Source organism: Amblyraja radiata, chromosome 4 (assembly GCF_010909765.2).
Source record: "Amblyraja radiata isolate CabotCenter1 chromosome 4, sAmbRad1.1.pri, whole genome shotgun sequence".
Taxonomy (NCBI): Eukaryota; Metazoa; Chordata; class Chondrichthyes; order Rajiformes; family Rajidae; genus Amblyraja; species Amblyraja radiata.
The window spans coordinates 22,374,658-22,446,746 of record NC_045959.1 but is presented as its reverse complement, the minus strand read 5'-3'; the positions used below and the strand labels follow the sequence as shown (position 1 = coordinate 22,446,746).

At 45.3% G+C, this 72,089-nt stretch overlaps 1 protein-coding gene across 1 annotated transcript; it reads left to right on the top strand.

Moving 5' to 3' along the window:
• Window positions 1-21,364: 21,364 nt before the first annotated feature.
• Window positions 21,365-44,427, top strand: galr1 (galanin receptor 1). Its single transcript, XM_033018883.1, has 3 exons — window positions 21,365-22,009; window positions 27,242-27,307; window positions 44,104-44,427. The coding sequence occupies exons 1-3, from the start codon at window positions 21,365-21,367 to the stop codon at window positions 44,425-44,427; spliced, it is 1,035 nt and encodes a 344-aa protein (XP_032874774.1).
• The last annotated feature ends 27,662 nt before the right edge of the window (window positions 44,428-72,089 follow it).

Genomic DNA, 72,089 nt, shown 5'->3' with positions numbered 1-72,089 from the left:
GGATAGATGATGATGTAGAGAGATAAAGAATTTTGCTTGCTTTCCTTTTCAACAATTAGTGAAAAGCACGGAGGCTTTTGTTTCTTGATAAAATAACAACATTTAGATAATGCAAACCATGTGTTTCACTGCAATTAAAAGGATCTCAATTGTTCCGCAGTCATGGGATATCATAAGGATCAGCATAGAACACATAGATATTCTCAATATATACCAGCAATGTAGATGAGAAGACAGAATGCATTGTATCCAAATTTGTCGGCTATGCAAAGCTTTGTAGGAAAGTAAGAAGGACACAGACAGATGGAGCATTTTAATAAGAGAAAATGGAAGCCAACCTTTAATATGTGAAAATACGACATTATGCACTTCGGTGAGAAGAGTCACAAAATGGAATTCATTTTCAAGGGTGACATATTAGCAAGTATCGATGTACCAAAGGTCTGAAGAAGGGTTTCGGCCCGAAACGTTGCCTATTTCCTTCGCTCCATAGATGCTGCTGCACCCGCTGAGTTTCCCCAGCAATTTTGTGGACCTAAGTAAGATAAGCTGGTTCATGAGATGCAACAAGTAAATCTATAACAACAGTAAGTGGAGATATATGGAACTGCAGATGTTGGAATCTTGTGCAAAACACAAAGTCCTGGAGCAACTCAATGGGTAAGGCAGCATCTGTAGAGGAAAGGATAACATTTCCAGATTCTAACTCTTTGGTTTGAAGAACGGTTCCATCCCGAAATGTCGCCGATCTATTCCTTCCGCAGATGTTGCCTGACGTGCTAAGGTGTTCCAGCACTTTGTGTTTAACTACAGTAAGTGATTAGAAAAACAGACATATTATTGTCTTTATAGCAACAAGGACTTTTACAGTGCTGCAACAGGGGGTTGTAACTGCCCCTTCCATATCCTGTGCAGTCTCAGTCTCTGTACCTGAGGAAGGATACCCTTGCCTCAGAGTCGGTTCTCAGAAAAGATGAATGCTTGACTTGCAATAACGAGAAGGGCACTAAGGTTTGTCATTTCGAACATGTTTGCCACCTCGCATGGCAGTCTGCAAATGAGATTCCACGCATTGAAGGGGTTGTCCTATGAGTACAGATTGAGGAATATTGTCACCTATTCTCTGGTGCACAGAACAACAAGAGCTGAGACAGGATTCCATGAGGAATTTTTCACATGAGATTCCAAGAGAGAAGCTGCTGAGAAGTTGTTTCTTCAGGCTGAGAAGCCGAGAGTGAGAGGGCAGTCGCAGAATAAAGAGCCAGTCATTTAGGATTAAAATGAGGAGACATTTATTTTCACCAAGGTTGTAAGCCAGCGTAAAGCTTGCAAAACTCTACCCCAATTGGCTGTGTTGAATATACCTAGGGCTGAGATTGCTGAGCAAGAGGAAATCAAGGTGCATGGAGATAGGACAGTGCAGAGGAATCAGCCATAACTTTATTGAATGGCAGAATTGGCTTGGTGGGTTACATGCTGTTTAACATGTTCCACTTCACCCAAATCATTCTGATGGAACTCCTTTCATGCACCTTGCCACTGCATCTGTGCAGACACCAGATATTTTCTGCTCTAAGTCAATAGCTGTTGTCTTAAGAAAATCTTAGGAGGGCACATCATCTGAGGACGTACACACCTTTGAGGATAAATGGGGATACTGTGGATAGGGTGAGCTGTTTTAAATATCTGGGAGTCCACATCTCCGAGGATATGACATGGACATCACACTCTGCAGCACTCGTGAGTAAGGCAAGGCAGTGCCTTTACCACCTCAGGCAATTGAGGAAATTCAGAGTGTCTCCGAGGATCCTCCAGTGCTTCTATTCAGCGGCTGTGGAAAGCATCTTGTCCGGAAATATTACTATCTGGTTTGGGAATTGCTCTGCCCAGGACAAGAAGGCTCTGCAGAGAACTACACTCACCCCCTTGCAGGAACTATACATCAGGAGGTGCAACTACAGAGCCAATAAAATCATGGGAGACCCCTTCCACCCCTGCAACGGACTGTTCCAGCTGCTACGGTCAGGGAACCACCTCCGTTGCCATGCTGTGAGAACGGAGAGGTTGAGAAGGAGTTTCTTCCCAGAGGCCATTAGGACTGTAAACTCCTATCTCACCAGGGACTAACATTTACTGCACCACTCTACTGCTTTTTTTTTTTTAAATGCTGTTTTTTTCCCTTTTTCCTTCCGCCCACAATATTTAATATGTAAAAGAATATGTGATTCTGTTCCATTCTGTTTGTAGTTTGTTTGGTTGTTTGTTTGTTTGTCTTTTTGCACAGAGTCCGCGAGCATTGCCACTTTTCATTTCACTGCACATCTCGTATGTGTATGTGACGAATAAACTTGACTTGACATTATCGAAAAATCATGTTATAAAAACAATTGCGTCCATGTGGAAAAGATGGCTAGAGATCTTCCGATACACAATACCAAATTTAGTTCTCCTACAGGATTTTCAAAATCAAGAATTTCTATTAGATTGAAGTTTATTTTTTTGTGACTGCAAATTAAAATTATACTGAAGACCGTATATTACTTTATTTCACTATGCGTAGATCAAGTTATATAAACAATTGCGTCAATGAGAAAAAAGATGGCTAGAGAGCTTTGGTTTTATATTGCTAAAACTGGCATAGAATCTTTCTCATGGTTTGTGTACCTGCTCATGACTTTATTATCCATTAATATTGGAAAATCTGATATAAATAAGCTGAACAGCCAGAAATCTTTCCCAGGCTGGAAATGTCAAAGTTTGGAGTGCATAGCTTTGAGGTGAGGAGGGCAACGTTGAAAGGTGATTTAGACTTTAGATGTGACATTAGATCACAGTGTGGAAACTGTCCCCTTGGCCCACCAAGTCCGTGCCAACCAAGCGATCACCCTGTACACTAGCTCTATGCTACCCCTAGGGACAATTTACAATTTGTCATGTGGTGAGAGGGAGAACATACAAACTCTGTACAGTCAGCACCCGTGGTCAGGATCAAACCCGGGTCTCTGCTGCCCTAATGCCCGTCCCGCTTAGGAAACCTGAACGGAAAACTCTGTTCTATGTTCCGGCGATTATTTCAAAAAATTCAAAACTGGCCACGGCTAAAAATAGGTTGCCTTTTTAAAAATCGGTAATTTTTTAGTCGAAGTCGGTTGCGATGCTAGTTCAAGGTGGTTGCCGGAGGTTGCAGGTAGTGGAAGGTAAGACCTTTCACTACCTGCAACCTCCGGCAACTAGCATCGCAACTGGCTTCAACTAAAAAATTACCGATTTTTAAAACGGCAACCTATTTTTAGTCGTGGCTTATTTTTTTAAATAATGGCCGTAACATAGAAGAAGCGGAAACCACTTTCGAACATTAGGGAGACTGACAAAATCCTCTGGGAACCGCACGGAAACCTTGGGTGGGGCGCAAAGTCTCCAGAGGTTTCCGTTCAGGTTTCCTAAGTGGGACAGGGGCATAAGGCAGCAACTCTACTGCTTTACCACATTGTGCCGCCCCGAGATATGCAGGGAAGGGGTTTTTTTAACGCAGAGAGCGGTGACTACATGGAACTCGGTGCGCAGGTGGTAGTGGAGGCAGATACAACAGTGATGTTTAAAGAGACTCTTGGATAGGCAGGGGTGAATGTGCAGGGAATGGAGGAATATGGATCATGTGCAGGCAGAAGAGTTTAGTTTAATTTGACATCATGTTCGGTGCTGAAATTGTGGGCAGAAGGATCTGTTCCTTTGCTAAACTGTTCTATCCCCAAATCACCCTGCTGACAAAATGCTTACATTGATTTAAAGAATGTGTCACCTTAGATTGCCTATTCATACTCAAGCAGACAGTAGTGCAGCTGGTAGATCTGCTGCCTCCCAGCTCCATCGAACTGTGTCCAATCCTGATCTCTGGCACTGATGTTGCACATTCTCTCTGTGGACATACGGACATTTTCCGGATGCTCCCATTTCCTCCGATATCCCAAAGATGTGCAGACTGGGTGACTAATTAGCTGTTACAAATTGCTTATTGTAACCGAGTGGTTGGTGGGAAGTGAGGGGAGTTGATGAAAATTTGAGGAGACTAGGTTACAGGGAAAACTAGTGGAGAATGCTGTTGTTCTGTGAGCCAACATAGACTTTAGTTTTAGAGATACAGCATGGACACAGTCCCTTCAGCCCATTCCTTCTCTCCAGATATGTTGCCTGTCCCGCTGAGTTACTCCAGCATTTTCTGTCTACTATACATCAATTATCTGTTCATACTAGTTGTATATTATTCCACTTTCATATTCACTTTTCACACACTGTTGGAAATATACAGAGGCCAATTAACCTAAAAATGTGCACGTCTTTGGGATGTGGGAGGAAATCAGCGGTAGGGGGCGCTGCACTGGCAGCAGCCTGTCGGCAGCGCGTCCGTCTTTTTTCAACTTTTTAAATTTTTTTTAGTATGTTTAAAAGTGTGTTTTTAATGTTTCTTTGTGTGTTATGTGTGGGGGGTGGTGTGGGGGGGTAAGGGGGAAACCGTTTCGGCCGCCTCTTCCATGGAGAGGTGACTTTTTCAGGTCGCCTCCCTCGTGGCCTAACAGCATGGATCGGCGCCGACTTTCCCGGAGACGCGCCCGGAGCTTCAGTGGCGGGCACAGCGTGGACTCTCGGCGCGGAGCGGGTGATACCTCGCTGGAGGGGAGCGCTCCGTTACGCTGGCCCGCGGCAGCCGGCAGCCTGAAGCAGCGGTCTGCAGAACTCCAGCTGGTGCGGCGTCTACAGCCCGGGATCTCACGTGGAGGACCCGGGGGTAGAAGCTTCCACCGCCGACCCGCGGCCGTCTTCTACTGCGGGTGCGGTATGGACTTATCATCTCCCCTGGAGGGGAGCTTCGACCGCCGGCCCTGCAGACTGCGGTGCTTCCGGCTGCGGCACGGCAGGTACTTTAAAACTTTGACCGCCGGCCTGCGGCCTACACCAGCCTGAAGCCGCGGTCTCTGGTTGGGAAGAGCCGATCCTGGACTCACCTTGAATTTGACTTTGTCCCTTACCATCTGGACGCCCGCAGCAACGGCTGTGGATGGTGGTGGTCCTGACCACGGGGGAAAATGGAGGAGGACTGGCCAAGCTCTGTGCCTTCCACCACAGTGATGAATGCTGTGGTGGATGTTTGTGTAAAATTTTTATTGTGGTTGTGTTCTTTATTATTGTACCGCTGCTGGCAACCCAAATGCCACCGACCTTGGTTGTGTGGCAATTAAATTATTTCTATTCTATTCTATTCTATCAGGGCCCCTAGAGGAAACCCAAGTGGTCACAGGATGAAACAGCAAACTCCATACAGACAGCATCCGAGGTCAGGACTGAACCCAGGTCAACGGAGCTGGGAGGCATCAGCTTTACTAACTGTATTACTGTCTGTTTGCGTATGAATAGGCAATCTGAGATGGCCCACTAGAATAATAGTCATACAGCATGGAAACAAGCCCTTCAGCCCAACTTGCCCACACCGACCAACATGTCCCATCTACACTAGTCCTAACTGCCTGCGTTTGGCCCATATTCCTCGAAACCTGTCCTATTCATGTACCCATCAAATGTTTCTTAGATGTTGCGATAGTCCCTGCCTCAACTACCTCTTCTGGCAGCTCATTCCATACACCCACCACCCTTTCCATGAAAAAGATACCCCTCAGATTCCCACTAAATCTTTCCCCCCCTCACCTTAAACCTATGTCCTCTGGTTCTCAATTTCCCAACTGTGGGCAAGTGACTATGTGCGTCTACCCAATCTATTCCTTTCATGATTTTGTACACCTCTACATGATCACCACTCATCCTCCTGCACTCCAAGGAATAAATTCCTAGCTTGTTCAACATCTCCCTATAGCTCAGGCTCTCAGGTCTTGGCAACATCCTTGCGAATCCTCTCTACACCCTTTCTATCTTGACAATATATTTCCTATAATATAGTGCCCAGAACTGAACACAATACTCTAAATACTGTCTCACCAACATCTTATGTAACTGCAACAAGACATCCAAAACTTCTATACTCATTCTTTAATCATTTTGTCAGCAGGTTGATTTGGGGATAGAATAGTACTGCACAAGAACAGGTCTTTCTGCACACAATATCATCACTGAACATGATGAAAAATTAAACAAATCTCTGCTACCAGCATGTGATCCATATCTCTCCATTCTTCATCGATAGAAATGTCCTTCATCATGTTGCAAGGAAATTGTTTTAATTAGAATTGAGATCATTAGCTAGAATCCACCAGAAATGCAGTGAAAGAGCCAATAGTTTTTTGCTGCACTTCCAATAAAGTAATAAAGTGGGAAATGCCAAGGAAATATTATGAGTCGCCTGAATTGTAAAGTTCAGGCCTATCAATCCTTCTATGATTCACTTGGCTCATGCTTTCAAAGGGTTTGTATGTTTTGATTCCCATTTTCTTTGTGAATGTGTATTAACACTTATTAATCTTTATTAAATAGCATTACCTATCCACCTGTTCCTTCAAGTTGTAGTTATTCCCAAGCGACTTTTCATGGATGGTCAGATTATAATATATTTCCATATTAATCTTTGCTGATCTATTCCAGACTTCATTATGGTTTGGATTTGGCTTTAGCAAAAGAGCTGATTTTCTTGACAATGGGGCACTATTAACCAAGCCTGATATCATGGAGTTAATGGATATTAGTTCTGAATATTCTCCTCTGGCTAAGACCGTAGCACTGACAATGGAAATGGCTGTTGAATATCACAGATCTCAATTATTCATTGCTGACTGGCACAAAGTAAGTTAGGCACGAGGGGGTCAACCATGGTTAAGGATATAAATTAGTCATGGAATTAGACTAAAAGAGGATGCAAACAGAATTGCCAGAAGTAGCAGCCCTGTGGATTGGAAGCAGTTTAGAATTGAGCAAAACAGGGACAAAAAGTTTGAATCAGAAGTGGAAAATGGATTATGAGAGGAGACTTGCAGGGAATGTAAAAGATTATTGGTAAAATTTGCCCATAAATATGTGAGGCGAAATATTTAGTGAAAACAATTGTAGGTCCCTACAGTCAGAAACAAGGGATTTTATTTGGGAACAAAGAAATGTCAGAACACACACATTGGTTCTGTATTCACAAAGGAGGCAAATGTAATGCTCTGGATATGTTAGAGAACCAAGATTTCAAAAAAGTAAAAGAGATGGAGTCAGTATTAATATATAAAGAGTGCCGTGGAAATAAATGGGGCTGAACACTAACCACTACACAGGGCGTATTAATTTATATCCCAGAGTGCTAAAGAAGGTGACCCTGGACATAGTAATGCATTGGTGGCTATCTTCAAAAATCATTTCTCCTGGGGGGACATTGCTGCAGATTTTAGGGTGGAAATATAACTCCACTAATTAGAAAAAGGGAGAGAAAAGCAGGGAATTGAGGAGCAGTAAGACTAACACAAGAAAGGGAAACATAAAGTGCTGGAGTAACTCAACGAGTCAGGCAGCAGCTTGGAGGGAATGGATAGACAAGGATTTGGATCGGGACCCTTCTTCAGACTGACATAATCATTGGTGGAATTGGATAAAATCAGCATTGGTTTACAAAGGAGAAATTGTGCTCAACAAAACTACTGGAGTCTTTCTGAGGATGGATAGGGAGTGGAGAACCAGTGAATGTGTTGCATTTGAACTTTCAGTAGGCTTTTTTTATAAGATGCTGGTGTGTAAAACTGTAGCACAAGGAGTTGGGGATAAGTTACTGGCATGGATTGAGAACTGGTTGGAAGGCAGAAGGAATAAACATAACTTTTGTCAGATGGCAGGCAATGACAAGTGAAGTGCTGCAAGTGAGATACTTGAGCCCCCGCTATTCACAATATCAATGACTGTAATGAGGACCGAACTGTAATATCTCCAGTCTCCTATTTGCAAGCAGGAAAGCAGAGGTGGAGGTGGTAAGTACAGGGGTGTGAACTGGAAGGATTATAAAAATAGGCATCAATGTTAGGGTTTACATTTAGAATCAAACCGTTTTCTCCATCTTGAGTCTGAAGAAGGGTCCTGACCTGAAAGGTCACCTGCCCATTCCCACACCAGATCCTACCTGACCTGCTGAGTTCCTTCAGCACTTTGTGTTTTGCTCAAGATTCCAGCATCTGAAGTTTCTAATGTCTCTGTTTTCTCTTCCTTGTTGCCCTAAGGATGGATTAACCTGTAATGGTCTGAGTGCGGTAAATTCAATTTGGTTCATATTGGATTTAACATCTGTGGGGGAAATTGTGAAAGAGCGCGTTTAATAACACTTCTAATTCAATGAAAAGCACCTCAATGGAGCAACATAAAGAGATAACTAAAAGCTTAGGCAAGTGTGTAGATATTAAGGAAGATTCTTGAGAAGAAGAGAGTTTGAGGAGCTTTATGGAGGAACATCCAGAACTGAGTCTTGCCAGAGGTAGGCAAGTCTGTTAGTTATGGAGGATGGTGTTTGGAGGTCTAAATTGGAGGAATACGACATTGACAGTTAGTAGACAAATGTGAGGGGGGGGGGGGGGGGGGCGCGATGAGCAGTTAAAATATGAGACCACATGCTTCTTAAAAGCATCATTAATAGAATTGCACCTCAGAAGATTTACACTACAAATGTCAACCTTTCAGCCCATTGTATCTGCACTGATCATAATAGAGTTTTCCAATACAATTCTGTCTACCAACACTAAAGTCATAGTGTCATAAAGTTATACATTGCAGAAAAAGGTCAATTAATCCACCTTGTCCAAGTTGTCTATCCAAGTTTGTCCCATTTGCTTGCATTTGGCCCATACCCCACAAAACCTGTTCTATCCATAGACCTGTCCAAATGTCTTTTTAAACGTCTATCTATCTATATTACTAAAAGTCTCATCTTGACCACTTCCTGTTGCACTGCATATTGATTTTAGAAAAAACGCTGCCACTTACGGCTGTGATTTTTGGCCATCTTACTCAGTGCCCCTCCGCTGGTCAGGACAAGAGGATTTTTCCCATCGATGAAAAATAAAAGACTTATTAATGATTAAAAAATGTTGAGACTCTCTCTCCTGTCAATCACGCCATGAATGCCATGGGGGGAAGGACTATAAAACCCGGAAGTGTTGAGTGCCTCAGTCAGTCTCTGCAAGATGGGGGAGTGAGAGGGTCATGTCTCTCAGTCTGAGCTGTGAATAACACTGAACACATGTCTACTAAACTGTGAGTGCCCTTAATGTGGTTTGAAATTGGTGGAGAGATGAAATATTGCATTGGGGGAACAGCGCTCCAGTGAGAACATGCGACCCAATGGGTCCTACTTAGTCTAGTACTATTACTAAAAGTCTCATCTTGACCACTTCTGGTCTACGTTGTAAATAAATTTTAGAAAAATGCTACCCTATATTGCTATGATTTTTTTTGCCATCTTACTCATCATTATCCTCTCCTCCAACTGCCCCAAGTTTTTTTCCGATCAATAAAATAATAAAAAAGTTATGAATGTTTACAAAATCGTGAGATCGGCAGATTGGTCTTCTTGCCTGTCAGTCACCATGATGAAGGTGGGGGGGGGGGGGGGAGGAGAATGGAGGCCGGACGTGAGTCAGTCATCCCGGAAGACCGTGAGTGAGTTGAGTCCAGAACTGTGAGTCTACGACGTGAGTGAACTGGAGTCAGCACTGTGCTGCTTGAACTGAATTGAAGGGTTGGGCTGCACTGTGCTGCTTGAACTGAATTGAAGGGTTGGGCTGCAATGTGCTGCTTGAACTGAATTGAAGGGTTGGTCTGCACTGTGCTGCTTGAACTGAATTGAAAGGTTGGTCTGCACTATGCTGATTGAACTGAATTGAACTGAATGTCCCGCTCACTGTGGAATTCCCGCTCACTGCGGAAGTCCCGCTCAGGGGAGAGGCCATGCTCAACCGCGTGAGTAGATTCAAGTTTTACTGTCATATATATGTTGTGTGTGAGGGATGGTGTGTGTGTGTCAGATGGAGGGTGTGTGTGTGTGTGAGATGGAGTGTGTGTGAGATGGATGGAGGGTGTGTGTCTGTGTGTGAGATGGAGTGTGTGTTTGTGTGTGATGGAGGGTGTGTGTGTGTGTAAGCCTACCAGCCATGAGTGAGTCAACTGCCAGCCCACCAGCCATGAGTGAGTCAATTGCCAGCCCACCAGCAGTGAGTGAGTCAACTGCCAGCCCACCAGCCTTGAGTGAGTCAAACGCCAGCCCACCATCCGTGAGTGAGTCAAACGCCAGCCCACCAGCCGTAAGTGAGTCAAACGCCAGCCCACCAGCCGTAAGTGAGTCAACTGCCAGCCCACCAGCCGTGAGTTAGTCAACCACCAGCCCACCAGCCGTGAGTCAACTGCCAGCCCACCAGCCGTGAGTCAACTGCCAGCCCACCAGCCATGAGTGAGTGTGCTGCCAGCCCACCAGGCCAGAGTGACTGCGCTGCCGGCCCACTAGGCCCGAGTGACTGAGCTGCCAGCCCAAGAATCCATTTGGCCCACAATGTCCATATTAGCCCTCTGGAAACCTGCCCACACCATCCATACTAGCGCTCTAGAAAAACTCCATGTGTGTGTGGTCTCATCAATGACCTGTACAGTTACAACAAGAGTCCCAACTCCTAAACTCGATGTCCTGACCAATGAAGGCAAGACGCCGAATGCCTCCCTTGCCACCCTGTCGACCTGAGTCGCCACTTTCAGGGAGCTACTTACCTGAATTTCTAGGTCTCTCTGTTCTAACACACTCTCCGGTGCCCTGCAATTTATTTTAAAAGTCCTGACCTGGTTTAAATTACCAAAATGCATCCATAGCCTTGCACTTATCTGAATTAAGTTCTGAACAAGGTCCATAGTTCTACAGGTTCTGGTTTTTCATGTACACTTTCAAGTTAAGTTTGACATTGGAACAAAAAAAAATCACAGATGCTAGAAATTCAAAACAAGAACAGTAAAGGCTGGAAGCACTCGACAGATCAACAGCATTTGTGGGGAGAGGAGCAGTCGATGTTCCATGTCAGTGACCCTTCATCAGAACTAGAAATGTGAGAAAACAAGCCTGAGTAGGAAGTGTAGAGAGGGAATGTCTGCAACTGGATACAAACCAAAGTTGTGAAGGAAACAATTACTTTTTAAATCTGACAGTTTAGATAGAAGAGAGAAATTAATATGAAGCAGAAAGAAGCAGTCACTTTGGAGACAGAAAGGAAAAAAAGAAAGTGATTACATGAAATTGTTAAATTCAACATGAAGTCTAGAAGTCTAGTTATATCAAAATGAAAGATTAGGTACTGTTCCTCGAGCTAACCGAGGCATTGTTAGAGCAATATAGAACAACACAGGGAGTCTCAGTGGGAAAGGGATAGATAATTAATTTGAAGCATTTGGAAGCTTGGTGATGCCCTTGTGTGCTGGACAGAAGTGCTCTTCAAAGTACTCATCGATCTACATCAAGGTTCCCCAATGTAAAATAAATCACACTTGCAGCAATACAAGAGAATGGATGAGGTTCAAGCAGAGGCGGAAATCCTGGGGGAGGGGGACGGGGTCACACGTTCCCCCCACCCCTGCTTTGAGAGGTGTGGGACAATCTCCCCCTCCCCCCATGTTTTGTAATCTGGACTTTATCAGACGCTTTCTAAGGGCTGAATCGGCCCGTTCGCGGGGCCTAAAATCAAACTGCTGCATCGAGGCAATCGAGGCTCCCGATGTTTAAGCCCCCGCCGGCCGACGAAAGCCCCCGCGAATGGGCCGATTCAAGCCCCACGATTCGGGGCGGACGAAGCTGCTGTTGCTGGAGTTCGGAGTCGGTCACCAACCAGGTCAGCTCCCGATGTTACCGTCCACAGGGCCCACGGCCAAATCCTCGCGTGTGTGCGCATGCGCGCTTGCGGCCGCCAATAAATTGTGTCCCCCCGATGTTTTGATAGCGATTTCCGTGCCTCGGTTCAAGTATAATGCTCCTTCAACTGGAAGGACTGTTTGAGTCCCTGGCTGATTGGAAGGGAAGTGGTCAAAGGGCAGGTGGTGCATCCTACAGCTGTCTGATAAAGTACTGTGAGGAGGGGAGTGAATGGAAGAAATGGACGAGTGGGCCAGGCTGTCGTCAATGTAATTGAAAAATAATTGAGATAGGGGTCCGAGCACGAATGAAACAAAAACTATTCCCTATATTCGACAAAGAGGGAGGCAAAGCTTGGGCCCATGCAATTTCAGAAAGCTTTAATACGAAGGAAGTGAACAGAATTAAAGAAGTAGGAGGTATTGTAGACAGTGAAGATGGTTATCAAAAGTTACAGCGGGATCTTGGGCAAGAAGGCAGAGACATTGGTTGGTAGAGTTTAATGTAGCTAGATTAAGGGGTTGCATTTTGGGAAATCAAACCTAGGCAGGACCTTCACAGCAGGCACGTGCCGTGAGTGATTACTCACGGTTGGCAGTCAGTTGGCCTTTAAAAATAAAATTAAACCGCGCATGCGCATATTGTCCTCTCCGTAAAAATAAAAAATAAAAATAAAGACAATAACAATTCAATTTGCCCAAGGCTTCCAAGTCTCCTTTATTCTGAATTACTGAATGGGTGGGTGGGGGGGGGGGGGGGGGGGGGGGGGGAGGGTCATCGCAGGTGGAGAGATGGTGGGGGAAAAACGGGAGCACACCGGGACAAGTTGAATCAGTTGTCATCTTATTGAATGACAACACTTGTTCAAGGGACCAATTGGGGGGAGAGTTCCTTTCACAGCGTGTGGAGAGTCTGGCCAGGGGTAAAGTTGCGGGGAGAGCAGGAGTGTTGAGAAGGAGGGGGTCGGGAATAATGCCAGTAACTCACTCACTCCCGCATTGTAGCCGGGAGCCGACAACAGAACTGGCCGCCACTTCGGCGCCTTCTGCCAGCCCACTCACCTTTGGCAGAGTTCTCCGCCTGAACATCTCTCACCTGCCTCTCGCCGACTTCGCTCATGTCAGCCGCTTCCTGCAAATCCTTAAATTCCCACAGCCGAGTAACCTCAATCGCGCTGTCGGAATTTAAGAATTTGCGGGAAGCGGCTGACATGAGTGAGGCCAGCGAGCGGCAGGAGAGAGTTTTTTTTAGATGGAGAGCTGCCAGAGGTGAGCGGGGGCCGGCAGAAGGAGCTGAGGTGGCGGCCGGTTCCGCTGTCCGGCTCGGCAGCCACTCGTAGCCACCCGAGCTACTTCTCTCCCCCGGCCTCAATGCAGTGGCTCCGTGCAAGGAGCGTCGCAAGTGGCATGATCCCGACCCCCTCCTTCACAACATTCGTGCCCTCCCCGCAACTTTACCCCGGGCCAGACTCCCCAAACGCTGTGAAAGGAACTCTATCCCACCCCCACACCACGGGAAATACGGTATTTAAAAACATAAAGCACCAACAAATGTACTTACCACATTATCGGTACACAAACTCCCATCCTTCTCTCTTTTTTTCCTCTCACTACTGAGGTCTGAGGTTCCCACCTGCTTCAAAAGGGCATCAATTATAACAGTGCTCAAGAAGAGTAAGGTGACGTGCCTCAATGACTACCGATCTGTGGCACTAACGTCTGTGGTGATGAAGTGCTTCGAGAGGTTGATCATGGCGCAAATCAATTCCTACCTCGCCAAAAACCTGGACCCACTGCAGTTTGCTTACCGCCACAACAGATCAATGGTGGATGCGATTTCGCTGGCCCTCCACTCCACTCTGGACCACTTGGACAACAAAAACTCATATGTCAGGCTGTTATTCATTGATTACAGCTTGGCATTTAATACTATCATCCCCTCCAAGCTGGTTACCAAACTCACAGAACTGGGTCTCTGCGCATCTCTCTGCAATTGGATCCTCGACTTCCTCATCCACAGACCAGTCTGTTCGTATTGGTGGAAATGTGTCAGACTCGATAACAATCAGCACGGGAGCACCTCAAGGCCGCGTGCTCAGCCCCCTGCTGTACTCACTCTATACTCATGACTGCGTCGCCAGTCATAGTGCGAACCATCATCAAGTTCGCTGACGACACGACTGTTGTGGGACGTATCACTGATGAGGATGAGTCCGAGTATAGAAGAGAGATTGAGCAACTGTCCATATGGTGCCAGCACACTAACCTGGCCCTCAACACCAGCAAAACCAAGGAACTGATTGTGGACGTTGGAAGGAGTAGGATGGGGACCCACAGTCCCGTTTATATCAATGCGTCAATGGTTGAAAGGGTCAAGAGCTTCAAATTCCTGGACGTGCACATCTCTGAAGATCTTTCCTGTTTCGAGAACACTGATGCAATTATCAAGAAAGCACATCAGCGCCTCTACTTCCTGAGAAGATTACGGAGAGTCGGTTTGTCAAGGAGGACTCTCTCTAACTTCTACAGGTGCACAGTAGAAAGCATGCTGACCGGTTGCATCGTGGCTTGGTTCGGCAACTTGAGCGCCCTGGAGAGGAAAAGACTACAAAAAGTAGTAAACACTGCCCAGTCATCATCGGCTCTGACCTTCCTTCCACCGAGGGGATTTATCGAAGTCGCTGCCTCAAAAAGGCTGGCAGTATCATCAAAGACCCACACCATCCTGGCCACACACTGATCTCCCTGCTACCTTCAGGTAGAAGGTACAGGAGCCTGAAGACTGCAACAACCAGGTTCAGGAATAGCTACTTCCCCACAGCCATCAGGCTATTAAACCTGGCTCGGCCAAAACTCTGAACATTAATAACCCATTATTTGTTATTTGTACTTTATCAGTTTATTTATTCATGTGTTTTGCAGTCAATGCCTATTATGTTCTGTGTGCTGAAGCAAAGCAAGAATTTCATTGTCCTATCAGGAACACATGACAATTAACTTGAACTTGAACTTGATACACTTAAAATAATGACAATCCATATTTGAAAACCCCGCCAAGAAACTAGCGCTGCGCATGTGCAGTAGGCTGCTGCGCATGCGCAGTACTGCAAAGGCAGAATTTCTGCTCCGCTTGAAATTGACGGCTTGAAGCAGCGCCGACGGCACATGGGCCGCACAGACCTTCGCGTGTTGCAAGTGCTGCGGATCAAAGGCACGGAGAATTATGTCTACCTAAGAGATCGATCTCTTGGATAGGCATAATGCTTCCATGCCTTTACTATTTATATTTAGTAATTACCATTTTATAATTTTAGTTGGGGTAGGCAGTGCCTACCTTGCCTAACCTGACGGCACGTGCCTGGTTCACAGTGAGTGGTAGAGCCCTGGTGTGTTGTAGATCAAAGGGATGTCGGAGTGCTGGTACATAGTTCTTTGAAAATGGTGTCACAGGTAGAAAGGGTGGTCAAGAAGGTTTTCCGTACATTTGGCCTTCATTAGTCAGGGTGTTGAGTAGCAAAATTGGAATGTTATGCTTCAGTTGTTCAATACATTGTTGAGGGTGCACTTAGAATATTGCATTAATATTTGGTCAACCTGATCTGAGGAAAGACATTCTTGCCATAGAGGGGGTACAGAGAAGGTTCACCAGACTGATTCCTGGGATGTCAGGACTTTCATATGAAGAAATCTGGGTAGACTCGGCTTGTACTCGCTAGAATTTAGAAGATTGAGGGGGGATCTTATAGAAACTTACAAAATTCTTAAGGGGTTGGACAGGCTAGATGCAGGAAGATTGTTCTCGATATTGGGGAAGTCCAGAACAAGGGGTCACAGTTTAAGGATAAGGGGGAAATCTTTTAGGACCAAGATGAGAAAAACATTTTTCACACAGAGAGTGGTGAATCTCTGGAATTCTCTGGCACAGAAGGTAGTTGAGGCCAGTTCATTGGCTATATTTAAGAGGGAGTTAGATGTGGCCCTTGTGGCTAAAGGTATCAGGGGGTATGGAGAGAAGGCAGGTACAGGATACTGAGTTGGATGATCAGCCATGATCATATTGAATGGCGGTGCAGGCTCGAAGGGCCAAATGGCCTACTCCTGCACCTATTTTCTATGTTTCTATGATAGGAAGGATGTTGCGAAACTGGTAAGAATGCAGAAAAGATTTACGAGGATGCTACGAGGTCTTGAAGGCCTGAGCTGTACAAAGAGGTTGGGCAGGCTACAACTTTATTTATTGGAGTGCCGGAAGCTTACGGTTGATCTTATAGAGTTGTATAACGTAATGAGGGGGATAGATAGGGCGAATGCACAGCTTTTACCCAGATTAGGGAAATTAAGAATTTAGCTGTTCACTTTGTAGATTTATTGACCTTTGTAAATTGCCCCTGCAAGGAATGAGGAGGGTGGAGTGGAAGAGAAAGTGAGGTATGAGGGTATTACTTAAAATTGGAGCATTAAGTGTTATTTGGGTGGACCCACAGAATTCAAGTCATAAAGAAAAAACACTCCCAGGGCAGCTTAACACATGAATGTAAAGAGTTGTGTTTTTCAGATATTGAAGAATATTTTCGTTTCACGGGCACAGTAATGAAAATCATAGCAACAAAATCTCACTCTTGGAATGGTTAGCAACCTGGTAATTTCCCTTTTAAGGCATTATTTATTCAAACATATTACATCATAGATTTTAATAGCATCCTGGCTTTGATTTTTGGACTAATGATCCAGGAAATTTGAATTTAGTTAATTAAATAAATCTTATGTAGTGATTTGATCTATGAGGGGTGAATGTGTCATTAATGGCAGTTATGCAGCCAACAGCTTGCTGTTAAACTAAATCTGACTCACTGACTCTCCTTCGGGTGGGATGTCTAGGTGTTTGTGATCCAGAACTGCAGCAACATGGTTTAGTCTCAGCTTTGCTCTGAAATAGCTGTTACCGCCATCTCTCAGGTCATTATGGACAGGCAAAGAGAAAAATAAATGACCTGTGGCAGTTAGATCCTTGGAATGCACAGCCTACTGTTCTGCCATTAATACAGCAAAATAAAACACTGTAGATGCAGGAAATCTGAAATTTAAAAAAGGAAAAGCTGAAAATATTTATTAGCTCATAATAATAATAATAATATCTTTTATTGTCATTGCACATAAAACATTTGTGGTGATGGATACAGAGTTAATGTTTCAGGTCGATTATCTTTCATTGGAAATGAATGAAGAATCAGTGCATTTTAATCTAGCATGGTAGTATAATCTGTATTATGTTGAATTATTTGAATTCATTTTTAAAGGGAATTTTTTCTTTATTCTTATTTATCTCCCTCTATTTGAACTTCTTCAAACAGATTCACTTGGATTAATCAGCAAGATGGCACAAAAATCAATAACATCACCTGGACAACATTGCTCTCGCTCTATGTCTGATATTCTCTTTATTCTCTCCACCCCTCCCATACTCTTACTTTAAAATATGCTTGTATTCTCACTTTTCGAGTTCAGATGAAAGATAAGTAATTTGAAATATTATTTTTTTCTCTCTCTCACAGACACTGCTTGACCTGTTAAGAATTTCCATCTTTTTTTTAAATTTCAAATTTGCAACAAATCTTATCGTACTTCAATTAAAACAGCAGTATAAAACAGCGGTTATACGTCAGTGAAAACAAGTAGCTCTCAGAATGTGATTTGGACGGTTATTTTGGACCTTGGCACTTGATCGTAGCTTTTACTGTAGTCCTCAAGAGACTGCAATAGCCACAAGCACAATTGAAGTGTGCCTTGAAGAACTCTCTTGGAATGAGAGTTTGGAGAGCAGATACATGTTCTGTTTTGGCAAATAAAATTCAAAAGGTATCACATGTGCAGGTCAGGAGTCAATTCACTTCAGCTTTTGTCATTCTGTGCTGAGAATTTCTAGCAGCTTTGCAGCAAGACTGTGAGCTCCGTACAAGGCACACTGCAACTGTGCTTGTGCTTACTGCAGACTATTTAATGTCTGTAAACTACCATCAAGGGCCAACAATTGAATTAATGAAAGGCAAAGTACAGAGCAGTCATTAGTGCGTTTTCTAATACCATGATTTTCCACAGAAAAATACCAAAAACTTTTGATTAACGAGGGATGCGGTGAAAGAGGGTATAACATTGGTGTAGGTTGCTTGAGCTAAACAGGTTTAGTTTAATTTTAATTTTAGTTTTGGAGATACAGCAAGGAAACGGGCCCTTTGGTTCACCGGGTCCGCACGGACCATTAATCACCCGCTCACCCGAGGTCTATTTTATCCATCTTTCTCGTCCACTCCCTACACATTAAGGGCAATTTATAGAGGCCAATTAACCCTACTAGATGATGTACAGTTAAACTCTGATAATCTGCCATCCAACATCATAAATTCATAAGTGATTAGGCCATTCGGCCCATCAAGTCTACTCTGCCATTCAATCATGGCTGATCTATCTCTCAACCCCATTCTCCTGCCTTCTACCCATAACATACATAGATACATAGAAAATAGGTGCAGGAGTAGGCCATTCGGCCCTTTGAGCCTGCACCGCCATTCAATATGATCGTGGCTGATCATCCAACTCAGTATCCCGTACCTGCCTTCTCTCCATACCCCCTGATCCCTTTAGCCGCAAGGGCTACATCTAACTCCCTCTTAAATATAGCCAATGAACTGACCTCAACTACCCTCTGTGGCAGAGAGTTCCAGAGATTCACCACTCTCTGTGTGAAAAATGTTTTTCTCATCTCGGTATTAAAGGATTTCCCCCTTATCCTTAAACTGTGACCCCTTGTCCTGGACTTCCCCAACATCGGGAACAATCTTCCTGCATCTAGCCTGTCCAACCCCTTCTGTATAACCCCTGACACCCATACTCATCAAGAATCCATCTCACTCCGCCTTAAAAATATCCATTGACATGAGCTCCACAGCCTTCTATGGTAATGAATTCCACAGATTAACCACCCTCTGATTAAAGAAATTCCTCCTTATCTCCTTCCTAAAGGAACGTCCTTTTATTCTGAGGCTAAGGCCTAGACTCTCCGTCTCCTGATGGTTCAGCATCAGGCTCATCAGGTAATGTTTTGTAGGCTCCAATAAAACTCACTATGGGCCGTGTTCCATCATTATTCACGGGTCCCAGCGACCCCGGGGTTCCCACAATACTCCATCATGCACTGGCCTATTGTACTTCTACTCTCCTAAAAATTACCAAGTTTAGTGGAGAACTTATTATACATGGATCACATTATATGTGACATCATTGAAAATGAGACCTATTTAAAAATATGTCGGGGAATTATATGAATAGCACCCAATAATCTGGAAAACCTGTTAGTCCAGCTCCACTAAAGTTGTGAGTGTGCCGAATTATCAGAGAACATTGCGCAGCAGTTGAGCAGCTGCCTCTCAGTGCCGGAGACCCAGGTTCAATTCTGGCTATAGGTGCTGTCTGTGCAAAGTTTGTATGTTTTCCCTGTGATCGTGTGGGTTTTCTATGGATGCTCCGGTTTCCCCTTACATTTCAAAGACCTGTAGTTGGTAGGTTGATTGGCTTCTGTATAGTTGCCCCTAGTGTGTAGGATGCTAAAGAGGGATAACATAGAATTAGTCTATGGATGATCAATGAATGGCGTGGACTCAGTGGGGCGATGGGCCTCTTTCCACGCTGTATCTCAAAAAAAAATCATTGATTTCTAAAATTTTGGGTAACCAACCTGTTGATTTTCCTATACAGATACAGATCTCATCAACTACAATCCTTCTGCCAGCTAAAGTAACATCCTTCTACTGTAATAGGGGTCGGTGGGGGCGCTGCAATGGTGGCAGCCCTGTCAGCAGCGCGTTAGTTTTTTTCAACTTTTTAATTTTTTTTAGTATGTTTTAAAGTATGTTTTTAATGTTTCTTTGTGTGTTTTGTGTGGGGGGTGGTGTGGGGGGGGTAAGGGGGAAACCGTTTCGGCCGCCTTCTCCATGGAGAGGTGACTTTTTCCAGGTCGCCCCCCCCGTGGCCTAACAGCAAGGATCGGCGCGGCCTTTCCCGGGGCTTCAGCGGTGGGCGCAGCGTGGAGTCTCGGCGTGGAGCAGTTTAGCTGGCCCGGGGCAGCCGGCAGCCTGAAGCCGCGGTCTGCAAAGTTTCAGATGGCGCGGCGTCCGCAGCCCGGGATCCCTCGTGGGGGACCCGGGGGAAGAAGAAGCCATCACTGCCGGCCCTCGGACAACTTCTACCGCGGGCGCGGTGGCGACTTACCATCACCCCTGGAGGGGAGCTTCGACCACCGGCCCTGCGGTGTGCGGTGCTTCTGGCTGCGGGGCGGGAACTTTAAACTTTAAATCTTCGGCCTGCGGCCTGCGGCCTACACCAACTTAAAGCCGCGGTCTCCGGTGGGGAAGAGCCGACTCTGGACTTACCTGGACTTGTACCTTGTCCTTTTACCATCTGGACGCCCGCAGCAACGGCTGCGGAGGGTTGAGGTCCCGACCACGGGGGAAAATGGAGGAGGACTGGCCAAATTGTGTGCCTTCCACCACAGTGATGAATGCTGTGGTGGATGTTTATGTTAAATTTTTATTGTGTTTTTGTGTGTGTTCTTTATAATTGTACTGCTGCTGACATATTCATTTCACTTGCACTTATGTGCAATGTGACAAATAAACCGTGTTGTATTGTATTGTATTGTAACATGTAACATGTTGCCACATGCGGCCCACAGGCAGAAGATAGGAAAGATCAGTGAACTTTTATAACTGGTCTGCTGTACAATTTACCTGATAGTATGCACTGCAAAGCATTTCACTGTACCTAGGGATAAGTGACAATAAGGTATCATCGAATCATTGCATTGAATCGTTCAATGAATTGGATTTGATGTTGAAAAATATTGGGCAACACTTAAGGGATTTCCAATTTTAAATGTTGTTCCAGTTGAGGGAATTAGCTCTCTTCCTCTTATGATTCCACTTTAAAGCCCGAGATAGACTTGCCCCGCAGTCGGTGGCAGTGAAGAGCGTTTGAATGACGAGGAGTATGAGGTTGGATGGAAATGTCAGGGGCACTGAAGGGTGTGGGGAGGGATGTACGCGAGGAGATCTGCGCTCGATTTGCAGCGCCGACGCCGCCTTTATAAGGAACTGTGCAAATGAAGATCGCACCGCTCCCTTGACTGCAACCTCAAATACACAAACGTCGAGGAAGGCGAAGTAATATCTTCGGGAAGGACGGGGCAAAGCAGAAAACTCCCTGGAATAAGAACAGGAGAGACGTCTCGGCAGAATCCACAAGGAGATAAGACAGACAGACAGAGAGAGAGAGAGAAAGAGTGAGTGAATTTTAAAGGGGGAAATAGCAAATGAAAATGGACTGGAAGATAATTAAACTTGCATTCGACCAGAATAACTTTGTGAAGCTTTAATGATGCAAATGTACCGATAGTCTCGGAAAGGCACTGTAAACGTTGCAAGGATAGAAGTTAACGGCGCTGGTGATTTTTTCCCCTTCCACAGGTGCAGGGATGGAGCCGAACCAGAACGTGTGGGGGTTGAACGAGAGTAGCAATGTGACGGGAGAACACTATGAGACCGGCATGGACGGTTTCATCGTCAGCTTCATCTTCAGCCTCATCTTTTGCCTCGGAGTCCTGGGCAACTCCCTGGTCATCACGGTGTTGGCCCGCAGTTCCCCGCACAAACCTCGAAGTACCTCCAATATCTTAATCCTCAACCTCAGCATCGCCGACCTGTCCTACCTTCTCCTATGCATCCCCTTTCAGGCCACTTACTACATCTTGCCCCATTGGGTCTTTGGGAGCTTTCTCTGCAAGTTTGTCCACTACTTCTTCACGGTGTCGGTGCTGGTCAGCTTCTTCACCCTCTCGGCCATGGCTGTGGATCGCTACATTGCCATTGTCCACTACAGGAAGTCCCCGTGTATTCGAGTGGCCAGACGCACAATGATCGGCGTGTTGTTCATCTGGTTGATCTCGTTAGCCGCTGCATCGCCCGAGGCGTACAACCACGTGCTGATATACAAGGGTGACCTCGGTCCCTTCTGCTGGGAGATGTGGACGGTCCTCCTGCACAAGCAAGTCTACAAAGTGGCCACCTTCGTGGTTGGCTACATGCTGCCTCTGCTTCTCATCTGCTACTGCTACGCCAAGGTAAGCCGTGCGGTTGGTGCCAGTTGCTTGCAACTCTCATCTCCTCCCAGTGTGGTACAGCTGGCGTCGGGAATGTACTACCAGAGTTGGTACTTGGGTGGGTGGGTGCATGAAGAGTTGTGGCTTACTGCGGTGGGGTTTGGAGTAGCCTAAGATGCAATAAATTGAATGGCCCTTTTCTCTGTTGCACATTCTATGAGCAAGCCACTCCACTAATCTAGCAAAACACAAAGAGCCCTGGGAACTCAGTAAGTCGGACAGCATCTGAGGAGGGAAATGGACTGATGATGTTTCGCGTTGGAACCATCCTTCAGACTAAGGTTCCCCGTCGCCTGTCCATTTTCCACCACATAATCTGTCTGACTCACTGAGTTCCTTCAGCTCTTTGTGTTTTGCTAGTGTTTCCAGCATCTCCGGTTCCTTGAATCTCCACTAATCTGACATGACCATGTTTGGATCATTTTGCTGGAATGAAAGCAGGAAGTATGAAAGGGGTTAGACACTGCAAAGACCAGAGCTCAGCATGGTTGACTGTGATGAAGTGATTACCTTCTGCAATGACCAAGAGGGCAGAATTGAAGGAAGGCTGATATCTTTGAGGGCTATAAGGTAGTACCGATAGGGAGGCTCTAGGTTGAAGTCACCTAGTTTGAAAATTTGAGCAGTTGCTTAAGAAGGACCTATTCTTTGTTGGTGAGCATGGACATTGTTCGCAATGTTTTAGCTAATTTCAGGTTTACAAAGCATAGATTGGCAATGGTAGCCAGGAGAGGTCTGAAGAAGGGTCTCGACCTGAAAAGCCACCTATAGGGAGGATGCACGAAAGGTCACTGGGTCATAGGGCTCGACACACGGAGCCGCTAAATCCAACTGGAAGACATCCGTTGCGTACTTTCCTACCTGTTTAAAACCGCCAAAATGTTGAATTTTTGCGCTGAAAAAAATTGTGGGAGTCGGGGTAAGTGTGAGAGACATGTACCCAACTTTATAATTCCAAACGTGAAGCGAAATGAAGGTATAGAGAAGCGAGAACTGAAGGGACTACAGCAGTTAAAGTGCTTGGTAAACATTGAAAATATTGGGAATTATCGCGTTTGCTCACTGCATTTCATCAAGTAAGGCATTATTTGTGTTTTTTCTTGATTCCTTTGGTATCTAAAAATTCTCAGAAGTGATAAATCTGGCTGTAACTTTTTCTTCAGATGCGTTTTCATTTTGTATGTAAATACCCACGAGAACCATGCGCGATTAAAAAAAATTACAGCCAGATTTATCACTTCTGAAACTTTTTAGATGCCAAAGGAATCAAGAAAAAACACAAATAATACCTTAGTTGATGAGAAATGCAGTGAGCAAACGGCCAATGTTCACCAAGCACTCTGGCTGTTGTTGTCCCTTCAGTTCTCGTTTCTATCTACCGTCATTTCTCCTCACTTTTGGAATTCTGAAGTAGGCTAAATGTCTCTCACGCTTATCCCGATTCCCATAATTATTTACAGCGCAAAAATGGACAATTTCAGCGGGTTTTAACGGGCCTGCTGCACTGGAAACAATGGTAAGTGCCTACCTGCAGTACATCGCGTGTAATCCATTTGGAGTAGCGTAGCAACAGTACGGGTCATGGGTCGTGACCCGACTGCCGTGAAACCTCCCTATTCCTTTCTCCAGAGATGCTGTCTGACCCACTAAGTTGCTGCTGCTTTTTGTGTCTATGTTCGAGTGTTGGAATGGTTGAGTTGAGAGGCAAACAAAGGTCATCTTCAATAAGTAATAAAGAGGAGTGAAGTGAACCTTGCTGTCTCCTCATTATCAATGGGATTACTGTAAATCCACCCAGGGATAGGGAGAGAATGATCTATTGGGCCTATTGCGAGTTTATGTACAGGGACATATCTATCCATGCACTGTATACTTGTATTTATACATATTCATTTTAAACATGTATGTCATGTTTTATACTTTGGCAATATAACAATGTATTTTTTATCATGTCAATAAAGTTTTTAAATTGAATTGAAAATTGAAATTGAAATAATTGATCATCTTTTAAGAATGCTGCTTTTCACTGTTTTTAAATCCTGTCAGGCACTGCCTGTGTTAAATCCATCAGGACTGACCATATTACTGCTTTGAACCACTTACTCCATTGTTATGCAGCTGTGCTGAATTTCACTATTTGGATTAACTGAGAAGCAACACCACTCAGACAAGCACCACTGAGGATTTTGAGCTGATGTTGCCAAGAAAATTTTGGGGGTAGAAATCAGTCTTCGCCTTGGTAATAGCTTTGAAAAAGAGGGAAAATGGTTCTAAAGTAACTGAGAGAAGGACTGGAGAGAAAGTTAGGAGAAGGGAGGAGCCCACTTAAAACCTTAAGTATTTAGAGGACTTGGATGGGCACTCCACCTCCAAGAACCCTTGTTTGCAAATACTGTGAATTATTTGCTCTTTATTCATAGTTTCAGGTGCTTGACTCTCTCTCCGCATGCAACATTGCAAATTATGTTTGTTACACCTTGCAATAAATTCAGTAAATTTGCCGAATGAGCAAATGGGCAACTGAAGTTCAAGGCAAATAAAAGCGAGGAAGTGCATTTTAGTTAGGTTGATTATTACGTGGAAACTGAGATATGTTTGTTAGAGGGACAAAGGGACTTTGGAGTTCAAATATACACATTACCAAACATTGTGCTATGGGCTAGCAAGGTTATAAAGAAAGGTACACAAAAATGCTGGAGAAACTCAGCGGGTGCAGCAGCATCTATGGAGCGAAGGAAATAGGCAACGTTTCGGGCCGAAACCCTTCTTCAGACAATAAAGAAACCCTTCTTCAGACAATAAAGAAATATAAAGAAATCTGTCCATTCTGTATCAATGGTACACTAAAGTGGAGATGGTGGAGAACTTTAAATTGTTGGGTGTAAATATTATCAAAAATCCTTGCATATTTCTTATCTGCACTTTCCCTGTAGATATAGCACTATATTGTGAACTCTGTTCATTTTCTTTTTTGCACTACTGGATGCACCCAAGTATTGTACGATTTGTTCAAATTACATGAAAAAAATGCTTTTTCACTATATCTCGGTACACGTCTCAATAATAAACCAATACCAATAATTAGATTTTATATCCAGAGGAATACAATCAGAAAGTACAAAAGATATGTTAAAATATTTGAACTTAGTAAGAAAATAGTCACAACCCTATGTACTCTTCTGGTCACCAAATTATTAATAAGGATAGAGAGGGATCAGAGAGAGAATGTGCAGGGAAGGTTTACATGGCTGATACCAGAAATGCTAAGTTGAACATCTCAAGAAACAGGGTCTTGGTGAGACCACACCTGGAGTATTGTGTACAGTTTTGGTCTCCTAATCTGAGGAAAGACATTCTTGCCATAGAGGGAGTACAGAGAAGGTTCACCTGATTCCTGGGATGTCAGGACTTTCATATGAAGAAAGACTGGATAGACACGGCTTGTACTCGCTAGAATTTAGAAGATAGATTGAGGGGGGATCTTATAGAAACGTACAAAATTCTCAAGGGGTTGGACAGGCTAGATGCAGGAAGATTATTCCCGATGTTGGGGAAGTCCAGAACAAGGGGTCACTTTTAAGGATAAGGGGGAAGTCTTTTAGGACTGAGATGAGAAAATCATTTTTTACACAGAGAGTGGTGAATCTGTGGAATTCTCTGCCACAGAAGGTAGTTGAGGCTAGTTCATTGGCTATATTTAAGAGGGAGTTAGATGTGGCCCTTGTGGCTAAAGGGATCAGGGGGTATGGAGAGAAGGCAGGTACAGGATACTGAGTTGGATGATCAGCCATGATCATATTGAATGGCAGTGCAGGCTCGAGAGGCCGAATGGCCTACTCCTGCACCTATTTTCTACATTTCTATGTGAATGGGCTGGGTTTATTTTCTCTTGAAAACAGAAGTTTGATGGGCAAGCCAATCAGTTATTAATTGATGAAAGGCTTCAACGCATTGGATACAGAGAGAACATTTCCATTGGTGGAGAAGAGCAGACCCAGAGATTTTCAATGTAAGGTGGGTGCTGAGAATTCCACAATGGAATTTGTGAGAGACACCTTTATCCAAAGACCAGTGGGACTGTAAAACGTGCTTGTTCAGAGTGTGGTTAAGGTAAATATTATTTAAGGATATGAAAACCCAAAAAACTGTGGATGCTGGAAAATTGAAAACAGAAAATGATGGAAACCTCTGAGTGTTTGACCTGAAACTCTATTTCTCTTTCCACAGATGCTGTCTTAACTTGCTGAGTGTTTCCAGTATTTTCTGTTCTTATGTTACACTCAAAGGATAATAATTTGAAGGAGAATAATAATAATAATAATGGATGGGATTTATATAGCGCCTTTCTAATACTCAAGGCGCTTTACATCGCATTATTCATTCACTCCTCAGTCACACTCAGTGGTGGTAAGCTACTTCTGTAGCCACAGCTGCCCTGGGGCAGACTGACGGAAGCGTGGCAGCCAATCTGCGCCTACGGCCCCTCCGACCACCACCAATCACTCACACACATTCACACACAGGCAAAGGTGGGTGAAGTGCCTTGCCCAAGGACACAACGACAGTATGCACTCCAAGCGGGTTTCGAACCGGCTACCTTCCGGTTGCCAGCCGAACACTTAGCCCATTGTGCCATCTGTCGTCCCATGAGGCTACAGTGATATATTTAGTGACAGAAGCTCAAGTGTGAGTGCCAAAATAGGTTGGGCTGAATGGCCTGCTCTATATCTTGTATAATCTTTTTATCGTCATCTTATCCTAATTTTTGTCCCACGTACCTTAGGTTTTGAACATTGATAGTTTTGGTGCAAAAGTAACTGAACAAAAGCAAAGTGCCACAGATCCTGGAAATGCTAAAAAAAATTTAAGCTAGCAAGATATTGGTAAAGGGAAAGTGGAGGTAAGCACAAAGGGGTATGATTGATTGATTGATTGAAGAAAAGGCTTAAGCTGCTGAGACAAAAGGAGGGTGAAGGGCTTCATTAATTCCGTGATTGTGCTGCCTTGTCATCTCATATCACCCTTTAGTTTTGATGAAAGGTCATTTTTTGCTCCACGCCCCTCTCTACAAACATTGTCTGACCTGAATATTCCACACTATTATTACAAATTCATTTAATTTTGTTTTGATTGATCATGGTGACATTTCCAGATGTCTTTGTTGGTTTACGATGTTACGTGTATTGCTTTCAGGTCCTGAATCATTTGCGCAGAAAACTACACAATATTTCAAAGAAGTCCGAATCTGCAAAAAGGAAGGTAAGCATTGTCTTGACAACATCTCCCCAAGACCTCGGGACTCTTCCAGTTCTGGCCTTAAGCTTTTTGCGTCATAGACTGGAATTCCATCTCTAACATAATTCATTTTAAAGCATTTGAAATCTACCAAGATCTTTTTCGTCTGTCCTTAAATAGTTCAATTTCAGATTTTGTTTTATCAACTTCCTTCCTTGGGTTGTTTAACATTTGTTGTGCTATATTAGGTCATGAGATCATAAGTGATAGGAGTAGAATTAGGCCATTTGGCCCATCAAGTCTACTCTGCCATTCAATCATGGCTGAGCTATCTCTCCCTCCTAACCCCATTCTCCTGCCTTCTCCCATAACCTCTGACACCCATACTAATCAAGAATCTATCCATCTATATCGGTGAGACCAAGCGGAGGTTGGGCGATCGTTTCGCCAAACACCTCCGCTCGGTCCGCAATAACCAAGCTGACCTCCCGGTGGCTCAGCACTTCAACTCCCCCTCCCACTCCGTCTCCGACCTCTCTGTCCTGGGTCTCCTCCATGGCCAGAGCGAGCAACACCAGAAATTGGAGGAACAGCACCTCATATTCCGCTTGGGGAGTCTGCATCCTGGGGGCATGAACATCGAATTCTCCCAATTTTGTTAGTCCTTGCTGTCTCCTCCCCTTCCTCAGTCCCCCTGCTGTCTCCTCCCATCCCCCAGCCTTCGGGCTCCTCCTCCTTTTTCCTTTCTTGTCCCCGTCCCCCCCACCCCCGATCAGTCTGAAGAAGGGTTTCGGCCCGAAACGTTGCCTATTTCCTTCGCTCCATAGATGCTGCTGCACCCGCTGAGTTTCTCCAGCTTTTTTGTGTACCAAGAATCTATCCATCTCTGCCTTGAAAATATCCACTGACTGGGCCTCCACAGTCTTCAGTGGCAAAGAATTACACGGATTCACCACCCTCTGACTAAAGAATGCAAATTTATTGAATTTCAATCTATTTCATCGACGTACATTAATTTGTGATGTAGTGTAAAATTCCAGGAGCAATGTCTTAGCAATGGAGAAACAGCATCTGCAGTTACTGTTTTGGTTATATTTTTTAAATTTTTACAAGAGGATGAGGCAGGATTGTAATTCTACTCATTCTGAGAAAACATATTAAGATAAGTGGAATTTGAAACCCAAGGGGGAGTTATAGAAACATAGAAAATAGGTGCAGGAGTAGGCCATTCGGCCCTTCGAGCCTGCACTGCCATTCAATATGATCATGGCTGATCATCCAACTCAGTATCCTGTACCTAATGATGCCAAAGTAATGATGCCAAAGTAATTGTAATTATTCCAGAACTTTCTTGTGAGTAAGAATTATTTCAAATAACCAGGGTGTGGTGAAAACTAAACTCATGTTCAGCAGAATTGATGCTGTTAACATTTTTGACTATAGCTCGGTTTGTCTTTATTTGTTTGTAAGTGACCAGAGGCAATGAAAGGGAATAACAGTGTTGAGCAATGATAGAAATACGTATTAGCCGAGAATAGTGTTGTAACATGGGAAGGAGTATTTGTAACAACGATAGGTTATTCAGCCCCTTGAGTTTTAGTCATTCATTTAAATCTGTTTCAACATTAATCTACATCAACCGACCTCTGTAATCTGTAATATCCTGCCTGACACAAATCTACATATAATCAGTTGTAGCAATTTTCAGTTGAACCAGCTTCAACTGCTCATTGTGGAAAAGGGTTCCTAATGTTCTCTTTGCCCAGTAATGATGCATTTCCTGAATGCTCTGGATTATATTTTAAGATTACGCCCCCTTCCTCAAAACTTCCCCACCTTCCCGCTACTCCAGTCTCACTTCCCTTTCACCTGCCACACCTTGATGCCCAGAGGAATTAATGCAGATGGAGATAAACCAAACACACTTTCTTAGTCTTAAACGTTTAATTAGATCTTAATCCTTTATGTTCATCAAGTCTAAGCCGAATCACCACAAATTTAAAAGAGACAGGACTTGGCTTCTCTGCTTTGATCCAGGGTATTCAAGGACATTATTGACATGTTTAGCCTGAGCAGAAGTCTAATGAACCTACACACTTTCAACAGAGAACTGTTGACAAGGTTAATGACCAGATTATTGAAGCTGAAGCAGCAGCTTGAATAAGGGGTCAACCAGGTCTGGAAGCAAAGCGTAGCATGTCTCTCACATTGGCAGGATGTCCCTTGTGATGTTGCCCTGTGTCTCTATGTTGGAGCCTTGCAGCTGCTACATATTAAACTCTTCTGGTTCAGGGGCATGGTGCAAGATATATCAAAGTTAGCTAATAACAAATACAATCTAAGACCAAACATCCACAGGGTTACAAGAGTGAGAGACCAATCATCCAGATGCGGGCTAAAAGCATTTCAGTGTAATGTGATCTGAAGTTGTGCATTTTAGTGTCAAAGTTATACAGCATGGAAACAAGCTCTTAGGTCCAACTCATTGGATTAACTTTCCAATGCCTCAGGGTTGTCTAAGATAAATTCCATCTGCCATTCCTTGACTCGCTTCCCCATTTCATCTAGATCCAGTTGTAATGTTTGATGACGTCTTCACGGTGTGCAACACCCCCAATTTCCAAATTGTAAATGTAGATGGCAAACAACAGTGGACCCAGCACCAATCCTTACGGCACCCCACTGGTCACAGACCTCTCGTCTAAATACCAACTCTCCACTGTCACCCTCTGACTCTTCACCACTAAGTCAATTTTGTATCCAATTGCCTAACTCACACTGAATACCACTGAAAGTGATCTAACTTTCCAGCCTAGCTTAGCATGTGGGACTCTGTCAAAGGTCTTGCTAAAGTCCATGTATACAGTCTGACACCCTGCCCTCATCAAACTTCTAGCTCTTCAAAAGACTCAATCAAATATGTGAGACATGATTTCCCACAATAACACCATGCCTACTATCTCTCAGCGATCCTTGCCCTTCCAAATGCTGGTAGATCTTGTTTCCCAGAATCCTGTCCTGTAGCTTTTCCACCACTGACGTTTGGCTCACTGGCCTGTAGTTCCCAGGCTTGTCTTTGCAGCCATTCTTAAATAAAGGCACAATACCAACAACCCGCAGGTTTCATGGTATCTCACTAGTGGCAAAAAAAAGATGATTCAAATATTTTAAGTTGGAAAGGAAGTTTATCCTAAGTTGCAAAATGTTTCCAGCAGTTTGAACTGACGAGAGATTTAGATATATGTGGGAAGAATTTAGAATTTTAAGACATTGAGTTACACAGCCTGGAAACGGGTCCCTCGGCTCAATTCATCCATGCCAACCAATGTGCCAACCTGCGTCAGTTCCATTTGCAGGTGTTTGGCGGATACTTCGTACCTGTCCAAATGTTTTAAGCATTGTAAATGTACCTACATCCCTACCACCTCCTCTGGCAGCTTGTTCCATATACCCACCATCGTTTGTGTGGAAAAAACTTGCCCCTCAGGTTCCCTTTAAATCTTTCTCGTTAGTTTTTATAGATGCAGCATGGAAACAGGCCCTTCGGCCCGCTGAGTCCATGCCGACCAGCTGTCACGCAGACACTAATTCAATCCTGCACACTAGGGACATTTTGCAGAAGCCAATTAACATAAACCTGCGCGTCTTTAGAATGTTGGACTAAACCGGAGCACCCATAGAAAACCCACATGGTCAGAGGAAGAATGTACAAACACCATACAGACAGCACCTATAGTCTGGATCAAACATGGGTCTCTGACACTGTAAAGCCTCAACAGTACCGTTGTGCCACTGTGTCTTCTCACCTTAACCCTATGCAATCTAATTTTAACCTACCCTGGGAAAGAGACTATGGCTATCTACCTGCTCATAATTATAGAAACCTATAAGGTCAGCCCTCATCCTTCTCCTTGACTCCATGGAGCAATCCCAGCCTATACAGCCTCTACTTTTAACTCAATTCCCCCAGTCCTAACAACATTCTTGTAAAGCATTTCTGCACCCTCTCTAGGTTAATCACATCCTTCCTATAATATGGCAACCAGAACCGCACACAAATCTTCAGCTGCATTCCCATCAACAAAGAACAATGAAGTAACATTTGCCCATTATATGTTGATTCTGAAATTTCTTCCAGTCCCAAGTGTGTTCTGCTCTGTTCTTATGGATAATGAATGAGATTGATTTCTCCTCCGCAGTGGAAGATGTGGTTTGAAATTCACACTTTCTCTAAATTAAGGTGACTGGGGATTCGGGACCTAATTCAGAGACTTCAGCAGAAAATAGTCATGCTGACATTTGCTGTGCAATACTGAGTACAGCGCCTTCAGGAGAGAAATGTCTAGGATGAGTTGACAATAGAGATGGGTGAATTGGCCACTGTAGGTTGTCCCTAGTGCAGGTGGATGATGGGAGTCTGAAGAAGGGTCTTGACCAGAAACGACACCCGTTCTTTCTCTCCTAAGATGCTGCCTGTCCTGCTGAGTTGATGGGCATGTGATAAAAATGGAAGAATGAGATATATTGGAATCACCTGAAATCTGGTCTGTCTGCTTACTATATGACAATAATGACAACAAAGTACTTTGTTGTGAGCATTCATCACAAATGAAAAACAGAATTGATGTGGGGTGGTATGGGGGCGGGGTGATGTGGGGGGGTGGGTGGTGTGTGGGGGTGGGGTGGGGCAGGGGAGAAACGGGAGGGTAAAGGGGGGTGTGGGTGTGTGGGGCGGATGAGGGTTGTGTGGGGAGGACGGGGAGGGGGGAAGGGGGAGGAGGGGGAGGGGGGAAGGGGGAGGGGGAAGGGGGGTTGTGGGGGGAAGGGGGTGGAGGGATTCCACTCAGCGGCCACAGGCCGCGGCACCACACAGCACCTCCCGACTCCACACAGCGGCTTTCCTGACTCCACACAGCTGGCTTTTCCGACTCCACACATCTGGCTTTTCCGACTACACTGTTGTGGACTCAATCAGCACTTATGGACTCAGCCCCGCCTCCGGGATTTATTCCTCCAGCTGGTGTCAGAAGGGGCGTTTCCTTCATGGTTAATGACAGGGGAGAAGACCAATTTACTGATATTACAATTTTTTAAACCTTCATAACTTTTGTATAATTCCACCAATCAGAACCAAACTTAGTGGGTTGGAGTGGAGGAGAACGGTAAGTAATGTGGTGAAAAATCCTATCGATAAAGGGTACCGCTTTTGCACAAATTTTTTTTTGAAAGCAAAGCTGAAGTGGTCAAGATGAGAGTTTTAATAATAGTATAGATGTAAACGCAGAGGTTAGTTTGATTTCTTTCATGCATGCTGGAATAGGGTTATCGAACAACCCATGAGTGTTGAAAAGGGAATTGCATAAACATTTAAGAGCAGTACTCTCATATACATGGTGTTGTTTAAGAAGGAGCTGCAGATGCTGGAGAATCGAAGGTAGGCAAAAATGCTGGAGAAACTCAGCGGGTGAGGCAGCATCTATGGAGCAAAGGAAATGGGTGACGTTGCAGGTCGAGACCCTTCTTCAAACTGAAGTGGGGGTGAGGGGGGCGGGAAGAAGAAAGGAAGAGGCGGGGACAGTGGGCTGTGGGAGAGCTGGGAAGGGGAGAGGAAAGAAGGGGAAAGCAGGGACTACCTATACATGGTGCTCTTTCATATACCTTCAAGTTCATTTCATTACAATTATGTGAGTAATAGCTATGACTATTTAACACGAGAACCAAAAAAAATGAAAGCGATCCCCAAAGATATAAATAAATGATATTGGTTGATGAAGGAATGTGGTCATAAAATAGTCCTGGGGCCTGTTTTAACCCTTGCTTGACCAGTAAGGTTGAATCAATCAGTCCGAAGAAGGGTGCTAACCCGAAATGTTACCTATCCAGGCTCTCCAAAGATGCTGCCTGTCCAACTGAGTTACTTCAGCACTTTGTGTCCTTTAGTGTAAACCAGCATCTGCAGTTCCTTACTTCTAAAGGTTGAATTAATTCCTGTTTGAAAATCAGCCTTTTTAATCACACTGTACCTCTCAACTATTGGTTGACCTTTGATCTAAATTTCCTTTATTAGTAATGATAGCGTCAAAACATAAAAGTAGAGGTTGTACATAGAATGGATTACGGTATGACATAGTTGGCACCTAAATTTAGGTTCCACTGTACTGTTTTGTATTGTATTAACTTCTAATAAAATAAACAAAACAAAAAAACAAAAAACAAAAAAAACAAAAACAAAAACAAAAAAAAGTAATTTGTGCATTTGTAATAAATCATTACTTGGATTTGGCAGAATTTTCATTTAAGAGTTTTTCATTTTCAGTGGTAGGGAGTGACAAACTACTGAAAAATTTCAACTCGGTTGTCTGTTTACAGGTAATTTTCTATTGTTTATTTTATGCTTATTTTAATTTTGACTTTATATGTTATTTGGGTACCTTTAATTCCCTGAAGAAATGCTATGGATGGATACACGCAGAGCTGTAGACTTGCTGTGGATAATAAGCAATTGTGATCAATAATGTTTCCTTGGTTACATATTACACTGGCATGATACTAATGGGTCACCTCGCAATGTCGAATGTGAAGGCTTTGTTATTTTAAAATGGATTCTGAAGAATTCTTGATAAACATCATAAACAATTTTAGCAAAATAATCATTTTAATTTGAACTTTAGAACCTATGGGTAGAACATTTTCTTGGGAATATTTTATGGGAGTGAATTTAAATCAAATTAAAAATCAAACTTGAACATTTCAAAACTAACATTCATAAATTCTTATTAGATAGGGATACAAATGATTACGGAACCAAAGGTTTAGTTGCGTTTAGTTTGGAAATACGGTATAGAAACAGGCCCTTCAGCCCACTGAGTCTATGCAAGCGTTCATACTAGTTCTATATTATCCCATAAAAGTTGTTAGCTGCAGATCAGCTATGATGTAGTTGAATCAGTAACAGTCTTCAAATAGCCCAGGGAAAACACAAGACTGCAGATGCCTGAGTCTGGAACTACAAATAATCTGCTGGAGAAACTCAGTAAGTCAAGCAGTGGGTTGAAAGGAATTGTTGATATTTCAGGTCCAGACCCTGAATCGGGGCAGAGAGTGGAGAGGGGAGATACCCAGTGTAAGGAGGAGAGGAGGAGGGGTGAGATAGAAGCAAGATGTGATGGATGGAGGCCGATAAAAGGAAAAATAATGGGGGGGGAAAGAAAAAAAGGAGGCAGATGGAGCATGGTGAGGTGAGGGGAGGGGAGGGGAGTTGGCAGATGGAGAAGATGAAGCTGCTGGAGCATGATAAGCAGAAATAAAAAGTATTCTGATAAGTAAGGAAGATTATAATGGGAAAACCACTAGGGGTGTGGTAAATGGCAGATGGAACCAGAAGGGGGAGAATGATGGAGTGTGGGGGAAGGGATGAATGAGAGGAGACCTAAAGGTAAAATGTATGTGAAGTAGGTGGCCTTTCCCCCCCCCCCCCCCCCCACTCTCCCAGCCTGTGGCCTCGTGGCCCATGGTTTCTCCCGATCCGCAGCTCGGGTCTGTGTCAGATGAGGGCAGAGTCCATGCCCCGATCCTGACTAAGTTCCCGGAGATCCTGACTCCGCGATTTCATTCAGCTGCTCCTAGGCATGGATTGCTGCATCACATCCTCACAGCTGGCCCTCCACTGCATGCTCAGGCACGCTGCCTCCCGCCCGACAAGTTACGTTTTGCGCGAGAGGAATTCCAAAAGATGTAGGACATGGGGATCGTGCGACGTTCTGACAGCCCTTGGGCCTCCCCACTTCACATGGTTCCTAAGTCGTCCGGGGGGTGGCGGCCGTGTGGGGATTATCGTCGCCTGAATAACGTCACGACCGCGATCGCTACCCGGTCCCGCGTATCCAGGATTTTACGGCTCATTTGGATGGTGCTACCATATATTCGAAGGTCGATCTGGTGCGTGGCTACCACCAGATTCCTGTCCACCCCGATGATGTGCTCAAGTCTGCCATCATCACTCCTTTTGGCTTGTTTGAGTGGCTGTGGATGCCTTTTGGACATAAAAATGCCATGCAGGCTTTTCAACGCCTGATGGACATGGCTGCTCATGGTTTGAAATTCGTTTTCATGTATCTCTGGAGTATTGCGTACAGTTTTGGTCTCCAAATCTGAGGAAGGACATTATTGCCATAGAGGGAGTGCAGAGAAGGTTCACCAGACTGATTCCTGGGATGTCAGGACTGTCTTATGAAGAAAGACTGGATAGACTTGGTTTATACTCTCTAGAATTTAGGAGATTGAGAGGGGATCTTATAGAAACTTACAAAATTCTTAAGAGGTTGGACAGGCTAGATGCAGGAAGATTGCTCCCGATGTTGGGGAAGTCCAGGACAAGGGGTCACAGCTTAAGGATAAGGGGGAAATCCTTTAAAACCGAGATGAGAAGAACTTTTTTCACACAGAGAGTGGTGAATCTCTGGAACTCCCTGCCACAGAGGGTAGTCGAGGCCAGTTCATTGGCTATATTTAAGAGGGAGTTAGATGTGGCCCTTGTGGCTAAGGGGATCAGAGGGTATGGAGAGAAGGCAGGTACGGGATACTGAGTTGGATGATCAGCCATGATCATATTGAATGGCGGTGCAGGCTCGAAGGGCCGAATGGCCTACTCCTGCACCTAATTTCTATATTTCTATGTTTCTATCTCGATAACATTCTGCTCACCAGCTGTTCTCATCGCAAACACTGTGAGCACCTCCGCATGCTGTTCCAGTGGCTCTGCTATCATGGTTTGGTCATTAACGCCAACAAGTGCCAGTTCGGTCTCAGCTCCATCTCCTTCATTGGGCATCACGTTACCCCACAGGGCGCGACGCCCCTTCCCTGCGAGGTGGAGGCGATTCGGTGGTTTCCTCGGCCGCTTACTGTCAAGGATCTGTTGGAGTTCATGGGAATGTGAAAACTTTTGCCATTGTTTTTGTGCCGGCGGCGGCGGCTAGGATCATGCGGCCTTTGTTCCTCTGCCTGGCCGGTAAGCCGCCGGTAAGCCGCCGGTAAGCCGCGGGATCTCATGTGGATCACCAAATCTGACGCAGCTGTCGAGGATGCCAAGGAGGCACTAGCTGCGGCCACGTTGCTGGTGCACCCGTGGGCCGTTGCCCCCACCGCCCTTACTGTAGATGCTTCTGATGCTGCTGTCGGATGGGTCCTCAAACAGTTCATCGGTGGTCGTTGGCTACTGCTCGCTTTCTTCAGCCGGCACCTACACCCTCCTGAGCGCAATTACAGTGCGTTCGACCGTGAGCTATTGGCTCTTTATTTGGTGATTTCCGATATTTCCTGGAGGGCAGGACATTTACCACGTTTACGGACCACAAACCTCTCATGTTTGCCTTCACGAAGGCGTCTGCTCGGCAGCAGCGGCACCTGGCTTTCGTTTCTGAATTTACAACCGATGTTCGACACATGGCCGTCAAGCTGAATCAAGTGGCCGATGCTTTGTCCCGTCCTGCTGTCCAGTCCGTCGCCCCGGGGTTGAACTATGCTGCACTCGCTGCTGCTCAGCGCGATGGTGACGAGATACAAGGATGTCGTACTGCTGCTGATATCGGGTTTGGTGTTGGCTGACGTTGCGTTCGGTCCTGCAGGGGTAACGGTCCTGTGCGCTACTTCCACCGGCCGGCCGCGACCTGGTTGGCAGCAGAGAGTTTTTGACTCTATTCATGGACTGGCTCTTCCTTCCATCCAGGCGACTTCTGCATTGGTGGTGACCAGGTTCGTGTGGCATGGCCTTCGTATGCAGGTTGCGGCGTGGGCCAGGGCCTGCATTCCTTGCCAGACATCTAAGGTCCAGCTGCATGTTCGTGCGCCTCTTCGGGATGTTGTGGTTCCTTCTCATCGCTTTGCGCACATCCATGCAGATCTGGTGGGTCCGTTGCCATTTTTCTCATGTTGCCACTCACCTGCTCACGGTTGTGGATCGTTTCACACGGTGGCCTGAAGATGTTCCGATGTCCGACACCTACGCTGCGAATCGTGCCCGGGCTCTCGCGGTCCACTGGCTGGCACGTTTCGGCGTGCCTGCTGACATTTCTTCTGATGGTGGTGCCCAGTTCACCTCTGCCTTGTGGTCGGTCATGGCTCAGCTGTATGGTGCGCAGCTGCATCATACCACCACGTATCACCCGCAGGCCAACGGGTTGGGCGAACGCTTCCACAGACATTTGAAATCGGAGTTGAAGGCGCGGCTCACTGGCCCGGATTGGGTGGACCAATTACCTTGGGTGTTGCTGGGGATCCGCACGGCTCCGAAGGCGGATTTGGACACATGTTCCGCGGAGCTGGTGTATGGTGCGCCGCTGCGGGTGCTGGGGATTTCCTTCCTGCGCTCGGGGGTCGCCAGAGCCCGCCTCGTCTGAGCTGTTGCGTCTGCGTGAGAAAGTGGGTGTCCTGTCTCCCGTTCCCACTTCCCGCCATGGGGTTGCCCGCTGTATGTTCCGCCGGTGCTTAAGGACTGCTCATTTGTCTTTGTCCGCAGGGACACGCATCGTACAACGCTCCAGAGGCCTTCTGAGGGGCTTTACCGGGTGTTGCGGCCTGGGGTCGCGACTTTTGTATTGGATGTCGGGAGTTGTGAGGAGATCGTGTCGGTGGCCCACCTCAAGCCTGCTCATTTGGATGTCAACAGCCCGGTGGTGGTGGCCCAACCCCGGCATAGGGGTCGTCCGTCACCCACGCCCTGTTCCCCGGTTGCACCTGCTGTGCCTGTTTCCCCTTTTCCACCTGTTTGCCCTGTTCCGCCTGGGGCGTCAGTTGTACCTGTCCGTCCTGGCTCCACTCGGTCTGGGAGGATCGTTCGGATGCCTACTCGTTTGCTTTCCTCGGGTTCTGTGGGGGGGGGGGGTCCTGCAGCCGCACCCAGTGGTGGGGTGGAGAGGGCAGAACCCTCTTCGTTGATCGGTATGGTCATGTGACCATGTGGTGTTGGTTTTCGCGGGCTTTTGGGGTGTGTCGGTTAGTTAGTCAGCGCTCCTTCCAGCAACAGGAGCTCTTCTTGTTAGTGCAGACAGTGCAGACAGACTCGTGAACTTCTAGTCCCACTTCAAGGGGAAGTTACAGATGGTAACAGGCATGGAAATCGCTGTCAAAACATGGGGGGGGGGGACACAATTTCTTGGCGGCTTCATGCGTGCATGCGCACACACACGAGGCTTCGGCCGTGGACCCTGTCTAGTATCTTTGCTGTGGACGGTAACATCGGGAGCTGACCTGGTTGGTGACTGACTCCGAACTCCAGCAACAGCAGGTTCGTCCGGCCCGAATCGTGGGGCATGAATCGGCCCGTTCGCGGGGCCTTTCATCCCCCGGCTGGGGCTTCAACATCGGGAGCCTCGATCGCCTCAACGCAGCAATTTGACCGCGGGGCGATGGCAGATCGCGGCTGCGCGGGGCCGGGCGATGAAAAGCCCCGCGAACGTGCCAATTCAAACTCCACTCTATGATCTTTGCTCCACCAGGACGTTTCCCTCCTTCAATCTCCGCACTCTATCCTCAGTCCGACTCCCACCTCTGACTGGCACCTCCTTCCTCCAATCATCGCACTGAACCATCATGGTTCCCTCCCCCCCCCCCCCCCCAATTGCCTGCTGACCAACGTCTCTCTCGTCCAATCGGCGCCCTCGATCATCAGCCCCACCCCCACTGTCTCACGGAGAGCAGACATTTCACTGGGTTTTAATATCCGGATTACAAAATAAGGGGGGGGGGTCATCCCGCACCTCTCAAAAAAGGGGGGGGGTGTGTCCCCTGTCACCCCCCCCACCACCCCCCCCCCCCCCCCCGAATTACCGCCCCTGAATGGTAACTAAAGATTTTTTACATTGTGGTGTTGTTCAATCCAGCGATAACATAGCTCAGTAAGCACAAGATAGGTCAGTCATGGCACACAAATCAGTTCAGTTTAGTTTATTGTCATGGGTACAGTGAAAAGCTTTTTGTTGCGTGTTAACCAGTCAACAGAAAGACAATTCATGATTACAATCAATCCATTTGCAGTGTATAGATACATGATAAGGGAATAAAGCTTAGTGCAAGGCAAAGCCAGCAAAGTCCTGTCAAGGATAGTCTGAGGGATATCAAAGAAGTAGATCGTAGTTCAGCACTGCTCTCTGGTTGTGGTAGGATGATTCAGTTGCCTGATAACAGCTGGGAAGAAACTGTTCCTGAATCTGGTGGTGTGCATTTTCACACTTCTATACCTTTTGCCTGATGGGAGAGGGGAGAAGGGGGTATGGCCAGGGTGCGACTCGTCCTTGATTATGCTGTTGGCCTTGGCGCAGCAATGTGGTAAATGAATGTTGCACTGAGAGGGGGCAAGTTGATCAGCAAAGACACATTTAGGCAGTGTATTCATTTAAAAATATATTTATTAAATCACCTGATATCGATGCTACTGGGGGATTATGACAGAACCTCCTCATGGTGATCCCCGGAAACGACGACACGACTGGGACGAGTTGGGCGACCAATTCTGTCAACATGGTGGACGACGACAGAAGCCAACAGCGAACTATACGTTGTCTGACACACGAGCGAACTATGCTACTGGCAATGTCGGCATTTACTGTACATTCATGATGTGCAGAGGTGGCGAAAGGTTGATCGCACGAAGCAGAAAGGAATAGAGGGATAGGCTCATGGGGTGAGGTGAAGAGAGGAAGGTGGTAGGATTGAGCCACATGGATTGAACAGACTACTACAAAATTCAGAGCTTGATGTCATTCAATACGTACCTGCAAAGTGGCAACATTGTGATAATGACCACAGTTAATCTGAAACAATATCCTATTGGGATTAACAATCGCCCTTGCTACTGGAGCGTAACCAGTTAAACTTTGACTTCAATCTCCCCCTTAAGAATTAGATGGAGCACACAAGATAAGTGAGATGAACGTTTACTGTGCTTGAGATGTTGTAGGAGATGATCCTATTCTTTTGAACTGATTTATGCCTGATAAATTGTGCACTTTTCATGTTGTTGAAGCAAGCCATTTCTGAGTCATCCCCCGACAGGCAGCAGATCACCCATATATTCTCCTATCACGATGCTCTCTGTTCAATTCACTGGTATCAAAGGGAAATCGTTATTATGCAGCTACACTACAAATATATTTTTATACTTAAAATAATGATTATGGGAAAAAGGCGAGTTTGGTATTCCGACTGCGCATTCCCAGGTCATAGGTCACTCGCTGTAAACATTCTCGGCGGCTGTGGTGCTGCGTTGTGTGTAGGTGTTGCTTGGGCAGCTTACAGCCCAGTGGTATGAATATTGATTTCTCTCACTTCAAGTAACCCCAGCATTCCTTCTCTCTCTATCCCTCCCCCACCTAAGTCATATCAAAATCAATAACCTCACTCTCACCATCGACGGCACCACTGTCTCCCCATCTCCCCAGGCCCGCAACCTTGGCATGATCTTTGATTCCACCCTCTCCCTTGAGCCTCACATCCGCCATGTCATTAAAACCTCCTTCTTTCATCTCCGCAACATCGCCAAACTCAGACCCTCTCTCACACCGCCCGCTGCTGAAAGACTCATCCATGCCTTCATCTCCTCCCGACTGGACTATTGCAACTCACTTCTCCTTGGCATCAGCTCCACCTACATCAACCGACTCCAACTGGTCCAGAACGCAGCCGCCCGACTCATCACCCATACCAAATCCTGGCATCACATCACTCCAGTCCTCAAACAACTTCACTGGCTTCCCATCTCCCACCGGATCACCTACAAAATCGTGATCCTCACCTACAAAGCCCTCCACCATCTGGCCCCCCCATATCTCATTGACCTCCTCTCCCCCTACCAACCCTCATGGTCCCTCAGATCCACATCAGCCGGTCTCCTCTCCATCCACAAGTCCAACCTCCGCAGTTTAGGGGACAGAGCCTTCTCCAGGGCAGCTCCCAGGCTCTGGAACTCCCTCCCCCAACTGATCCGCAATTCCGTGTCCCTCACCATCTTCCAGTCCCGCCTCAAGACCCATCTCTTCACCTCTGCCTATCCTTAGCCCCACGTCCCCCTCCCTTTTCATCTGTGCATTAATTGCCTCATACTGTGTTTTGTATTGAATTCTGTCTTTACTTTGTGTACTAGTCATGTCTCTACTATTTATTTCATTCCCCTTACATGTTTTTCCTCTACATGCTCAATTTTTGTAAGGTGTCCTTGAGACTCTTGAAAGGCGCCCATAAATAAAATTTATTATTATTATTATTATATCAGCTTCTCGTCTTCACCCAACAAACAGCTAACAATGGCCTGTTCCCTTTATCATCATTACTTTTTTACATATCTTTCATTCATTTTTATTTATCTCTCTACATCATTGTCTATATTTCTCGTTTCCCTTTCCCGTGACTTTCAGTCTGAAGAAGGGTCACGACCCGAAACGTCACCCATTGCTTCTCTCCAGAGATGCTGCTTATCTTGCTGAGTTACTCCAGCTTTTTGTGCCTATTTCTGGAGAGCATGGATCGGTGATGTTTCGGGTCGGGTCAGTTTCCACCCAAACTCAATCGTTCACCGTGAGAACATGCAAACTCCACACAGACAGTGCAGTCAAGACCAGGATCGACCTTAGGTTGGAGGAGCTGTAAGGCAACAACTCTATCAGCAATGCCACTGATCTGAAATGTTATGGGAGATGATTGAAGGTTTGGGCAAGGAAGAGGTTAAAGCATCCCAAAGGAGAAGGTGGGTAAGGAGGAAATTCCAGAATTTAGGGCCAATTTTTCTCTGTTGTGTTCCTGGAAAACTTTTTAGGATATATCTCGAGGTGAAATATTCTCTGTAAATGCAAATTGTCAAGGAGCTGGGATGCCAATGTGAAGGACACTATACAGATGCAAGTTATTCATTGAATCTCTTTCCAATACAGGTAATTCTGCTATAATGTGATCATTGTTTTTCCAAGGAACATTGTGTCATCGGAAATCACATTATGGAAATAATTGAAAAGATGTTAGAGAATTTCAGACTTGGAATAATAAAGTTATTTTCCCTGCAGGATTTTCACACAAAAATATATTATTAATAGCTATGTTTATTTTTGTACCTGCGAGCTAAAATTACCAAAGGCTGTATGTTAATCATGGCACAAGTATCAATAGAGACTGATGCGGGGTGGGGGGGAGAAGGAAGGAAAAGGGGAGGAGAAGGAGGAGCCCGAGGGCGGGCGGATGGGAGGGTGGGAGGAGACAGCTAGAGGGTTGAGGAAGGGGAGGAGACAGCAAGGACTAGCAAAATTGGGAGAATTCAATGTTAATGCCATCCGGACGCAAGGTCCCCAGACGGAATATGAGGTGCTGTTCCTCCAATTTCCGCTGTTGCTCACTCTGGCAATGGAGGAGACCCAGGACAGAGAGGTCGGATTGGGAATGGGAGGGGGAGTTGAAGTGCTGAGCCACCGGGAGGTCAGGTTGGTTATTGCGGACTGAGCGGAGGTGTTCGGCGAAACGATCGCCCAACCTCCGCTTAGTCTCCCCGATGTAAATCAGCTGACATCTAGAGCAGCGGATGCAGTAGATGAGGTTGGAGGAGATACAGGTGAACCTTTGTCGCACCTGGAACGACTGCTTGGATCCTTGAATGGAGTCGAGGGGGGAGGTGAAGGGACAGGTGTTGCATTTCTTGCGGTTGCTATTGCTTTTCAATTTCTATGGCCTCCGGTGGTGAAACCAGTAGCTTGTTAGTTTCAGAGAGACAATGGTGTCTGATTTATGTGGGGAGATTACTCTTCTTCTTCTTGCGTATGGCGTGCACAGCCTAAAGTTGTAGGACAACTTGTTCTATTTGATCTTATTTGATTGTGCACACCAGGTTGATTGCATTCGTCGAAACAGGGCCAACCACATGAAGGTTGCAATCTCCCACCGCACGGGGAGGTTACATGGAAACGCAACTAGACTTTTTTTCCCCCCAAGACAGATTTTTTTCTGTTTGTCAATTTTCAAAGTAAGTTTTAAGTAGTTTTCTAGTTCTTCATTGAAATTGTGTTGTAACCAATTCAACCTGCATGATCAAATATTGTTCCCCAATTCATCACTCGCACTCTATCCAATTAATGTTATGGAAACATGTGTTATAGCAGAACTAAAAGACTGCAGATGCTGAAATCCTGTGGAAAAACACAAAGTACTGGTGGAACTGGGTAGGCCAGGGAGCATCTGGGGAGGGAATGGACAGTCCATGTTTTGGGTCAAGCCTCCTCATCAGACTCAGACGAAAAAGAGTCCTGATTTGAAATGGCACCCGTCCATTCCCTTCTTCAGATGCCGCCTGGTTTACCGAGTTGTTCCACCACTTTGTGTTTTGCATATAGCAGATTTACCCATATATAGAGATTCACTGAATAATGCATTGATAAGTCTTTAGTATTGCATATACTGTCAATGGAAATCAAATATCAGCACAGAATGGTATGCAGCTGTTCGCTGAGGCAGCCTGTTGGAAGCAGGGGTTGTGAAAGTGTAAGTGGGAGTGAGCACCAGGCAATGATCAATGTGTGTGATTTGTGTGAATGTGTGTGAGTTGTGTGAATGTGTGTGAGTGATTGGTGGTGGTCGGAGGGGCCGTAGGCGCAGATTGGCAGCCACGCTTCCGTCAGTCTGCCCCAGGGCAGCTGTGGCTACAGAAGTAGCTTACCACCACCGAGTGTGACTGAGGAGTGAATGAATAATGCGATGTAAAGCGCCTTGAGTATTAGAAAGGCGCTATATAAATCCCATCCATTATTATTATTATTAATGTGCCTTTTCACTTGTTCCCCTCTCCCCAGACCGCCCAGACGGTACTCGTGGTGATCGTGGTCTTCTGCATTTCCTGGCTTCCCCACCACGTGATCAATTTGTGGAGTGAGTTCGGCACATTTCCGCTTACCAATGCCTCCTTCATCTTCAGGATAGCGGCCCACTGCCTGGCCTACAGCAACTCGTCCGTCAATCCCATCATCTATGCCTTCCTGTCGGAAAATTTCAGGAAGTCCTACCAGCAGGTGTTCAGGTGCAAAATCCGGAGCACCTCTCCTCTGAACGAAGTCAAGGAATTTCAAACTGCAACAGACATTGTACAGATGACTGCACTGAGCAGTGAGCAGAATTAGGAGTGGGTCAGTGAGTGTAATGACAACACATTTTATTCACACTATTCAAACATTGTTCTATTATTGCTGTTCCTTTGGAGGTCAGTGTTAATTTTGGGTTGCAAGAAGGATTGGTTAAATTTCCACCAATGCACAGGAAGGAAGTAATAATGGGAATATTAATAATTGAATTATTAATGTGAATATTAATCACTTCCACCATTGCACTGGAAGTAAATATAAACGGGGATATTTAATTTCCATGTAATTAGAATATTAACCCCAAGGGAATAACAGTTTAGTATATCTGCCACACTTGGCTGCCCAGACTATAGGAGCCACATTTGCTTCCCCCAGACTCGATACCACAGCCACACTTGCTTCCTCTCTAACTAGCACTCTTGCCTCAGGCGTCAAATGTTTAAGGGTTCACTTTCCACTCCAGACTCCAGTGCATCAAGTCAAGTCAAGTTTATTCGTCACATACACATACAAGATGTGCAGTGAAATGAAAAGTGGCAATGCTCGCAGACTTTGTGCAAAAAGACAAACAAACAAACAACCAAACAAATACAGACCAACTCCCAGTGCGGTGTTGAAGGTGTAAAGGACTGTTGGAGAACTAGATCTTAAGATTAGGTGCTAAACTGATGGCCCTCTGCATTTTCAGATGTGAATGATAGATCCAATGGGAGTATTTTGAATAAGAGTATCGTGGACAATATCAATTGTCCAATCAACATTGCCACAACAGACCTGTTCATTATTATATTGTTGATCTAGATGCAATCAGCTGTCTGGTTTACTTCATTTCAATGTAGATTTCTTTCATCAAACGTATATTTTTCTTGGATGTCCTGAGATGGATGCGAAAAACACTATGTAAATGCAAGTAATTAAATTGCAGGCTCTCCAGCATACTGAGCAAAATATTGCAGCTTCATATTTTAAGAGGGGGTAGATTTATTGGAGACGCGAGGGGCAAGATTTTTGCATAGATAGTATTGGGGATCAGGAATGCACTGCCAGGATTGGTGGTGGAGGCAGAGAATAATGTCAAATACTAGCTGATGGGGCAATTGACCAGTGGCAGTGATTTCAGACAGAAATGATTGCTAATGCTTTCTAACCTCACAACATTGTTTTAATGAGGGATTTGCACCTGAAAAATTGGCACTGAAAGATCCAATCTCAAGGCTCTTGAGTTTAATTGAAAGATAGATATCAGAAGTGGCAAACAAGAGATTGGAGTTCAAATCTCACTGCGCTCAAATCAAATTGAACACAGCTAATTAAGTGCAATGATGAATCAGAATAATTTGTTTTAGTAAACAACAATCGTCACATATGTCCTCAGGAAAGAAAACGTGTTAGTCTTTTCCCAGCCTGTCTACAGGTAAGACCTAATCTACCAGTTGACTCCATAATGCCCCTTTAATCTAGCAAGTCACTCAGTTCAAGGATAATTAGGGATGGGCAATAAATGTTGTTTCCAGTTGCAATGCATTTCTGAAAATTAATAAAGAAAAATGGGGCATTATCAAGGTCTCTGGCAGTGTGCTGCTGCAGTTATAATAACTAATTAGGACTACCTATTGGGGAAATTACAATCATTTGTTTGAATTTCACAGTATTATTGGAAATTTAAGGCTTTAAAAAAAATTTGTCTCCTATGTGTTGACTTCAGTTAAAAGATGCTGATCAAGTTAATCCTTTTTATTCCATTGCCTGAGAGCTGGCCATTCAACACGACTTAAACCTTGTTTCTAGTCTACAGTCATAGAACAGTATGTAAGTGGTTCAGTGGAATCCATTTCGTTTCTATAGTAACCAAGAAGATAAATAAGACTTTTATTTAATCAGTGCTCTGATGGGCTCTGTACTGTATTGTGTATTATATTGTGAAAATCAGGACATGTTGAACGCCAATAGTTTCAAGGATCATTTCATTCAGTGACATTGTGGATACACTTATGAAAAGGGAAGGTATTTGCAGGATCACAGTACTGAGTTCAGGGGAGAGAGGAGGGGCTTCTTCTTTGTGTCCTTATGCTATATAATGGCTCGCCACTGCAGTACACATCGTTGCACTTTTGAAGCGTTAAGTACAAAGTCTGCAGTAGTACATGGCTTCTCCAGCAATGGGCATTGCATTAGGTGTTGCATTGTCTGGGACTGTGTGCTACAGTCACAGGTTGTTGTACCCTCGATGTAGCCCCATTTGTGCACTGTCACCCTTGACCGCCCGGCCCCAGTTGCAGGAGGGACTGATGGCACATTAAGCCCTCTGTAGTTCACTTGTAAGTCAAAAGACTGTGGCTCGAGCTTTTCACAGGAGTGAATCTATGCTGATGGTGTCTGTGGAGGGGCAGAGGTCATGATGAGCTCTCTACATAAATTTAAGATCAAACTCAAGAACCAAAGCTCTGTCTGCACTCTCAGATGGGATTTAAATGTTACCATGGTGCATCTTTGAAGCAGAGCTCGGTGCCCTGATTGATAATTATTCTTCAGCTACAAACTCAGAAATTCCCTCCCTAAATTTTTCATTCCACCTTTAAAATGTCCCTCAAAAACCTCTTCCTTCACCAGGCCTTACCTACAATTTCCTTATTTGTATTTGATATAATTGTATTTGACCAGTTTAAGAACATTTTATGATGTTAAGTGTGTGTGTGTGTGTGTGTGTGTGTGTGTGTGTGTGTGTGTGTGTGTGTGTGTGTGTGTGTGTGTGTGTGTGTGTGTGTGTGTGTGTGTGTGTGTGTGTGTGTGTGTGTGTGTGTGTGTGTGTGTGTGTGTGTGTGTGTGTGTGTGTGTGTGTTGTAGATCTATATTATTATTAAAGCTTTATTTCAGACACAGGTCCATATAACACATCAAACAGTGCAAAGAATTACAAAGATACATTAAAAAATTGCATATTAGCCTAAAATGTATATAAGCTATTGCACCAATGCCGTCTTAGCCTAGAAGTGAATCTATAGCAGCTTTTCAGAGGGTTGACTAGGGCTTCAATTATGTGGTTCTCTGACTTGTCCAGGCGACACATAAAACTAAACATCAGCTGTCTTAAGAGTGCCTCACAGGTTGGCACTCTAGTAGACACAAACAATTGACTGGGATTGCAGATATATATATATCTGCAATCCCATCCCTTCATTAATTATCCTTGTAACCAATGCTCCTGACAATCCAGATTACTGTCTCCTTGTTCTGCCAATGTACACTTAATGAGGTGCAAGGACAGACTTTGCAAATGCACACTCTCAGAAATATTGCTCACTACTACCGGTTGAAGCACTAATCCAGTACCCTTGGGACTTAATAGGAGCCGGATCACAGAAAATGTGGTCCATAGAAGCTGCTCCCGATCATCTTCCTCGAAGCAGGAGAACTGTTCTTTTGAAGTGTAAATGCTTCCCAGGTCATGTTAGGGTTCTGAACACTGACTGTAGCCCAAAGATTTCATAAATCAGAAGATTGCAAAATTTTCACTGGTAACTCCAGATCAATACAGATGTTAGATAATTTTACATCTTAATTAGATTTTAGTTGGAGTTAAGTAATTATTATTGATTTGACAACCAATTCAAAACATGCCACAATGTAGGAGTAACTAGATCATAGAAAGCCGGACAAGAGAATTTCAATGTGCAGTTGAATTAAACTACATTACAATGCATGTAGATTAAATTGGAGCTGTCCAAGGACATTGCTCCCACTTCTCACAGCACCAAGCTCCCAAACCCAACCTCTCTTCCTTGCAACACCTCTCTTCCTTGCTAGCTGTAGATGCCCGTCGAGACAATCTCTTACATTTTTTTCATACACTCATGTATCTGTAAATGTTTAGTGTCTAAAGCGTGAGAAGTGGTATGCATTCATCAACAAACTCAAACAGTTGTTGTTTTGAATTGCAAAAATAAATAGCGTTTAAATAATTCTTGCTGTTTATAAGGCATCAATATCCCTGCTATATTGTGAGTACATTACTTGTCTTTTTGACTGTGTCTGTGTTTTTAATGCTTCCGATAGTAATGTGGCGTTTGTATTATTTGTTGTTCAAATGTTTCTGTTTTTCATCAGAAGATGCTGCATTACGCTGTGTTGGTCAGATATGGAATAATTTGCTTTATGTACGTTAATAAATGCATATGCCAACTGAGGGTGTTGTGTATTCATTTATTCACTTTGTCTATTTCTTCAGAAGCAGCTTATTATAATTATCTTAGATAATTGTTTGTAAGTATTCAAATATTTGTTTAATGGAAAGAGGTGACAGGCCTGTGATGGACTGGGTTGGGTTCACCATGCTCTGCAGTTTTAGTAGGTCAAGAGTAGAGTAAATGCCCAACCAGCCTGAGATGCAACACATTATGCCCCTGTCCCACTTAGGAAACCTGAACGGAAACCTCTGGAGACTTTGCGCCCTATCAAAGGTTTCCGTGCGGTTCCCGGAGGTTTTTGTCAGTCTCCCTACATGCTTCCACTACCTGCAACCACCTGCAACCTCCGGGAACCGCACGGAAACATTGGGTGGGGCGCAAAGTCTCCAGAGGTTTCCGTTCAGGTTTCCTAAGTGGGACAGGGGCATTAGGATAATTTCTATAGGGCAACTGAACACATTTGAGTGAATCGTCATGGGCATGTGGAATCTTGTCAGATGTCAAGGTAAGTAAATGCACTGATACACCTCCTTGATCACCTATACAGTATGAAGGGACCTGAATAGATTGCGGTTGACACTTGAAGCTATCAACACCCAATTCCTCAATTTTATTGAAGTTCAAATCTAGGTTTTTGTTTTGATAGAATGTTGCAAGAATCCCGATCTTTTATCCGGCTCATCGTTGTTATTGAGCTGGGCAACAATGGTGGTACCATCAGCAAATTTAAAGACCGAGTTGGTGCTGGACTTGGCCACACAGTGTTTGGCGTACAGGAAGTAAAACAGGACTTCACGTAAAACCGAGAGATGCGCAAAGTTGATGGGCAGGGTGGAGAAAATGTTATGACCAATTCTAACTGACTGAGGCTTGCTGGTCAGGAAGTCTAGAAGCAAGTTGCTGATGGAGGCCCCAAAGCCAAGGTCCAGGAGTTTAGAAATGGGCTTATTTGGTGTGATGGTATTGAAGGCTGAGCTCTAGTCAAAGAACATAGAAAAGTACATCAGGAATGGGCCCTATGGCTCACAATGTTTGCGCCAAACATAATGCCTAGTAACACTGATCAAATCTGCCTATACATGCATCCATATCTGTCTATTCCCTGCAATTCCATGTGCCTTTCCAAAAGTCTCTTAAATGCCACAATCGTAACTGCCTCCACCACCACTCCTGGCAATACATTCCTGGCCCCCACCACTCTCTTGCCCCATACATCTCCATTAAACATTTCCCCTCTCACCTTATAGCTATGCCTTCTAGTGTTGGACATATCCACCCTGGGGAAAAGGTTCTGACCGTCTCTCCTATCTATGCCTCTCATAATTTTATTTACTTCTCTCATGTCTTCCCTCAACCTCCTATGTTCCAGAGAAAACAATCTAAGATATCACTGTCTGCAACACTGTCTCCTGTCAACTTGGTGTCGTCAATAAACTTACTTACCAACCCATCCACATTTACAACTGGCTTAAACAGCAGAGGTCCCAGCACAGATCCCTATGAGGCTACACTGGTCACAGACCTTCAGCCAGAATATCTACCTTTCACCATAAGCCTTTTATGAATAAGCCAGTTCTGTCAATGATCAATATGCACCTGCACCTATTTTTCTATGTTTCTATTGTTCTATATTTCTATATAATGTGCATTGGAAGCAGTCTTCTTCTTGCGTATGGCGTGCACAGCCTAAAGTTGTAGGTCAACGTGATCTTTTGTTTGTGCACGTCGGGTTGATTGCATTAGTCAAATCAGGGTGGACCCAGGGCTGGATTTACGTATAAGCTAGACAAGCTTAAGCTCAGGGCCTCTAGATCTAGGGGGGCCTACTCACCTCGCTGCTTCACTGGACCCGTCGAACCTCGCCGCCCCACCGACCATCCGTCCACCGGGACCTCCTACTCTTTGCCCGCTGACCGTGGCCACTCCACCGCCCTCCAGCAGCCCGCAGCCGTCGCCTTACCTGCAGCCTGGACTCAGCACCGGGCCTGAAGCTTCCACGCTGCAGACTCCCACTCCCCTGGGTTTGACTGCGCTGGGTCCTAGAGCGAGGCCCCCCCAACCCTGGTAATCTCAGTGGCTGTTCCACTGGGGCTTCCCCATTCCCCTCAAACCATGTGACCCCAGTACTTCCCCACCCACACTACAGTCCTCATATCCCCCAACCCCGACCACCCACCACCCCTCCACCAGACATCGCCTTGAACTCAGTCCACTCACCTGCCTTCCTCCAGCTCCAACCCATATCCCTGCCATGTGTTCACCATCCACCCTGGCCTCACCCTGTCTGATACCGAACGGTCTGTCCTCAGCAGAGGCCTCACCTTTGTCCCCCTCCGTCCCCACCTCAATGAGTTCCATGCCTGCCGCGATTTGGTGCTCTTCTTCCATCGCCTTCGCCTCACACCATTCTTCCATGGGAAGGAGCCCTCGCCCCCATTGATGATCCCTTTTCCCATCTCCAATGGACCCCCTCCTCTTGGACCCCCCCCCTTCACAGCCATTGGTACATTGAAATTTGGGGGTCACCATCCAACGTCGGAACGGGGGAACATTCTCAGCGGCTTGGACTTCCCAATTGGCCACTTCCTACCAGAGACCACGGCTCCTGTAGTCCACAGGCTGAGCTGGGTGGAGATTCACGCTGGCGGCCCTCGGCAAAGGATTCCCAGGGCTCCGCGATATTCAAATCAGGGCAGCCCGAGGCTGGGAGCTCCGCAAACCAAAGCTCCATGATGTTGAAGCAGCAGGCCCAACACTCCAGAGCTTCAAACAACGATCCAGGTAAGGCATCGCCCGCTCCGCGGTGAATCCAATATGTATTTTAAAACCAACTGTTTAATGACAACATACAGTTGGATCTAAAAGTGTCACACTGTCACTGTCGGGCAGTCATGGCCCTCTAGTCATGGGGGTGGGGGATTGGGAGGTGGGGGCCTCACAAGTGAAATAGCTTATGGCCTCTTTTCATCTAAATCCGGCCCTGGGTGGACCACGTGAAGGTTGCAATCTCCCATCACATTGAAAGCAGTAATCGTTTTGAAATTAAAAAGACAGCTTTGCAAATAATTGTTCAAGAAGGAACTGCAGATGCTGGAAAATCGAAGGTACACAAAAATGCTGGAGAAACTCAGCGGGTGCAACAGCATCTATGGAGCGAAGGAAATAGGTAACGTTTCAGGCCGAAACCCTTCTTCAGACAGCTTTGCAAATAAACTGGCTGTCTACTCAAATGACCATGACTCATCATCGTATGCAAGACAATGGTGATATGTTAATAGGCATAGATCAAACTAGAAATCTTCAGCCTAAATGTTTTCACACCATTTTTATAATGACGAAGAAAGCTTTCAGACCAGATTTATTGTCGTATGGCACATCAAGCATAGCTGTAGGCATATTCGTCTGTCGATTGATAATTGGGGAATCAAGAGATTCAGCCGTCTTCCATCACAGTGAGGAATGTGGGGAATCCGCTGTGGTGGATGTTTATGTTAACTTTTATGTGGCTGTGTGTCATGTTTTTTTTAAATTTTGGCTGTATGATAATTTAAGTTTCACTGTACCTTAATTGGTACATGTGACAATAAACTGACCTTTAAACTTTGGACCTTTTTAGCTTTCTCCCCACCATCAGTGTTTTTTGGAGTCTGGCTTCCCTGTCCTCAAAAGATATTGGACCATCCATATGAATTATTGTGTCCCAGTGAAGGTGTTTGAATATACAGAGGTGTCTTGGCAGTTACAGTATGTCCCTATTGCAAATTTGTAATTCTGCAAAGTTACTTGTCTTCACTCAGTATATTAATATGTAATAGATAATTTTAGCCATTAAAACTATAATTAATCATTTATTGCAGACACAAATAACAGCAGATGCTGCTGCATAAAACAAAGATGCAAAATGCTGGGTAATTCAGCAGGTCAGGCACCATCTCTGATGAATATGGGTAGGCAACATTTCAGGTCGAGACTTCTTCAGACTCTTTAGTCTGCAGAAGGGTCCCAACCTGAAACGTGACCTCTCCATGTTCTCCAGATATGCTGTCTGCCCCAATGAGTTACCCCAGCACTCTGTGTCATTAATCGTTTATGATTGTGTTTATGTCAAATTGACATTGTAGTTGTTCCCCCCATTGTTGTCTTTGTGTTTATAAACTTAATGTATTTTAAGTTTGGGAGATTCTACCAAGATGGTATCCAAGAGAATGTCTGTTCCTCCTGATTAATAAAGACTTTTACATCAACCAGCTTTCAGCATTTGATTGACTCTTTAAAGGGTCACAACACAACCTACTATAAAATGGAATAGGACAAAAAATCGAGTCTGAAGTCTGAACTTTTGATCCAGGTACATGATCCCACGGTAATAACTAGTGAATTTAAATTAATTAAATAAAATCTTAAACAATAAGGTACTGTCAGTAATGGCGGCCATGAACCTTCCAGTTCAATTGCCAAAGTAAGTTCACACTTCACACACGAGATAGTCATCCATGATGGCATCCTGGATTTGAAAGGACAAACAGGGATGAGCAATAGCATTCACCTTGCTGGTGACGAACACTTCCCTTGAATGAATTCAGTAAAAGGATATCCTTTGTGATGGCCCCAGAAGTTGAAATTGGCCGAAGATAGACACAAATGCTGGAGTAACTCAGCAGGTCAGGCAGCATCTCTGGAGAAAATGGATGGGTGGCGTTTCTGACCGGGATCCTTCTTCAGTCTGAAAGTATAGGGGAGGGAACTGGAGGTAAGAAAAGGCCAAAACAAAGCTACTTGAAAGTGACCAAAGATTGATAGACATAAATGACACCTTGCACTGTACCTTTGTATATTGGTGGATATATGTGCAGGTATAATCTATCATGTAGTATGTTGAAACTTGCCAAAAATATTATATGAAAGCCATTTCAATATAACAAGATGGGGAAGGACAACAAGAACATAATTCAACAAAACCATGAAAAAATCAGTGGCATGTCAGTCCATCGTAAGCTGTTACCATGGAATTATATTGTCCCTTGGTTCTGCTATTCCCCATCATCTTCATGCTTCAGCACCTCTCAGTCTGTTTTTGCTGCTCTACCTTCAGGTAATCTTTCCAGCCGCTAACCCACTCAATCCACAACACATGAAAGTCCTGTCTAATAAATGTTGGTTATCTGAACAAACAGAAGGATTAATTGTGAGGTGGTGGCACATGAGACTGCAAATGCTGGAATCTTGAAAAAAAAAACAAACTGCTGGAGGAACTCAGCAAATCTGGCATAATTAGTGGAGGGAAATGGATAGACAGAATTCTGAAGAAATGTGGCAATCTGAAACATCGTCCGTCCATTTCCTCTCCACAGATCAGGAGTAACTTTGAATATGCTTTGTCTTCCACCTTGGAAGGAAACACACTTATATCTCTTCTGTGCCTAAGAGTTTAAGAAGGAACTGCAGATGCTGGAAAATCGAAGGTAGACAGAAATGCTGGAGAAACTCAACGGGTGAGGCAGCATCTATGGAGCAAAGGAAATAGGCGACGTTTCGAGTCGAGACCCTTCTTCAGACTGATGTGGGGGTGGGGGGTGGGAAGAAGAAAGGAAGAGGCAGAGCCAGTGGGCTGTGGGAGAGCTGGGAAGGGGAGGGGAAAGTAGGAGAAAGCAGGAACTACTAACATTGGAGAAGTCAATGTTCATACCGCTGGGGTGTAAACTACCTAAGCGAAATATGAGATGCTGCTCCTCCACTTTGCGGTGGGCCTCACTCTGGCCATGGAATTCCATCAACTTTTTTTACATTTTATTCTTTCCCAGGATGGGGACATCATCAGCATTTATTATCCATCCCTCATTAACCTTGAAACAAGGAGGTAGTTAAAAGACAATCTCATTGGCCTTGTGGAAATTGTGGGAATTGAATTATTCTTTCATCTCACCATGATCATACGGACAGCACTTCACACTGTGGGAACTGAACTCAGCCTTGCTCATCTCTGCATTGTTTCCCGCTGGTGCTAGGCTAAACATGTCCGGTCACACTGACCCACAAAGTCAACAACTGGAACATCTAGTTCTTTTAGTGGTAAGTCTGCCTAACTAATGGAAAGGACAGGATACAGGAACACAATAGTTACCCATGTAAACAACGGTATGAGACCCACTCTACCAGCATGGATAGCATCAGGCACCTGAGGTTCCAGAGATTAACATTCTAGGCAAATAATTTTTTCTCAATCTGGTCCATCATGGTTAACTTCTAACCCAAAGTTGTGAATATCCCTTCTAACATTTAATCTTGCAACATGCAATCTAACTATACAAATGGAGAAGATTCAAAATGTGCTCAAAGCTTTCCTGAAGAAATGCAAGACCCCACTAACTCTTGATAGTTCCTGGTCCTCGACCACTCATATGGTATTTAGATTCTGCTCCATGCACTGGCAACTCGCCGAAGCCTTGTGCAAGTTTTGTAAGGAGCATGAGACCACAAAACCCAACCAAACACCTGCTCATCAGATAGGTCCTGGCCATTATGCAAAAGACTGTGGGTGCCATATTGGCCTCATCAATTATCTCAGAACTCACTGAAATGGATTGGAAGCACGTCACCTTAGACCCTGAGGGGCAATCGAAGAAGACTTATGAATAATAACGCAGAACTTCCCAAACACAACTGTTTTATTATTGACATGTGTACCGAGGTCACATGTCAATAATAGCTCACTAACAAAACCTTTGTTTGTGAGCTATCCAGTTTGTGAGCTATCCAGTTTGTGAGCTATCCTGTCGTTGTGTCTTTGGGCAAGACACTTCACCCACCTTTGCCTGTGTGTGAATGTGTGTGAGTGATTGGTGGTGGTCGGAGGGGCCGTAGGCGCAGATTGGCAGCCACGCTTCCGTCAGTCTGCCCCAGGGCAGCTGTGGCTACAGAAGTAGCTTACCACCACCGAGTGTGACTGAGGAGTGAATGAATAATGCGATGTAAAGCGCCTTGAGTATTAGAAAGGCGCTATATAAATCCCATACATTATTATTATTATTAAAGAAAAGAATATACATAAATACAATCAAGCCGTCCATAGCACAAAGATAAAAAATAAAGTGCACAACATTTAGTGTAAGATGTAGCATTGAAGTCCGATAAAGTTTGATTAAAGATAGTTCAAAGGTCTCCAATGAAATAGATGGGAGGTCTGAACCACACTCCAGCTGATGAGAGATCCATTTAGTTGCCTGACAACAGCTGGGAAGAAGCTGTTACGTTTTTCTTTGATGAAATTTGTTTTATTTGGTAGCTTGTTTTATTTGAAAGAATAAAGTTGTACTGCTACATGAAGTTGTACAAATAGAAGACATCTGTGTATGTTCTACAGTCACTCGTTATATTAACATAGGCTCAAGCATTTCAAAGACCAGATGGTGTTTACTTGTCATCTTTCTTTATCCCAAGGCGCCTTGCCGAGCCTTTGTCTGACAATTAGGTAACAGACTGACAGTACTGCCACAAAAAGAGGATGCAAGATCAGTCTTGTGATTCACTTAGCCCTACCTCAAGCATTCAATGTTTCAGGGACTGGCAGCTCAACAATTAAAAATAACATTTTGGACACACAGTATGGAACTTGTCACAGTGTGTGTTGGGATGAGAAGATCAGGACCATTCTGGCAAGATACTGTAAATCTTACACCAAGGATCCCTCCACCTCATTGAGTTAACTGACCTCAGCTCACAGAGAGCAATGACTTCACCTTATCCTTCTCAGTAGACAACACAAAGCTCCAATAATACAATGAGTTGATTCAATTGACAGTTGGAGTTGTAAGAATGGAGTTGAGTTTAGTTTATTGTCATATGTACCAAGGTACAGTGAGAAACGTTTGTTACGTGCTACCGCTGCACCACAGAGAGCATACTAACGTATGGCATCTCTGTGTGGTATCTCAGCTGCACGGAGGCGGAGAGGAGAGCTCTTCAGCGCGTCGTCAACAGAGCGCAGAGGATCATCGGGACAGAGCTACCAGCCTTGGAGGGCATCTACCACACGCGGTGCCTCAGGAAGGCCCTCAGCATCCATAAGGACTCATCACACCCCTGCCACGGTCTGTTTCAACTACTTCCCTCCGGCAGACGTTACAAGGCCTTCTACGCCCGAACCTCCAGACTCAGGAACAGTTTCATCCCAAGAGCTATAGCGGCTCTGAACCGGCCCAAATGAGTGCCCCCCCCACCCACCCCCTTTGGACAGTCTCCCTCAGATGGTCACGTCAATCAATTCAGCTTGTTTATTTATGTATTGTATTTATTTACCTTTCCTGGACATCAGTGGAGCTGCACACTAAATCTCGTTGCACTGACGTGCAATGACAATAAAAGATATATTATTATTATTATTATTACCAGTCAGTGAAAAGACAATACATGATTACAATCGAGCCATCCACAGTGTACAGATACGTGATAAAGGGAATATGGTGAATAATGTTTAGTGCAGGATAAAGTCCGATCACCCACCTAGTGATGATCCCTTCTCCTGTCTCCACCGGACCCCCTGCTCTTGGACTCCCCCGGATGGCCCTCTATCATCTTTAGACCTTTTCATTTCCAACAGCTGGCAGGCCATCAATTGCCTCAACTTTTCCACTCCTCTTACCTACTCTAACCTCTCCCCCCCCTGAACATACAGCCCTCCACTCACTCTGCAGCAACCCGACTTGATAATCAAACCCGCCGACAAAGTAGGTGCCATGGTAGTCTGGCGCTCTGACCCCTACGGGGCTGAGGCAGGCAACAGCTCTCAGACACCTCCTCCTACTTAACCTTGGAGCATGACCCCACAGACGAGCACCTGACCTTAATATTACACGCCATTTCTGATTTTATTACTTCTGGCTCTATGCCTTCTAAAGTCTCCAACCTTATCGTTCCTAGCCCCGCAAGGCCCGATTTTATCTTCTCCCCAAAATCCACAAACAGAGCTTGTTCATGTCCCGCCAAATTAATTTCCACATACTTTGACTACATCCTATCCCCCCTGTTCCAATCTCTCCCTACCTATGTCCAAGACACCTCACACGCTCTTTGTCTCTTCAATAACTTCCGTTTTCCAGGCCCCCACTCCCTCAACTTTAACATGGATGTCCAGTCACTCTGCACCTCCATCCCCCACCAGGAAGGACTTAAAGTTTCTTCCTCGACCGCAGAACCAACCAATTTCCGTCTACGAATACTCTCTGTAATTACCAGATTCATACACGTATAAAGATACAACATATCTTTATTAAACACTTACAGCATTGGATATGCAGTACATTACATGTCCGAGCTGCTACATCTATGGCCTGACGTAGGCGAGTTCTCAATATTATAAAGCATTAAGGATAAGGGGGAAATCTTTTAGGACCGAGATGAGGAAAACATTTTTCACACAGAGAGTGGTGAATCTCTGGAATTCTCTGCCACAGAAGGTAGTTGAGGCCAGTTCATTGGCTATATTTAAGAGGGAGTTAGATGTGGCCCTTGTGGCTAAAGGGATCAGGGGGTATGGAGAGAAGGCAGGTTCAGGATACTGAGTTGGATGATCAGCCATGATCATATGGAATGGCGGTGCAGGCTCGAAGGGCTGAATGGCCTACTCCTGCACCTATTTTCTATGTTTCTATGTTTCTATGTACTAGGCGGGGCTACTACTAACAAGCACTATGATTGGCTAGCATGCTGTAGCCGATGTACATCTCTTCTTGTAGAGAATAAAATAAACTACGATGCCTTAAACAATATACCAAAGGGATGCTAAGAATATGCTGGCAAGATTATACAAAATCACCTATCTAACGGGTGGCCTGCAAACCCGTCCAACCCTCGTGCGGTAGGAGACCGCCTCACCTTCTCTTGCGGGAGTAAAAACGGGATTCGGGAGTGGGGATACGACCGGCGACCCTGCGGGCCTGGCGGAAGTAGCCATAGGCGAGCCAGGTGTAAACCGATGCGGGGAGCCCGCGGCAGCATTTACGGCTGGTTGTGGAGTAGCTGGAACCGATGGTGGAGCGAACACGAGAGGCGGGGCATCAGGACATATAGTTACAGGACGCAGTTCCTTCACTGGAGGATATGTTGACGGTTGCGTCTGTAGATGACTCCGTCCACTGATCTATTGCATCCGCTGCGCTAGGTGCCAGCTGTTCTACGTTGGTCTGACCAAGCGCAGGCTTGGCGATCGTTTCGCTCAACACCTCCGCTCCCGTTTGCAATAAAATAAAGAAAAAGATGATGGAATTATGACCCAGGCCACTGCAGGCATATTTGTCAATGACTGTTCATAAATTCATAATTTCGAGGAGAAGAGTAGGGCCATTCGGCCCATCAAGTCGACTCCATTCAATCATGGCTGATTTATCTTTCTCTCTCTACACTATTTTCCCCGTAACCTCTGACATCCTTCCTAATCAAAAATCTGTCAATATCCGCCTTAAAAATACCTATTGACTTGGCTCCCACAGCCATCTGTGGCAATGAATTCCACAGATTCACCACCCTCTGACTAAAGACGTTCCTTCTCATCTCTTTTCTAAAGGTCCGTCCTTTTATTCTAAGGCTATGACCTCTGATCCTAGAATGTCCTACTAGTGGGAACATTCTTTCCATAAAAGCGAGTTCGATATTCCGACTGTGCATGCACAGGTCAAAGGTTGCTATGCATAAACAGCCCTGGAAAGTGGAGCAGTGAAGCAGTGGACCTTCATTTCTTCCGTTTTTTCCAGCTTTGTTTCTTCTAGATAAGAAAATACTGCTTTCAAACTATGAAATAGTTGTATTTATTGTTCCCTTGTTAAAAGCTAAGATTATTTTGTCGTTTGTATTGCTTTATTATGCTTTGGTGAGTGAGCGAGAACGTGCTCGTCCGTGGTCAGTGTCAGGCCCGGGTCTGTTGAGTTGCTGCTGGGTCGTCCCTGACCCTGTCCCTGTCTCTGTCCCCGGCCCGTCCCCATCCCCGGCCCGTCCCCATCCCCGTCCCGTCCCCTCCCAGGTGTCTCGTCCCTGTCCAGTGGTGGCTGGAGATGTCGGGCCGGGCCGGGCAGGCAGCCGGCGCGGGGAGGTGGCTGAGTTGCTGCAGAGCTATGCGTGTATCGCTGGTGCTTGTCTTTCGCCGGCGCTGGTGGGGTTTCCTGCTGAGGGATTGGGGTTGGGGGGAGTTGGCGCTACTTCTCCACACTGGCCGTGGGCCTGGGGCCGCTGGTGTCATTGGTCCAGGGCTGTCGGTTGGCCCAGCGGGAGTTGAGCTGGAGTTGGTACTTCTTCTCTGCACTGGCTGTTGGCCTGGGGCCACTGGTGTTGTCAGTCCTGCCGGGCTAACCGACAGCCCCGGACCGATGACACCAGCGGTCCCAGGTCCACAGCCAGCTTGGAGAAGAAGTGCCAACTCCAGCCCAACCCCGCTCCCCAACGGGTCGGGGACCGCCAGTGGCCGATCCCCCCGGAGCCGGCGAAAGCTGAGCACGAGCAATACACACAAAGCACTGCAGCAACTCAGCCTTCACCCCGCGCGGGCTGCAACCCTGGCCCTGCAAGTCTGACACCTCTGGCCGCCCCCGGATAGGGACGAGACACCCGGGAGGGGACGGGGACGGGGACAGGAACGACCCAGCAGCAACTCAACAGACCTGGGCCCGACACTGACCACGGACAAGCATGATCTCGCTCACTCATTAAAGCATAATCTATACAATTACTAAAACTCTCATCTTGACCACTCTCATCTGTTGTTTTTAAATTTGTGCAAAAATGGTGCCCTATATTGCTAGGATTTTTCGCCACCCTACTCACTCTCCTCTGCTCCAAGCGCACCAAGTTTTGTTCCGATCGGTGAAATATTAGAAAAGTTATGAAGGTTTTAAAAAATCGTGAGATCAGCAGATTGGTCTTCGCGCCTGTCAATCACCATGAAGGTAACCCCCCTTTCGAGGGGGAGGAGAATAAAGCCCTGGAGGCCGGGCATGAGTCAGTCAGCCGGGAAGCCATGAGTGAGAGTTGAGTCCAGAACTGTGAGTCCACAAGCGGTGAGTAAGTGAACTGTGAGTCCACCAGCCGTGAGTGAGTGAACTGAGTCCACAAGCCATTAGTGAGTGAACTGTGAGTCCACAAGCTGTGAATGAGTGAACTGTGAGTTCACAAGCCGTGCTGAGTCCGGAAGTCGCACTGGGTCTGGAAGCCACACTGAGTCCGGAAGTCACGCTGAGCCCGGAAGTCGCGCTTGAGCCCAGGAAGTCGAGCCTGAGTCCAAAGGTCCAAAAGCCGTGAGTGAGTGAACTGTGAGTCCACATGCCGTGAGTGACTGAACTGTGAGTCCACAAGCCGTGAGTGACTGAACTGTGAGTCTGGAAGTTGCGCTGAGTCCGGAAGATATGCTGAGTCCAAATCCCCGTGCTGGGTCCGGAAGTCGCTCTGAGTCCGGAAGTCGTGCAGAGTCCGGAAGTCCTGCTGAGTCCGGAAGTCATGCTGAGTCCGGAAGTCGCGCTGAGTCCGGAAGTCGCGCTGAGTCCGGAAGTCGCGCTGAGTCCGGAAGTCGCGCTGGAGTCCGGAAGTCGTGCTGGAGTCCGGAAGTCGCGCTGGAGTCCTGAAGTCGCGCTGGAGTCCAGAAGTCGAGCTTGAGTCCGGAAGTCGCGCTTGAGTCCGGAAGTCGCGCTTGAGTCCGGAAGTCGCGCTTGAGTCCGGAAGTCGCGCTTGAGTCCGGAAGTCGCGCTTGAGTCCGGAAGTCGAGCTTGAGTCCGGAAGTCGCGCTTGAGTCCGGAAGTCGCACTTGAGTCCGGAAGTCGAGCCTGAGTCCAGAGGTCCAAAAGCCATGAATGAGTGAACTGTGAGTCCACAAGCCGTGAGTTACTGAACTGTGGGTCCACAAGCCATGAGTGACTGAACTGTGAGTCCACAAGCCGTGAGTGAGTGCACTGTGAGTCCACCAGCCGTGATTGAGTGAAGTGTGAGTCCACCAGCCGTGAGTGAGTGAACTGTGTCCACCAGCCGTGAGTGAGTGAATTGAGAGTCCACCAGCCGCGAGTGAGTGAACTGTAAGTCCACAAGCCGTGAGTGAGTAAACTGTAAGTCCACAAGCCGTGAGTGAGTAAACTGTGAGTACAATAATCCATTCTGCCCACAATGACCATACTAACCCTCTAGAAACCAGTCCCTTCTGCCCTCAACATCCATACTGCCCCTCCAGAAAGCCCCCCCCCCCCCGCTTGCCCCCCTCCCCCAGCTGCAGGATGCTCCCCCCTCCCCCTCCCCCCCAGCACCCGACAGCCCTGCCTGAAACCGTGACCCTCCCCAGGCTGCAGGATGCTCCCCCCACCGGCCCCCGACAGCCCCCCGCCTGAAGCCAACCCCCTCCCCAACTGCAGAATGCAACAAGAGACGCAACAAGAAAGAATAGACTGAATAAATCTCCTCTTTAACATTTAAATTGTTGTTATATTTTGATAGATTCACATTTTATGCTTTAATAATTTATGCCCCCTCCCATTGGTACGGAACATTTGCATTTTTCAGCTTGAAATTGTGCAATATGGTGCATACTGTAGCGAGTCTTATAACTTACACTTGAATGCAATATATATGCTTTAAATTGGATTGCGGCGTTTTTGAAAGGGGGGAGGCTGTGCGATCACTGATCACTGGCCTTGGGGGTATCCGGTGAGGGAGTGGAGCAACCGAGTGGGGAGAAGGGTGTGGAAGAAGGGTAGGAACTTTTTGAAATTTGATGTATTAAAATCATGTTTTAGTGCATTGTAGAAGTATGATTTCAATGTTTTTTGTATGAAGTATTTTTAAGAGGTAACTTTTTAAGGGGTAACTTTATCCACACAAAGGATGATGGGTGTATGGAACAAGCTGCCAGAGGAGGTAGTTGAGGCAGGGACCATCCCAACATTTAAGAAAAAGTTAGATTGATACATGGATAGGACAGGTTTGGAGGTATGGACCAAAAGCAGGTAGTGTAGCTGGGACATGTTGGCGGGTGTGGGCAAGTTGCACCGAAGGGCCTGTTTTCACACTGTATCACTCTATGACTACATTATACCTCCACCATGCATGAATGCTTCAAAATCAAGTGATCGAGTTTTATTGCCATGTACTCAAGCTTAGAAACATAGAAAATAGGTGCAGGAATAGGCCATTCGGCCCTTCGAGCCAGCACTGCCATTCAATATGATCATGGCTATTCATCTAAAATCAGTACCTCTTTCCTGTTTTTTCCCCATATCCCTTGATGTCGTTAGCCCCAAGAACTAAATGTAACTCTCTCTTGAAAACATCCAGTGAATTGGCCTGCACTGCCTTCTGTGGCAGAGAATTCCACAGATTCACAACTCTCTACGTGAAGAAAGTTTGTCCTCATAACTGCCCCCCCCCTTTATTCTTAAACTGTGACCCATGGTTCAGAACGCCCCCAACATCGGGAACATGTTTCCTGCAGTTACAGTAAGTGAAAATCTAGCAGGCAAGCAGGATGCTTTCTCCAACCACCCCCATTTGAAGTCCACTACCTTCCACCGTTTCTACCCAGTGCTTGGTACTTACTTCCAGCAGCCACTGGTTGTCCTCCAGGATGCACCGAGCCGCAGCCTGATCCATGCCGGTCACCTGGGCGAATTCGGCACAGAGACTCTCTCTCTCTCCCCCCTCTCTTCCGCTCTCTCTCCTCTCAACCCCCCTCTCTCTCTCTCTCTCCCCTCTATCTCTCCCTTCCCCCTCTCTTTCCCCTCTCTCCCTCTCTCCTCTCTCCCTCTCTGTCTCCCATCTCACCCACTCTCTCCCCCCTCTCCCCCACTCACTCTCTCCCCTCTCTTCTCTCTCCCCCCCTCTCTCTCTCCCCCCTCTCGACCCCCCTCTCTTTCCCCCCTCTCTTTCCCCCCTCTCTTTCCCCCCTCTCTCCCTCTCACCTTACTATTCCCCCTCTCTCTTGTCCCCTCTCTCCTCCCTCTCTCCCCCCTCTCTTTCCCCTAACTCTCTCTCCCCCTCTCTTTCTTCTCTCTCTCCCCCTCTCTCTCTCCCCCTCTCTCTTCTCTCTCCCCCTCTTCTCTCTCCCCCCTCTCTCTCCTCTCTCTCCCCCTCGCTTCCCCCCAACCACTTTCTCCCTCCCTCTCTATCTCCCCCTCTCTCTCCCTCTCCACACACTCTCCTCTCTCTTCCCCCTCTCTCCTCCTCTCTTCCCCATTTCTCCCTCCTACCTCACTCTTCCCCTTGCCCTCTCTCCCCTCTCTCCCCTCTCTCCCCTCTCTTTGTCTCTATCTCTTTTTCTTTGCCCCCCTATCTCTCTCTTTCCCCCTTTCCCCCTCTCTCTTTTACCACCCGTCTCTCTTCCCCTTCTCTCTCCCATTCTCTCCTACCCTCTCCTCCCTCTCCACCCCCTCTCTCTCTTCCCTCTTTCTTCCCTCTCTCACTTCCTCCCCTCTCCCACCTCACTCTCCCCTACCTCTCTCTCCCCTCTCCCCCCCCTCTCCCCTCTCTCCATTCACTCCCCCCCTGTCTCTCCCCTCTCTCTCCTCTCACCCCCCCCCCCCCTCTCTCCCCACTGTCTCCCTGTCTCCTTTACCTCTGTCTCTCTCCACCTCCCTTTGAGAGTCTGTCCCTTCGGCACAGAGACTCTCATGACTTCATTCTTGTAAACCTCCGCTGGACCCATTCCAATACCAGCACATCCTTCTTCAAATATGGGGCCCTATAATCCTGCTTTCTCAGTACTACACGCCCCTCCACCTATTTTCCTTTTACCTGCAAACGTGACCCGAAATGTCGCCTATTTCCTTCGCTCCATAGATGCTGCCTCACCCGCTGAGTTTCTCCAGCATTTTTATCTAACTTTGATTTTCTAGCATCAACAGATGTTTGTATGTTATCTTCCTTTGGGATTTAAATCCAGGATTAATTAAATTCTTTATTCATTCTATACACACAGGGAAACAATTCAGTAAACATGCTGCAGCCATGAATGCACAGAGAAAGTAAAGCTGCTGGAGGATGGCAGTGTGGTGTTTAAACCAGGGAACGAGTAGCTGACAGTTCTGGTCTATTGATCAAGAGACCTGAGTTCAAGCTCCATCGCAGTAGCTGGGGAATTAAATTCAGGTAATCAAATCAACCTGAAGTTAAAACTTGTCTAGGTGGCAGCGTGGTACTTAAAGCCTGCCTGATTAACTAATGTTCATCATCACAAAGGGAATCTGCCTTCCTTATTTGCCTCAGTCTGGCCTATATGTGACTCCAAATACTGGTCATGCCAAAACCACACAGGGGTTAACTGTGATATTTGATCTTGCTGTGGACACCACAGTGTTCACAATTTAGGTTCGTTCCGCTGCTGGACATGGGGGGCAGGGTGTGGTGGAGATGCCCCTCAAAAAATAAGTGAAAGGATTCCACACCAGTGGGCCACATGAGTGGCAAGTGTGGGGGATAAAATTGGTGCAATTTGTGTAAACAGTATTGGATATTTATATAGCCTCCGAGAATGTCGGATGATTTTTTCCACGGTTCCTGTATTGCATATATTTATTACTTGAATAAAGTCTATTTTGAAATTTAAAAAAAAAGATTTATTCCAAACAGCTCTGTCACAGAAGGCTCTGTGATTTACGGACTGTTCCCAGAGACTGACTTCAAGTGCTGCTGGAAGGTCATCAACTCGGTGAAAGAGGCTCTTTGGTCTGCCCGAGCTTTGTTGACCTCCCAGCGGAGCGAGATGTCCGTCGGGAAATGTTGCCGACTGGCCCGCTGCAGACTGCTGAGGAGTACGTGCTGAGGGAAGCACTAAAACTTGGTGCAGACAATGCCAAGGCTCCTAGACTGTGGAACAGCATCCCTCTTCCCATCGGAACTGCCCCCTCCATCGACTCAAGTCGAGACTTAAAACTCATCTTTACTCTCAAGTCTTTCTTGACGTCCTCTGAGGAAGGGCGATATGTATGTATTTGTGAATGTTTCTTCCTCCATATACACCGTTTGACCTGCTGAATGTTCCTAGCATTTTTTAATTTATTTTTTTCGATTCCAGCATCTGCAGCAAATTTCTCTCCGCTCAATATTTCAAAGCACTGGGCATTGCTAAAACTGGCAAATAATCTTTCTAATGGTTTGTATACCTGCTCATGACTTCCAGCAACTGGAGTTTTTTTTTTGTTATTTGTATTTACCTGCCAAATGGATGCCTGTGGAGTAGGATTCTATGTTGGAGGTAAAATGTTTTTAAAAAACTCATCGATGAAAGACGGAATTCAGAGGAAATTTTACTAATATTTCCAACATTAAAATGTCATAATTTTCCTATTTTTCTAATTTATTTCTATCTTACTTTCTTTGTTTATTTTTCCTATCTATAAATATAAATAAATAATTAGAGGCAATGTTAATATGTAACCGATAAAGGAGGATCTCAGCTACTTTGGTAACTGGGTCCCTGAAATCCTGGATATTTAATATGTAACCGTTAAACAAAGTCTGTATTGGTTTGGACTATGATATGCAGATGCAGATGCATCTAATAAACATTTATTTTTAAAAAAAATGTCATAATTGGATCGTCAAAACACAGGGAGCAGGAGACTTGGCGGTTTGGCTCCTGACTCATGCCTGACTCTCTGAGGGTTTGAAGATTTAGGAGGATTACTTTTTCAGGCAGTTTGCCAAATTTCAGAGATCATCGGCAACTTCTGACACCGCTCCTTTCCCTACAAGCTATCAGTCAGCTTGGTTTAATTAAAGGTGTGTCACCCGTCCCACACATAGCAATAATCAGGCATTCTGCTTCTCATGCTGTTTAAGAAGGAACTGCAGATGCTGGAAAATCAAAGGTACACAAAAATGCTGGAGAAACTCAGCGGGTGCAGCAGCATCTATGGAGCGAAGGAAATAGGCCACGTTTCGGGCCGAAACCCTTCTCATGCTGTTTGTTGCGGAAAAGTATTGTGCAGAACTCATCTGGAAACATTGATCTTCAAAATCCAGATATGGGATCTTCAGTGTCCAACAAAGTGGGCCAATGGGGCTTTGGTTTCCACCTGACAAAAGGTGCTTCGAACTGTGCAACACTCCCTCTGTTTTGAAGAACATTCATCATCTGAAATGTCAGCCCTTTTTCTCCACTCAATACGATACGATGCGATAGAACTGTATTTATCCCAGGAGGGAAATTGAACTGTCAACAGACATAAAGAAACACAAAATACATGACATAAAACACAAAATACACAAAGTACTCTTCAGGTTGACCAGCGTGTCATGGAGGGGGTGAGCTGTAATGTCAAAGATGATCCGCAGTTTGAGGAGCATCCTCCCTTCCAAGACCATCTCCCATGAATCCAACTCTTCCCCCAGGACAGAACCAGCCATCCTGATGAGTTTGTGAATCCTATTGGCATCTGCGGCCTTCACCCTGCTGCCCCAAAACACTGCAGTGAAGAAGATTTGTGGAACCGATTGGTAGAACATCTGTAGCATCTTATTGCAGATGTTGAAGGAGTGGAGCCTTCTCAAAAAGCACAGCCGGCTCTGCCCCTTCTTGTACACAGAGCTTCAGCGTTCCTGGACCAGTCCAGTTTATTGTCCAGGTGCACTCACAGATGCTGCCTGACTTGAGAGGCATTTAGACAGGCACGTGAACAGGCAGGAAATGGAGGGATCTGTGCAGGCTGAAGGAATCAGTTAAAACTAGTATCAGGCCCATCAGCCCACATATATTGTGGGCTGAACATATATTGTGGGCTGAAGGGCCTGTTCCTGTGCCATACTGCAACTTCTGCTGAGAAGTTTAATTTGCACAGATTGGTGAGTGGTTGAGATAAAAGGTGCAATTTGTGAAAAAGGGACTGCCCATTTCTTTCTAGTGGATTAGGCATGTCCTTGATAGTGGGACATTGTACAACCCAGCAGCCACCTTGCACCAAGGAACCTTATTAAACCTTAGTTTAATTATTAAACTGTTATTGTAACATCCAAACAAAAGTACACAATCAATAACTTCCCCTCTCCCTGCCTGTTTCTAGGCAACTAATCCATTTTTAATGTTGACAATATGAGATGCCATTTAGTATAAAGTGTCCAACTGGCTACCAATAATGCTGTGCCAACACTGTGAAACCTAAGTGAATGTCAGAATGATAGAATAGTTTATTTACCAAACGGGACATGTATTTTGCAACGATACAAGAGATTGCTGATGCTGGCAAGTGGAGGAAAATATAAACTGCTGGCGGTATTCAGCAGGTCAGGCAGCATCTGTGGAGGTAGAGAGATCGCTGACATTTTGTGTTGGGTACAGGCATCAGGATTTGCATAGAAATTGTGCAATCATAAACCAATCGCACATGCCAGGATTGAGAAAACATGGTTTCAGGAGAAGAACTTTCCATCCTATGGAGCATCCAATGACAAAAGGATTTGAGTATAAGAGCAGGGAGTTTCTACTGCAGTTGTACAGGGTCTTGGTGAGACCACACCTGGAGTATTGCGTACAGTTTTGGTCTCCTAATCTGAGGAAAGACATTCTTGCCATAGAGGGAGTACAGAGAAGGTTCACCAGACTGATTCCTGGGATGGCAGGACTTTCATATGAAGAAAGACTGGATAGACTCGGCTTGTACTCGCTACAATTTAGAAGATTGAGGGGGGATCTTATAGAAACTTACAAAATTCTTAAGAGGTTGGACAGGCTAGATGCAGGAAGATTATTCCCGATGTTGGGGAAGTCCAGGACAAGGGGTCACAGTTTAAGGATAAGGGGGAAATCTTTTAGGACCGAGATGAGGAAAACATTTTTCACACAGAGAGTGGTGAATCTCTGGAATTCTCTGCCACAGAAGGTAGTTGAGGCCAGTTCATTGGCTATATTTAAAATGGATTTAGGTGTGGCCCTTGTGGCTAAAGGGATCAGGGGGTATGGAGAGAATGCAGGTACAGGATACTGAGTTGGATGATCAGCCATGATCATATTGAATGGCAGTGCAGGCTCGAAGGGCCGAATGGCCTACTCCTGCACCTATTTTCTATGTTTCTATGTTTCTATCATTGGTGATTTGCATCGAAACCAAGATTGTTCAGTGGTCCTTAATATCTGGCCTAATAGGATTGGACTGTGTCGCAATGGTGGAGCTGCTGTCTCTCAGCGCTAGAGACTGAAGTTCAATACTGACCTTGGGTGCTGTCTGTGTGGAGTCTGCACGTTCACTCTGTGACCGCATGCATGGGTTTCCTCTGGGTGCTCTAGTTTCCTCCCACATCCCAAAGACACGTGGGCTTGTAGGTTCATTGTCTCTCTAAATTGTCCCTGGTATGTAGTGGGATAACTACTGTAAACGGGTGATCAATGGTCGGTGTGAACTCGATGGGCTGTAGGGCCTGTTTCATGCTGTATCTCTGAACTAATCTAAACTAAACTAAACTAAACTAAATTAAGCTAAGCTAAGCTAAACTACAGTAATAAATATTAATCATTTTTGGTTCTGAAATTTTCAATTAAGATCTGTTCTTTTAGAGGAAGAGCTGCGGCCTCACTGCGCCAGAGGCCACGGTTCGATCCTGAACTTAGGTGCTGTCTATGTGGAGTTCGCACGTTCTCCCCGTGACCATGGGTTTCCTTCGGGTGCTCTGGTTTCCTCCCACATCCCAAAGGCATGTGAGTTTGTAGGTTAATTGGCTTCTGTAAATTGCCTCCAGCGTGTTGGCAGTGGATGTAAAAAGTGGGATAACCTAAACTAGTGTGAAAGGTGATTGGTATTCAATTTCTGAAGGGCTCGTTTCCATGATTTTTCTATAAACTCTAAATAAAGATGTCTTTGATTTCTACTGGAAACAAATATAAACATTTACAATCATAAAATAAGCAATTAGGTACTTTGAATCAATGCTGTAAAGCTATTCTACTGTCCAGATCTTGGTGTGTCATCTGCAGCACTTCCAGTGTTCATGTAATTTGATGACGGCCCCATACTTCCATAAAAAACAGAAAGAGGTCAGTTCGACCCATCGTATCTCTGCTGGCTCATTTGACCATTCACTTTGATTGTAAATCGTTTTTACCACATTCACATCAACCTTGCTCAGATGCTACCACTCACCCTCACTTTCGGGGCAAATTGCAATCGCAAGTCAACCTGCCAATTCACGCTCCAAGGAGAAAATTCCAGACCTTCAATAAGCTCCGGGCTCCGGTGGCAGTGTAAAAGCAAACTCCACGACATATTTTGTGAGTAGGTACATCCTGAAATCACTCCAGAGAGCACAGGTCTCGGATTGCTTCAATGCAGAAAATAAGCCATATGAATGTCTGTGAAGAGAGCTGTGACTCTCCTGTGTGAGTAGTTTTGTCATCAAATTTGCCAGAGGCTTATCAGAAGCACACACTGTGTGAATGGTTTATGAGTTTTAAATGATCAAGCCTGTGTGATAGGCACGAAGTAAGCAGCCTTGGCCTTGATACATCTTTGTGGCAGAAATTACTTGACACAAATATGGATACAAAATCAGAAGAAGATCTTGTTATTTTAAATGGATCAGGGCATCCTTGACAACGCTACCATTTATAGCCATTCTTATTTGCCCTTGAGAAAGCTGCCAATTTAACTTGCTGCAGTCGTTCTGGTGAATGTGTTACCACAGAATTATTGTTGAGGGAGTTCCAGGACCTACATATAGGGAGAGGTTGAGCAGGCTGTGACTCTATTCCTTGGAGCGCAGGAGGATGAGGGGTGATCTTATAGAGGTGTACAAAATCATGCGAAGAATAGATTGGGATAATAATAATAATAATAATAATAATAATAATAATAATAATAATAATAATAATAATAATAATAATAATAATAATAATAATAAATTTTATTACAGACTTGAGCTCCAGACAAAGGGCAACATTACATAAAAATGCATTGCATATTAAAAAATATCATAAAGTACATATAAAATCTTAGTATATCACTTATAAAAGCATCATAAATTATATTTAAAAAAAACTCAATACATGACTTAAAAATCCAGATTAAAAGAATGATCAATGTCCTACAACAAGACAACTATACCATTGTCTCCACAGCTGGGATTCGTAGCGTGTAGTGCTAAACCTTATGTTTGACAAGGCAACAATAATTACATTTTTAGAGTCATTTATCCTGCAAATGAGTTTATGCATATGATTTCTTAGGATAGCTTCTAAAGTAAAGTCTCTTGTGTAGGAAGGAACTGCAGATGCTGGTTTACACCAAAGACTGACACAAAATGCTGGAGTAACTCGGCGGGACAGGCAGCATCTTTGGATCGAAGGAATGGGTGACGTTTTGGGTCGAGACCCTTCTTCAGAGGGAATTGCGAACCAGATGACATAGGTTTAAGGTGAAGGGGAAAATATTTAATAGGAACCTGAGGGGTAACTTTTTACACAAAGGGTGGTGGGTGTATAAAACGAGCCACCGGAGGAGTTAGCTGAGGCAGGTAGTTTCGCAACATTTTAGAAATATTTAGACAAGTAGACGGATTGGATAGATTTAGAGAGATATAAACAGGAGGGCCTAGTGTAGATGGGACATGTTGGTCGATGTGGGCAAATTGGACCGAAGGGCCTGTTTCCACACCGTATGATTCTATGACTCTCTGACATAGACCCAATGACGAAGAAGAACCAGTGATACATTTCCACATCAGGGAACTTCTCTCAACACTTCCAGTCCTTTTTCTTCCTGAGGGTGGAGTGGGTCTAGCATGCAGAGTGTTCACACAGGTGGATCAGCCACGAGTATTGACCCCAACCTCCCTTCCCCAATAGCCCAATGCAAAGCCACTGGATGGGGCTCAGATCAGACGCATTTTGGCCCCATAGGACATGAGGGGAAAAAAAAAATCCTTTTCACAACCAGCAAGTTAAAATTCCCAAGGGTGCATTTTCTTTAAACATCTGTCACCAAGAGAAAAAAAAGGAAAATGAATGACATTTCTACAATGGAATATTCCTAGACCAACTCAGTAATATGTCCACTGGTACCCCACCCACAACCTAAAGTATTCATTCCCTCTACAGTGGCTATGATACATTGCAATTATTATCCAGGCTACTCTGACAGCACCTCCTAAGCCCCTGACTTCCTTCATTAAGGAGGTGATTACACAGAAACACAAGCACCTTCAGGTTCCCCTCTATGTCACGCACCATCCTCAGAAACACACCATAGTTCCTTCAATGTCACTGGTACTAAATCCTGGAATTCTTTCCCCAACAACACTGAAGAAATACCTACACTAGAGGTACAGCAATGGTTCAGGTAGTCACCAAATTCTGAAAGGCAGTTAGAGCTGGTTAATATATATTGGGTTCAGCAATGATAGCCCAAACTTGAAAATACATTAAAAATAAATTGAATTATTGTTAACTGCTATGTCTGATTATTTGACCATGACAAGTCCCACTATCAGCCCCAGAAACGGCGTAATAGTGATGGTCATCTCCACTTTAGTAGAAGAAGCAATATGGCACATGGAGGCAAATTGCACATTGAACAT

What these genes read in the sequence shown, in the direction of transcription:
- galr1 (XM_033018883.1), top strand. Translation starts at nt 21,365, where the DNA reads ATGGAGCCGAACCAGAACGTGTGGGGGTTGAACGAGAGTAGCAATGTG. An exon ending in TCTGCTACTGCTACGCCAAG is followed by an intron (nt 22,010 to 27,241) that starts GTAAGCCGTGCG and finishes TATTGCTTTCAG; the next exon opens with GTCCTGAATCATTTGCGCAG. An exon ending in CCGAATCTGCAAAAAGGAAG is followed by an intron (nt 27,308 to 44,103) that starts GTAAGCATTGTC and finishes CCCTCTCCCCAG; the next exon opens with ACCGCCCAGACGGTACTCGT.